Genomic DNA, 64,857 nt, shown 5'->3' on the forward strand with positions numbered 1-64,857 from the left:
TCACCCGGATTGGAATTTCCCTGATTTTGAGAATTTCTTTTTCATTTTGCTTGTAAATATTTTTTGAATGATGCTGCCGCGCCCCCTTTTAAAAAACGTTCCTGGAAATTAATTACTGTAAATATATATATAGTGAATAAAATAAATGTGAGCATTTATCCAAATGAGAGCAAGTTACAACTGTTTCCTATTTTAAAAAAAAAATGTCCCCATTCGTTAGCTTTGCAAGATTTTGAGAAGATTTTGGTATTTATATTTCAGCATTTACAATAACTACTTAGAGTAATTTCCCCTTATTGTGACGTCAAAGTTCACGTCGTCTGTCTCTTTGAAAAAACCCTGAAAAACTAAGTGAAATATACTGTTTTTTTTTACTTAAAAAGCATGATGTTCTTGAAATTACACAATTTATCTGTTTCTCAAAAGTTTTACTTTGATTCTCGCGAGAGGAATCAAGTCTAGTGAGATCGTCCGACATTGATAAATTGCATTGTGGGTCGAAATTTACTGACGCCGAAAAATTCTGTGGGATCAATGTGTAAGAAATCCATTGTGACGTCACTCGAAGGAACGACAACTCTGTTAGTCTTATGTAATGGAATTATTTTATTTGCAATGCATGATGTACATAGTCTTTTATCTTGTTCTCGTGGGAGTGTGAAATGGGAAACCATATTTACAGGGAATTACTGGGACGATTAAAACAAGGCATTACTGGTCCGATTTACTGACGCCAAAAAAATCCGTTGAATGAATGTGCAACTATAGTCTGTCCCAAGATATTTATGCTGCATATTTGAACGATTTTTAATAAAAATACACATACCTGTGACTGAAGTGCAATTAAAATCGATGAAAGGGAAAATTCCCAAGATAACTTCATTCACACATTATCTTTTTTCCCTCGTAAAAATTCACAGGAACGAAAACAGATTTCCTACGGAGATTTATAATGGGGAATGTTGACATCTTTTCTCCATTCGGAAATACTCGGGACACCTCGCGCAATTTTTCAACGTTATCATCCGGGCGTCTTCATCTCCTTGGCAATGGAAAAACCTCGTAGACTTTTTATTTTTAGCCGTGTACTGATACCCGACAAGCTAGAGGGGGCGTTTCAAAGGGGAAATCTTGGGATTTTTTCATACTATTGAATGAACATCGTCTGAACCAAGAGGTATTTATAAATATTGAATAATTTAAGAAAATATGCGGCAAAAATATCTTGGGACAGACTATAGTCCGAATTTTGACGTTACGTCATATTTCACCAAACTATGTCATTTTGCCCTGCAAAAGAGCAGTACCGCAGTTACCGTGAAGGGGTTAATTCACACACGCCTTGCCGGTAGAGCTGCGCTCGCTATTAATACATCTCACTAATAGCGAGCGCAGCTCTAAGAACCAGTGTGCGCGGGAAAAAGAACGAGCTAAACCTACAGCTCATCAAACAAAATTTTTTGTCTACGTCCCATAATGCTCTCTAATGTTTTCACCCGAGTCGAGATACGTAAACAAAGACTAACAAAGTCATGAGTGACGTCACAGTGCTCTGGCGCTATATTTCCCGCGATAAATTTAGAGGTGGATGAACATCTGTAATATGCGTGTACTAGCTATTTCAGTATAGACTGCGATGCCTCATTGACATATGATTTGTTTTTATTTTTTTTTAATATAGAGATTATATAAATATATACTAGCAAGAGCCATACTTTACTGTCATATCGATCCATTTTTAAGCTAATTGTGTATGCATGTACAATAGGCAGATAAGTACATGTATATGACTAGGTAGGAAATAAACAATAGGGCATTTTAAACTAATTAAAAAGGAATAAAGAGAAAAAATAAACAGTTAAACAATTTATGTATATATTGCATATAGGTAAACACTAAATTTAAAAGTGGGAAATTACACAGTTCTACAAACAGGACCCGGGCACCGTCTCTCTCTCCTCTCTCTCTCTCTCTCTCTTGGGGTAGGGGGTTGCTCTGTATGTATCATAACCATTATAATTAGTACCTTGGGCATACTTATTGTAGAGTAGTACCTTGGGCATACTTATTGTAGAGCAATACTCTCTAAAAAATTCTTTGACGTTCGTTGATACCTAAACAACACCAGGTTGACAATGATGCAAGGTATATGTAATTCTTGCTGCGCTCGCCAGAACGGTTGCACCGTAAAACATAATATAAGCATGATAAGCAAGCTCTAAAATTAGACTCACTGTCTGACAAATGCCGCCATAACTCATTATATGGCATTCCGGTAATTCAAGGCGTCCTTTCGGTAAATAGGCCTACTGTCATTACTTTAATTCGGGTTACCCATGTATGACGTAGTTTGACGCGTGCGGCCTCAGACACAGAGGGGATGGATGGCTCCAGAAGACGTGAAATGAGTCGCAGACAGATATCTAAGAAAATGGAACGCAGAGGTTTGTCGTTTTATGATTTTCGATACTTTAATATTATTTCTTTATTAAAAGTAACAAAATCACGAATACCTCGATTCAATTGAACTGTGTTAATTGAAGTCTCAGCTTAGCTCATACTTGCCAACCTCCAACATGTGAAAATCTGGTCATGACCAGATTTGGAAAGTAAAAAATCTGGTCATAGCGCGTAACGACATTCACAACATATTTATCATGCATTTCATAGGTATATACAATAGAAATATGTGTTAAAACTTATGTGTAATACTTAATTGCAAAGAAGCATTTTAACTAACAGTTGCAGATTTTGAATTTTGTAAAGTGATCCGACACAGAAAATGGTAGGTTGTGTTCAGCTGAAAAAAAAAATGCAAAAAGAGTTTCTGCTACATTAACCTTGCTTTTGAACTCTGTAAATGATGGCATGAAAGTTGTAAGGGACTTGGAAGACTTTTGTGTATTAAAAAGCATTCTATACATGACTTAGTGTTTTTGAATGTTTAGTTAGATCAGTTTGGGCACAAAATCCAATATTCAAATGTGCGATACATAGAACGCAAAAGCCTCGTTTTGTCCTCGATTACTTTGTTTTACCTATGGAAATTCATTTTCCCAGATATGTTCATAGGTACAAAAATATCGGTTTCTTTTTGTTGGTTTTGATTCCGCTGGCCCCGATGAAGACCTTTTCTTATTGGAAGCCATCACACTTAATGATTTAAACCTTCGCTTAGTCAAACAACTCACGATAATAATTACACTTAATGTGTCTGTTATAGCCATCGGCATTGTTTACGCGTTACGTAAATCCAAGCTCAGCTTGGGTTCCTAACTGGAAGTCAAACGCGCAACGTAATTTATGAACCAAATCCGGAAATCGGGAGATTTTCGGGTTGTTCGACAAAAATCGGGTGAAAAGCATGACCCGCCGGGTCATAAAAAATAATCGGGTGAAGGGTTGAAAAATCGGGTGTGACCCGACGAAATCGGGTCAGTTGGCAAGTATGGCTTAGCTGCAGGTCTGTAGCACCCGGTATGGAAAAATTCGGATGGACGACCTGGGACCTACAGTGCCTCCCATAGTAAAAATCTGCAATTTACAGCGCACAAAAATTTGCGCTAGTTTTGGACTAACTTGTGGAAAAAATTAGTATCATTAAATTATTCAGTCAATTTACAAATCTACTAAGTACTGATATCAGTAGTTCACTTGCCTCAAACTTTCTCTGAACCACGCTTACCGACCTCGGAAATTGGGTGTGCTATATTCACGTCAAGATCGAGAGTCGCCTTTTTTTTACATGTAAACAAACTGCACCACTTCACTTTACGGGGCTGATGATGGTGTTTAATAGAAAAGCAGGGGTATAAAGTAAAGTGTTCATATCTGTAGTAAAATGTCTGAGGATTTTTTTGGAATCGAATATATGTATAGAATGTGCTCGGAAATAAGGTAAATCAACTGGCGCAATTTTTTGAATTGTGCGCCGTAAATTGCAGATTTTCACTATGGGAGGCACTGTAGCTCCCAGGTTGCCCATCCGATTTTTTTTAGACTGGGAACCACAGATCTGCAGCTAGTCTCAGCTGAGCACATGTCAAGTTCACACTCGTACACCATAAAGTAAAAAGAACTTGTATTAACAGGCACATACATATTTATATAAGCATCATTTTTAAAAGTGTCCGAAATTTTGACGCGCAAACAAAATCCTAATCCTTGGGGAATTAGGGATGTGGGTGTGCAAGGAACGTTAAACTTACATTTAAATGTCAAATTTTTACATATGGAAAATGCTCCCAAAAAGTAATTGGGAGGCAACGTACAGTGATTGGGAAGGCCAAAAATGTCAATGGGACTATGGCCCCACAGTTATTAATTTTAATGGGCCATTTTCATAATGAAAGGGCCATCTATTTATTCATTGGGGCCATTTAGTAAAATTGAAATTATCAAGGACCAACCTAGAGCAAAACAACTTCTATAAAATTTAAAAACTTAACCAACTGGTTAAATTTCATTTATTTGATGTGTTTATACATTTCATTGATGCAATTTTTGTTATGGTGTTTGCTTTAAATAAATGATAAATAAAATCAGTCTCTGTACTTCTGTGTTTTTTGGAGGTATTAGTCAAACCCTTTGACCCAATTATTATCGTCATGTAGAGAATCTTTCAAACTATGAAGATAACTGTAGGGAACGGTTTTTCTTATTATTTAAACATTAATTTTGCGAGTTATTAAATAATTACAAGTTACAACTAATTGTAGTATCGACACTTAAATGAATAAACATCGGTTGTAATTTTCAATGCAGTGTGGTTGCATCACCCATATTTATAACCCCTACAGTAACGATAAGCATGGTAAGACAGTCGTGAGTTTTAATAATCACAACAGGGATTAATTGAGGCTGTGAAAACGTCTTTTCAATTAGATAATCATCATTTTACTGCATTTGGGGTTAGTTTACATAATTGAGAACTCAGAATACTGGGCGACTTCAACTTCTCTTTCGGAGGAAATTCTGGAATAATCTACCACGCATAAAAGAGTGGAAACGTTTTTATTGGTTGTTTATTTCTGTTTTACCAAACACAACCAATGAAATTTGATGTTTTAAAACAAATGTATTAAAAGACGATTAGCTAAGTCGTACAGAGTAAATTTCCAGTGGACATCGCTAAAACTTTTATAACCGATGAGAAATTTGAATGCGCACTTCGGCGCGTAGAGTAATTGATTTAATGCGCCATTTTTCTCTTAAATGCGACTATGGCGCGTGGCGCATGTCCTTCCCAATCACTGTTAAAGTATAGAGCTAGATTGACTTTATTTTGAAGGCGATTGAGAAATTTATTTTAAATGACTTGTTTTTAATTAAAACAGAGACATAAATAACAGAGTTTGGCAACCGATCGAAATTTTGCGAAATCCTGCGGTCCCTATAAAATTGTAAAGTGTTCCCAGTTTATATCCGATCAGTAAATCTTTCTAATAAACAATTACATCGAAATATAAACTGCTTAAAACCTATTACCATAACATTCAAATTATTATATTTTCATGAGTTTATGTCTAATAAACAATATCAAAAGAGGAGATTTAAAAGGCAGTTGGCTACCCATCTTCCAAGATTTCGCCGATGTTTTATAGCTGGCCAATATATTTTCTATATATTTATCTTATTTTTCAATTTTTTGTTTCAAAAATGTCTAAAACCTATGCACACTTTTCATTAAAACAATATACTTTTGGTTTAAGATCATTATCTCAGTTTATTAAAATGTAGTTCTGAAAGTAAAGTTGGTCCCGTATCATTTTCAACAACAAAACACACTAATGGCAGAGTTGCCAATCTCTGTTATTTATTTCTCTGATTAAAATTACTAAATCATTATGATTTTTGTCCTCTGCAAAAAGTTTTCCCTCCAAATTTTCCACAGACCTGTACTGTGGTTTCATCAATATTCGTTGAATACCAACTTTCGTGGATTTCGTTGTTAAGTTGATCTACGAAATTATATGTTCATTGAAGTTCAATTTCAATTAACATTTTGTATTGATAGGATCATTGGCCACGAAATTACGTATCCTTGAAACTGTGGTTTTTAGAAAATCCACGAAAATTGAAACCCACGAAAATTAATGAAACCACAGTATTTAGCAGATAAAACAACAATAGTTTTTTTGCATGTAATTCCTTAGAATAAAAAAAATTCTCTTAGATTTCTCTTTTGAATTCCCCCTTGCTCTCTAACTTTTCAGGTTAAAGATAATGATCTAGTTATAGCCCCCAACCCCGCCCCCCACCCTCTAGATCCTTGCTTTCTTTAATATGTGTGTGTTGAGAACTCATAAATCAACTATATGTACATATAAAGTAATTGCAATTTCTAGGATGTGGGCTGGGTTATATAATTTACCACCACCCACTTTTCTAGATCCTTGCTTGCTTTACTTTAAGTACAAGAGGTACAAGACATGTTAACATATTGACACATAGCAGGGTTATCTCTAAAAATTGAAGTAGAAGGAAGAAATAACGTAGAAGGGTGTCCAGGGTTTAGCACCCCCCCCCCCCCAAAAAACACTTTTTTGCAAAGTTATACATAACCTTAACCAAAAGATCCTTTTTTCTTGTTTTTCAAGATTTTATTTATAAGTTTAGCCCCCTTTCAATTTTCAATTTGCTTTGTGTAGTTTATAAAACTGCAAATTACGTTATTTTATCAAAGATTTCATCCTGACGACGTGATGAAGGTTGTGTTCATAACTTCATATACAAGAATTTACCGAAATAATGTTTTATAAGGATTTTATTCCACCACCAGTAAGCATCCTTATTCACTTTTTATACCCCCTGCAAACAAAGTTTGGGCGGGGTATATAGGAATCACCTTGTCCATCCATCCGTCTGTCCGTCCGTCTGTCTTTGCAATCGTGTTCGGTCCATATCTTTCTTATGGAGAAACATTAGAAGTTATTACTTCACACAAAGATTGCATATGACCTAAGGGTGTGTCATGACCTTGACCCAAGTTCATTTGGGCAAGTTCAAGGTCACTGGCAGAAAAAGTGCAAAATTCGTGTCCGGTCATTATCTTTCTTATGGAGAAGCATTGAATGTTCTTACTTTACGCAAATGTTGCTTATGACCAAAAGGTGTGTCATGACCTTGACTCAAGGTCATTTGGGTAAGGTCAAGGTCACTGGCAGAAAAGTGCAAAATTCTTGTCCAGTCCATATCTTTCTAATGGACAAATATCGAAGTTCTAATTCACATAAAGATTGCTTATAACCTGAGGGTGTGTCATGACCTTGACTCAAGGTCAATTGAGGAAGTTCAAGGTCATTGTTTCAAAAATGCTTAATACCTGTCTGTGTCATGTCTTGTATTAATGGAAATATTAGAAGCTAAAATTTGACACAAACCTTGCCTGTCTCAGGCTACATAAAATTATTTTTAGATTCTCATCCCCGTCTCTCTGAAAATTGCCTGCCCCAATGTATTTTTTTTTTGGAAAAAAAAATGTTGGGAAAAAAAATTTCGGAAAAAAACAGGCTTAGTTTACCAATAATTCAAAATGTTTCAATATCAAATGGCTGCTTGACATGTGGATTTTGTTTGATTCGAGTCATGTTTGTTAAAGTAAGGATGCAAATGTCCTCATGCATTAACAGTTAACTTAAAATAAAATAGAATTAAAGGATATAGAAATTGGTTTGTTAACTCATTTTAGCATTGACAGTTTTAAAAAATAGAGCAGTTGTTATTTATCGAAAATGGACGGTGAAATAGATTCATCCAATATTTTTAAGGCGTCGAGCTAATGCTCGGCAGCCTTCTAGCGATCGTCTGGATTGGCAATCGTCCAAAAATTCATGCACTGCACCGCCTTTTTAATGCGCATAAAAAATAAGTTCCTTGAAGTATTAAACGTATTACAAGATTTGTATTCCTTTTATTCAACTAAATTGTGTACAAAAAAACCAACTTTGCCTCCCTGGTTATTGACAACTCATTGCATTAGTATAAATTTGCTTAATCAAGAAATGGCGGATGAATACAATAAGGTGCAATGTAAACATTCACTAAAATATTATTTAAGTTTATCGCTTACATTTTGATTGGAGACTGTGCCCGATAGAAATAAAATTTGATATGTAAATGTATTTGTTATTGGGCATGGTCTCCAAAATAATTGTAAGCGATAAACTTATCTATAGATTTTATTGCAATTAATAAACACGATAATGCAGTTGGTTTGGTCGAGCATTTTAGATAGCACGTGTTGTGGATTTGTTTGTAAACAACCATAGCATAGGTAATCTTGTTTCAAAAGGGAATTGAAATAAATAAAAGTATGTTTTATTATTATAATTAGGGACACACTTAATGTATTCAAATTATGAGCCTGTGAAATGTGCAAAGACTTTTTAAAGCAGAAAGAAAATAATAATTTTTTTTTTAACTTTGAAATTTCTTCGATTTTTGTAACCATGATGAGTTATTGTATTATAAACTCATCACTACCTATTTTATAACGAAATATACTGATTATTGTTTTTGAAACAGCACAAAACGTTATTTATTTCCTTTTTTATTCTAATATTATTTGATAAACGACTATATATATTAGTACAGAAATTCAAATTATTGATATCATTCTATATAAAAGAAAATGTCAGCTCGACGCCTTTGTGGCCGTTCCGGCCTTTGATCTATAATTGCAAATATACATGCATTATGATTTTTATCTTAGCAGGGGGTATCAATTGCTCACAGTACCTCTAGTTTTAATTTCGAATCACTAGGCTAGTGTTTCTTTTATAAAACATCAACAACCTTTCCTCGTTCGAGTCAATTCAAACTAAAAAGCTTTCCCAACTTTGTGTAAGTCAACAAACTTGATTATTCAAGTCTTCTGAACAGTATTTCCATTTAATCAAGTGAATAAGCTCTAAGAAAAATTATTTAGAGCTTAAAAAGATATTTCAAGGTTTATTTCAGTGAACCATTACATCAAAACAGTTAGTTTATCTCAGAAATGACGTACTAAATTGTATTGCGCAAGCTAGGTCACAATAACCGCATAACACAACATTGCATCATTGTTTTTAATCTTTGAAAAAAATCAATTTGGGTCGTATAAGGGATTGTCTAAAAAGCTTCATAATATAAATCAAATTGTATGAGATAAATAGAACATCTATAATTGTGTGATTTTATATTTGCTTTATCCAACTTGTTGAAATGGTTATATTCACTCGGCAAGCCTCGCGAATATATACAGCATTTCAACTCATTGGATAAAGCAATTAAATTAATATAAAATCACACAATATAGATATCCTCTATACATACAAACTTTACTCTGGATGAGCAGAGCTGGTTCATTTTGCTTTTGGTGAACATTCTCATAAAGTTTAACGCAGTTATGAAAATTTATATATACAGAGGGGATTTTTTTAAATACAGGTACTTGATGATAGAAGCCATATTATTAAAAGTTAAATTATAAACTTTTTATGCAACCCGGTCAGTTGAAAGCTCAAACAATTAAGCTTTTCTGATCACTACATTGTCTGATGTCTGTATATAAACTAGCTTATTACTTGTCAAAATTAAACCAAACTTGGTACAATATCAAGCACGAATGAGTGGCTTTGTTTGATATAATATAAAGGGCAAAGTCCCATGCATTAATTCCGTGTTAAGATAATGAAGAAAGAATGATATAAGTGTATGGGTTTTACATAATTATTTGAATTCATTTTATTAAAAACCAAGAAGTTATATAAGAATTTTAGATACCAAATTGGAAATAGGAGGGGGCCCGGGGGTCAATATATCGTGGCCATTAAAATATTTTGAACCTTAGGACCTCTCCAATAACAAAGGAAATCAGAGGGGGTCTCAATACATCATGCCTGTTTGGGAGGGTAACAGTTAAAATTGACACCCCGATAAAACCGTTGTCAACCGACGCGAAGAGGAGGTTAACAATGGTTTTCGAGGGGTGTCAATTTCATCTGTCATCCTCCCAAACAGGCACTATTTATTTTATTATACTGAATGTCTTAATTTTAGAGAAATTTTTATTGCTTTTATATAGAAATGACATGAATTCTACGGCGAACCGTACGTGCATAATTTACGCGCATGTTACAATTCATTGTGTTACCCGTTGCCAAGTGTGTTGCTAACGCTGAGGGTAATAGAACGGATTATCAACTGTGTCTAAACCGATCAGATTTAAGTATGTAACATGAAAGTATAACAAAATATATTGGCATGCTTCTTGAAATATGGTAGACTTGATCATCGACCCTAAAGGGCAAAGATCTTATGAAAATATATATAAAAAAAAAAAAACATGAAGGGTAAAAAATTTAATTGTGAAATAGAAAATATCAAAGCAAATAAGTTAGTATACATAATCAATATACCCCTGTTGGTTGGGAGGGACCGGGTGTTAGGTTTATTTTTAGGTCACCTGAGTCACTCAGGTGACCTATTGCAATTGGTCTTTGTCCGTCGTCGTGCGTTAACAATTTTACATTTTTAACTTCTTCTTGAAAACGACCAGGCCAATCGTTTTGGTGTGAAGCATCTCTATGGTAAGAAAAATTTAAATTGTGAAATCCATGGCTCTACCACCCCTGGGGTGCCATGGGCGGGGCCAAATATGCAAAAAAAAGCCAATTAAATTTTCAAAAATCTTCTTCTCTACTTCCACACATGTGAGGAAGAAACTGAATGCATGGTTATGATGTCCATGAAGCCCTCTACCAAAACTGTGAAATTCATGGCCTCTGGTTCAGGGGTTCAGGCTCTAGGGTAGGGCCAATATGACCATATAGTAAAAATGTATTAAATCTTAGACCATAAATATTTGTTAAAAACTAAATGCATGATTATGATGTCCATAAAGCCCTCTACCTAAATTGTGAAATTCATGACCCCTGGGTTAGGGGTTCGGGCTCTAGAGTGGGGCAAATATGGCCATATAGTAAAAATGTATTAAATCTTAAAAAATCTTCTCTACTTCCACACATATGGGCAAAAAACTGAATACATGGTTATGATGTCCACTAACTCCTCTACCTAAATTGTGAAATTCATGGCCCCTGGGTCAGGGGTTCAGGACATGAGAGGGGGGGGGGCAATATGGCAATATAGTGTTGACTCTAAGGCAGGACCAAAATAGATGTATAAGACAGTGTTAATGCATATAATGTTTAAAAATTTTCTTCTTTACTCCCAAACACCTGAAAGGAAAGCTGAATTCATGATTTTGTAGACTAGATCTTCAAGTTTTTTGTCAAAATTATAGGTTTCACAGTTCTTTTTGAAAGATTTCAGGCAGGGAGGTGGTCATCATTACAAATTTATAATTTTTCTATTCCAGTATGAAACCTCATTGACTAGATGCATATATGAGACTCCTCGACAAGTTTTGTATGGGTTATATGCTACTCAGGTGACCGTTAAGGCCAATTGGCCTCTTGTTCATTATTAATATAAATATACTGTATCAAAAGTGTACATGGCAAGGTTGATAGAATACATCAGAACTCGCACAAGATACTCTCACAATATATCATATCCTTTATTGATTAAAAAGGTGAATTACATATTATAGTATGTTAATTACAGATGATTTTGAGAAAGGTGAACCTCTGCAGATTATTAAAGTTACAGACAAGAAAAGCGGTGGCGACATTATTCATGGACTAGAACTGAACGAAGAAAACTTGAAAAGGATATTGTTACATCCATTTGTCAAAGACATTCCCGTTGTCATCATCTCAATCACAGGAGCCTTTAGAAAAGGCAAATCTTTTCTCCTTGGATTCTTTTTAAAATTTTTGGAAGCACAGGTAATTCTAATAAGTTTGAAATATGACTGCTAATTTACTACATTTACATTCTATACTGTGTTTTTTCATTAAATTTTGTGATCTTTAAATGCCTCTAAATGCAACAACTAATCTCTTTGTATGAATTTACATGAAATTTATACAAGAAGTTCCCAAACAGTGATTTCTATGTTTAATATCGGTTAAAAACATATTTCATTCATGTTGTCAAATTATACCATGTTTTACAATTATTCAACAAAAAAGTTGATTTTACTGTTAAAAGCAAAATTTCAAGACATATTTTTCATGGACTATATTTTCATGCTCATCGATCTCAACTCAACAATCTTAGTTTAAACCGGTTTCTATAAAATAGCTGTTCTTGCTGTTACTAATTTACTCCCTCGGTGACGGTTATATATAAGCATTAATTAAATGATTTTTTTTTTACTTCGTCGTGCATCAGTGTAGCAGACAAATTATCATAACGCGCTAACCTATGTTATTAAATTTGTCTGCTCACCTGATGGCAATTATTGACATGACGACATCAAAAATAAATCATTCAATACTGTAATGTATAGGACCTTTGCTAATATTTTTTTCTCTTTTTCAATTTCATACAAAAAGGAATCTGTTTGGTTAAAAGAAAATGACAAAATAAAAGGGTTTGAATGGCGAGGTGGAACAGAACGAGTTACATCTGGCATCCTAATCTGGAGCAAACCATTTATATGTCAAGACAAATTTGGGGAAAAGGTAATATTAAGTTATAAATATAATGCCTAGTTTATGTAATATTTGATTCATGATGTGTATATATTTATTGCTATGATACAACTTCATTAGACCTTAGAATTATCCTGTTACGTTTCTTAAACCTTTAATTGGTAAAATTAAAATAAGTACCGGTATTGTTTTTTAGATGATTGTACATTTCTCTTATTTTTGTTATCTGCTAGTTTGCTGTATTACTTATGGATACGCAAGGAATTTTTGACAGGGAATCCACAATGAATGACTCTGCCAGAATGTTTGCCCTCAGTAGTTTGATAAGCACTGTACAGGTACAATGTATACTAAACTTACTTACTGTAATTGTATTTATTTATATGAGGGGTTTTGATATTGATACAATGCAGATGGTAAACTGTTAATTGTACTCTCGATATAATTTAATGAACCGAATCTTTAGATCTACAATATCATGCAACAACTCCAGGAAGATGACTTGAAGAATTTAAAGGTAAATTTTCTGGGATTTGTTATGTTTAAAATTAATTCTATTAGTACCAGTATTCTTATTTCTGTGTCTATAATTTCATTTCTTTTTTGCACCATGTTTTTCTTTTGTTTATTGATGTAAATATTCTTAGAAGTGCATCATTAGCACATGTAATTTACACAGTCACCCAGATTTGAAATTCAATAAATAATATGATTCAATTATTAAAAAAAATGTCTTGTTCCGCTTCAAAATACCGAGCAAGGCTCTTCAAAGAACATTTATGTTTATTAGTGAATTGAATTATTTTCAGTTGATATTTTTATAAAACTATTTTCTAGTTTTTCACTGAATTTGGCAAGCTTGGCACTGAAACTTTTTCAGACGGTGAATTCAACATGCCGGTAAGAAATTAATAGTAACTATACAGTTTACATTTCTAAATACGCCAAGAATGAAATTCATATAATTTAATCAAACACCAATTTACACATATAATTATGATAGTTTATGAATCTATGTCATATTTCTGTTAAAGAAACTTGTATTTTTGATACGAGACTGGGGATGTCCGTATGAATATCCCTACGGAGAAGATGGTGGAAAAAATTATGTTACAAAGATACTAGAGGTAGGTAATGTGAATGAGAACAAATTACGATATCTTACTTTTTCTGATGTTATACCCTACGCTGTGGAATCATTTTCATTTGTGGGGTCAATGTTGTTGGCAGCCAAAATTTTTCTTGTTCATGGTGACGTAATTTCGTCGGTAGCAAATTCCGGATAATTTCAAAAAGTATTAAACAAATGCTTGTATATACATGTATACTTTACATTCGTGGGGGTGTATATTTGTGGGCAAGGGTTATCCATGAAAGCCACGAGCATTGGTCCCCCATGAACAATGATGATTCACATTATTAGATACATGTATTTTGGAGGTATATTTGACAATCTTAATTGTGTCATCATGCATCAATATCTTTTGATCTATATTTGATAAAAGTTTAATATTACCACATCAAAAATCCAACCTTTTATTTTTTATTCCCACTTAGCCAACATGGTGATTTTTATGTGTGTATTATGAAAAGTAGGTAAAGCGTCGGCATTTGCGAATATTTATTCTCACCAAATGAGCTAGGGAAAACAAAAACATACGACCATCATTTTCATACCTGAACAGAGTTTAAATAAAATAGAGCATCAATATTATCATTTCTTTCAGGGCCTCTCAACTCAATACATTGGTTGTGTCTGTCTTTTTCCTTTGTCTAGGAATGCTAACATATGCTGAAAATACTCCTGCAAACAACTTTTTGTCATCAAATGTGGCATTACTTAATCAGGTGTCATACTGGAGCATTTCAGTCTAGTTCAGAATGTAAAAAATCATATCTTGAAATTATATTTAATGACACTGTATGAATTAAACTGTATAATTTGCAGAAAGTTTTTAACTAATTAATGCAGCTTGATGACAAAACCCAAACCATTCTTTCTTTAATAGCATTCATTTAACATGGTACATGTATTGATAGAAACACCAAAAATATAATCATGATCGATGAATAAGAATTAATTCATTAAGTTTTTACAGAATCTAGTCATATCCAAAATACCTCTTCGTAAGTCAGTCAGTCTGTCCATAGAAGTCCTGTTTTGGTATTTTTTATCAGTGCAAATCTTCTTAATAGATTGCTTTAGAGTTTTACATGTAAAAGCTAGTTTTAACATGAAGGTATTTAGAACATATTGTTTAGAAGTGCTTTTCATCAGAAATTAAATATTCCAAGTCTATAAATGTTATGGAAATTTTTGGTCAGAATTAAAACATCACTTATCTTATGTATTTAGAATATCTCTTGTTAAGAATGCTCATTTTAAAGATATATTTTAATAAATAATTAAGGAAACAACAGAGCAACCAAAAGAACTAAAAGATATTCGCAGAGCCATTAAAAAATGCTTTCCAGATATGTGTGGGTTTCTCCTACCACACCCCGGCAAAGCTGTTGTGACGAAAAAAATGTTTGATGGACAAGTAAAAGGTACGTAAGTTCTGTGCTATTGCCATCTGTGGAAAAAAAATTAGATATTATCATCAGATAAATCTACTCAAAACAACATTTCATTTGAAAAATTCTCTCCCTGTATACAGAGAATAATACATACCTTTTTCCATATTACACCCAGGACAATATACATGTAGCCCAAGAAACCAATATCACCCAGAGGGCCAAATTAAGGCCCAAGGGCTGATATTGGTCAAGGGCTGATACAGTGTGTGATATGAAAAATGGTATGTATAATTACTGAATGACTGGTAGTTATTTCACAATCTCTTTATTATCGCAAATTATTGAGTACGCATAAACTATACATGAATTCTGTCTTATTTTCTATAAGAAACTTTTTAAATTTGCAAAAATGACTGAGGCAAATCAAAAATGCTATGCACATATTTCACCCACTTTCGCAAATTTTGTGACGCATGAAAAAAACGGATATATATATTTATAGAAATAACATATCTAAGATATAGTTATGCCTTAATTCAATGAAGACGTTATAATGCATTACTTAGGTCAGACATTGTTTTGTGATGTATGAATCATTGCCTAAAAGGATCTATTGCGAATAATAGTTGAATTTACATGTTGGGGAGATGGACTTCCCAGGAAAAAAAATCACTTTTGAAAATCAGTTTTTTTGTTATTTTAATTCCTATCGTACATATTTCTAAATTTTTTGAATTTGCATTTTAAACCTATCATATTGCTCTTGCAATTTAAAAATTAATCTTCAAAGTTGGCTAAAACAGCATTTTCTGAGTAAAATAGTTTTTTGGCCTAGATATCCTTCACGACCGGCCTGCTCCTAAAAAAATCTTTGATATTTTAATAAGTATTGTTCAAAGGAATAAATTAAGATTTAGAATTTTAACAGTAACACCAATATATTTATTTATGCAGAATTGTGCATTTTATATATTAAACTTCAATCTTCTTCCTTAAATGCACATTTGCTCTTTGAATAAAGATATTGATGGAAAAAGTATATACTTTAGCACTTCATTACATGTAAAAGCAATCAACTGGAACTAAACCCTAGTGTAAGCTTGCTTTGTTTGAGAACAAGAACCATTCACTCGTGTTACTTGAGACAGGTACCACGTAAATTAAATCATACCGAGCAAAAACTGTCGCATTTGCCTTTAAAGAACATCTTTATGAAATGGTGCAATTGAGGGAAAGTACTGCAAAGTAGATGCAGTTCATTCTTTGCAAAGAACATGTGCATTGGTGACATTTTAAGCCAAAAATGCAAGAGCAAGGTTTATAGATTAGAAAAAATGTTGGTGGGTCAGTTAGATTTTCCCATCTCCTTGCCATGCTGGCATTAGGTTTGTCCGCTTATACAAAGGATGCAGCTTTTAATATGGAAAAGAATTCAGTTGAATGTACAGTGAATGATGATAGTGTTCAAGTGCCTTGTAAAAATCTTTCTGCGTCAAAAACATCACTCTTCCTGTTATTTCTGTGGGAAAAACTAAGGCGACGTGCATTATTTGTAGCAAAGAGTCAAGAGGGTTTGCGACTTTTGAAATCCCGTCACGAGAGACTTTCGATATGTCATTGGTTGTATATAAACATATTTAAAGAACATGTATCATAGAATGTAAACTGAATCAAAATTTTATAAAACTTTTCATAACTCATACTGCATAGACAATGACTGTGAAACTTTTTTTTCAATCACTATACATTATGATTTATGATTCTATAACTAGAATCTGAGAGTTTACTGTGTATGGCCTAAAATCAAGACAGAAATTGATATTTTTTTTGGAATTTAGATAGAAACCAATACTGGTCCTATTCAATTGTTATTTGCATAGATCCTTTTTACCTAATTCCCAAGTGGAAAAAATTAGAGGTGTTCCGAGAGGGTTCGATACGCATCTGTATCTGCATGAATTATTCAGCCCTGCAGAATTTGAATCACCCCACGAGACTAATACGATATTTTAAAAGTTAGCTGTATTGTATTTGCAAAAGCCCTGTATTTATTACTAATTATATAAAATATGATAATAATTCTTTAAAAATTAAAAAGTTTCATTGATGTTTCCAATAGGATTAACACAAGTTAAAAAAAAATAAAATTAACTATTATGCAAGCTGTGTTTCAAGTCGCCTCAAAAAATATATTTCTCGCTATTGTCACAGATCAATTTTCATTTAGAATAAAATGGGTGATCGTATAAATACAAAATCTACATATTATGAAAATCATGCTTCTGACGCAAGGTATATAATATATAGATTATTACGTGGCCCTTTTTTATATTGCATCCTATAATAACCCGAGGTTGCTGTATATCATATACCTAGTAGTGTATCAGCCCAGATACACATGTTTTGGACTAGGTGAGACAGCAACCAAAAGCTAGGGCTGTATTGCCCTCGGGGCTGATATTTCTCTGCCTCAGCCCGTCGTCAAGGGGGTGTATTGCCCTCAAATTTAAAATCGCTAATCCCAAAAATCTCTGCTTAAAATAAAGACTAGTTTGTGAAATAACAATAGAATAACAAATAAATAATATTAAGCATCTCCTTTCACGTCTGAATATTTTTTTTATTGCTTAAAATTGAAAAATAATAATTCAACTAGAGACGAGCTCGTTGCAAGCAACGATTAGGTTTTCCGTCGTAGCTGCGTCATACTTGTGACGTATTACAAAAAATTGATAGCTGACCATAGTACAATATTAGATGTGTAAACACTGAGAAACAAAGTATTATATTTCTGTGACCGCGTAGATTTTACGGTGATAGAGAATTCGTCTGGATCTGCATCGGTCGTGTGCAGTACGAACCGGGTGAGGGAATGTTGGCGTAAAGTGTATAAGGTAAAAGGTTGGGGCGCGCTGTGGGCCGTAAGCTAAAACGAAGGGTAGGTTTGCCGTATTCCCGAATGTCCACCAGTATACAGTTCCAGAGAAATAAACAGGCAATTGATGCAGGATTCCACATTATTGGACGAGACTCAACGATGGCAACAATTTAACAGACAGAAATGTTACAAACAAGTCGGATATGGCCAGAAGTGGCCTCCGGACTCAAGACTCTGGGAGAGTAGGACGTGGCCGGGGCTGACCGCCGTATTCCAGACTGCGCATTGACAATTGTACATAACTATTTATAAGAATCTTAACAATGAGTATAAATTGCAATTGACAGGTAATGGATATAAGTAAGCTGAGTGAAAGGTTCACAGATATAAAATAATTAAATAAACTCAGTGAGTCTTTGATGTCCAAGAAATGAAAATCTGATAATTGCACAATGTTGTTTTAAGAGGTTAACAGTCCTTGAGACATGACACTCTGTCTCTTTGAAATCACATATAAAGTCTGAAAAGTGTCAATCACTAAATAAAAAAAGTAACTATGTAAGAAATAAACTGTAAGAAAAAAATACGAAACAGGTGTTGAATTTTACAAGTAAAGTAAAAAAAAAATTATAATTGAACAGTGCATTTTGCACGATGATACTACATGTTTATGAGCAAATACAGATCTTGACACGTTGTCTCTAGTTTGATTCACCGCATTTTATTCACAGAGTGGGACTGTGGTTATGCCCGGTACGAAGGTAAAAAGACCATTGGCAAACGTTTTACACGCATTTTTATCGAACGCAAGCGCCAATGAATCTCTTAGTATATATGCGGAGATCCTGGATATTTTACAGGGGGTTTTGAAGAATAATTTTGTATTTCGAGGAGGTGGAACATGCGCGGATCAGAAAATTTTTCCGGGGTGGGGGTTGAAAAGTCAGACGGTTATTTGAGTTTGCCAAGGGATGTCCGAGGCATATTTGGTAAGTTTATAATGTACACGTAATTGAAAGAAATTTCGCTGGGGGGGGGGGGGGTCTGGAACCCTTCCCCTTCTAGATCCGCGCACGGAGAAGACCGATGGCGGTAATTTTACTGTAATTTTAACCATTTTTATTTAATTATTCATGTTCATAATTATCAGAAAACCAATATTACCTTTCAAAGCAGTTAAAACTTAAGATACAAACCATTTAGTCTCGGTGAGTATTGCGTCTGCGTACGAAAATAATGGCAATTTTCAAGAAATTCGGATGGACGATCTGTGTCTTAGGTCGTCCATCCGATTCTTTTTCTGACTAAAAGCTACAGTCCTGCAGTGAGAGATTGTCAAACTCTTATTGATTATGTCAATTTGTTTGTCTCAAAGAATCATTTTTTAAATCAATAAAGTTTTACCTTAAAAAAAGAAAGAAATCGGGCACGATTTTCAATGTTAGCATTTTACAATTTTATGGTCTAATAAAATTTCAAGAAACAACTCTTCATTGCTTTATCCGAAATATTGCATGAAAAAAATTTACATCGCATTTTTTAAATTACAAAAGGATATTCAAAATGAACTTGGATTAACCGCTAACAAACAGGCATAAAGAGAGATTGAGAACCAATTTCTTCTCTTTTTTTTTTTTTACATCAAAAGAAATTCAAAAATAAATCAAAATATATTTTTTCTTTGTATGCGTTAATGAAAATGTAGATCAGCAAGGGGTTCTTTTCCGTGCAAGCACCTGCTTAACAGATTGTTACACGGGTCTACAACGATGAGATATGTCGTTGTGGCAATATTGTGGGTGAAGGATGAATGTGTAGTTTGTTTTTTAAGTTTATTTTTGATACATGTAATTATATTTATCTGGATCGGTTATGTTTGTTAGTTTGTTTGTTTATTAAAGAGGGGAATAAAGAAATGAGTAATTTCCAAGCGCGTAGCATCGTTTTTGAAAGGGGGGGGGGGGCAAACTCATCCAACAAATCTTGACAAGAAAAAAAAAAGAATTTTTTGTTTGAATTTTCCAAAATTTTCAAAATTTCACTCATAATTTCATGATTTTCATAGCATTTTTTTTTTTACATGCTACCAAAATGGGGGGGGGGGGGGCAACTCCATGACAATTCAATTTTTTATGTAAATTTTATAACTATAGTTGCTTCGAGAAAAAGTGGGGAGAGGACATCTTTATGTCATATAATATGTGAAACTGATTTTATTCCACCCACAAGCTTGAAATAATGAAATCATTTTAAGGAAAACAATATAAATAGACGTCATAAATCCCATATCAAACAACATATTACCACTTGATTCTGCGCGTCTTTTTAATGAATTTATAAACAGCGGCAAATCCTAAAATGTATTTTTAAAGGTAATGTTACATGTAGCTGCAAGTCTGTAGACCTTGTATGAAAAATTTCGGATGGTAGTCAATTTTTCCGGGATACAGACCGAGCGGTACATATATGCAGCTAAGGTAACTAAGAATAATTCCAATAAAATACTTTGTTGAGTAATGCAAGCTTTTAAGAAAGCAATACTTATATTTGTTTAAAATATAACACCCAAATACTTCGTCTTACATTCGCTATTTGTAGAACAAGCAGAACCAGTATCAGTCTGACCGGCCTGTCCTAGCATTGCATTGCTCTGCATGTCCACAATTTCTTTTAAAAATTAAACACTTAAAGTGTTCATCTATATGGCTACACATAACGTACACACGTGATTCAAAATAACCCAGACGGAAAACGGTAAAGAATTCAGTCATTGAGTCTACGTTTTATAGAACTTGTAAGAAAACACATTGCGGGTCTGAATGTTTGTTGATATGTCAATCTATCAATATACAGTTTGTTAATTATTTTCGATTGCTAAGGCTACAGCGTATTTGATGAACATTGAACAACTTTTTTTCCATGCCACTTTTTTCCATGGAAGATAGCGAATACAAGTATAAAGCATTTATAAAATTTATTTAATTACCTCTTTAGAATTGTGTATGGAATAAATAATTTATAAGTTGCTGCTGAAGGTTGTTTGGTATTTTCGTTTGTAGATGTTTTGCAAGTAAAAAACCTGAAACGCGGGGCAAGTCATAATTAATATCCCTAATAACCGTAACTTAAAACTAGCGGCTTTGGATTCAAATATTATCGTATACGAATATTAAGTTCACTTTTTAAAATCATCTCCACGATGATAATTATATTATATCCATCGCAAATCAGTATTTTTTTTTTTTTTGCTTTGTTCTAAAGAATTGTTCTATCGGGAGCAATCCCGCGTTCGTTTAATTTGTCATGTCAGTAATAAACATTGTGCTTTATATGACGGCCGTGTATACGTATTGTAGAAAAGTTGAGTTTAATTACCATGCATTGGAACCATTTTATTAACACATCTTCCAGTACTGAAACAATTCAAAATGTCTCTGTTAAAGTAACACAGTCGGGGCGTTAATCGTGTACGTCCAGCTCTACAAGCACATGCACTGTCGTCTAGAAGCGACTCTCCTATCGATCGGTTACCTGAGTCTCGTAATGCATCTAAACATAGACAGGGGCACAGTTATGAAACAAACAACAAAAATAAGGTCAAAGAGGTTTATCTATATGAAATGAAAATGTACATATGTATAAAAACATTTGGGAATTTTATGTGGAATTATTTTTGCGCGCTACATGTATCAGTTAGTGCATTACAAGAAGCCCTTTCATAACCTCATAAACGTGCGCACCCCCACTAAAATGGACCGAACTGACAACAATTGTTTCTGCAAATACTGACTATAAATTACGAAAACATTAAATTGGATACTATAGAAGGATTCAAAATTAATTTCTTTACAACTTTGCTTCAATAATGCATTAGAAATGTTTATTCCTTTTTAAGTTATTGACAAGGAACTTTGGACGCCTCTAACTCCCTAATTATAAGGGCCAGCCCCTTTTTCGGTATACCGAATGAAAGGTCTGGGTAAGACCAAGAACTTTTAAAATACATGTTATAACAAATTTTTATCAGGTAGAAAACTAACACGGAAAATACGCGAATTTTTTTGATTTTTTTTCTTACCTTTGTTTCAACATCTATACCACCCCTTTTATTTGCATTTAAATAATAAATAAAATATATCTCGCACAAATTCAATGTATTAGCTTCCAAACCAGCCCATCTTTGAGACTCTGCCAGTCATCGTTAAAGCTAAACCCCCAGGACAACAGAAGTCGTTAAATTTTACTAAAAGGGGAATAACTCAAAACCGGATAGGGATTTTCCTCAAATAAAATATGCAACGACAACATCACGCGGCATGTTATCAGTCCTGAAAATTTCAAAACAATCGGTGAACAAACGAGCGAGATATTAAGGATCAAAGTTGGCGTCTAGAAGAAAAAAAAAATAATAAGAAATTTGAAAATTTTTCAGAATAATAGTAAGGTTTTCCGCTGAGAGCGGAAAACCTTAATAATAGCGCCAAAGTATGTATCCAAGTAAGGTAAGGTAACCTTACAACGGTTGTGTATTTAGAACAATAGCACGCTTTATTTAATATCACTTAACATTTAAAAATTATGGAGGGTATAGAGAAGGATGGAACAAGACTTAATCTTAGAAAACCAGAGTTTAGATTGTAAAAATTTAAGTGGTAAATATTAACTTAAAGTATTGGATGCGCTTATGAACGTTCTCAAACAACTTGCTATAACGGTATTGATTTTTATGAATGGAATTTGACAGGAAACTTACGAAATCCAAGTGAAAGAATTTGACTCATTACGAAGTTGCGTAGGATGGATTAGTTTCTCTCTCGATAATTTTGAATTCTAGAAGATAGTGCTTCATCTGATTCTCAGACGATAGACTCCCCTATACTGTATTTCAAACAACGATGGTTTGTCAACAAAGTCCAACAACTGTTACAGTTCTTACCATATAAAAAGAAAAAAAGGAACAAGTTTTGTAAATCCGAAAAAAATCTATAGCTTCTTCATTATAAATTATATTCCTTATTTGGAATTTGAATTTGAATAACAGTTTCTTATTTTAGATGTATCAATGATATAAACAACATCTCACTGTTGTTTTGATCTCGGCTCTGGTATCAACCCTAGGTATGGGCTTGGGCCGATACCAACCGCTCGGGCTGATACCGGGGCCGAGATCAAAACAACAGTGTGATATATTCTATATATATTAGCCCAAGAGCCGTTTGGCTCGAGGGCTTATATACAGTGACTGAGGGCTAATAGGGGAAGCGATATAAAAAAGGCCTGATGATGTAGTGATTTCTTATATCTTATACTTATAGAAAATATCACAGAAACAAGATCAAAGAAAAAAAATCATGTGATGAATGATTATATTGTTAACATATCGCTCGAAGTCTAATTGTTATGAACTTTTCTGTAAATTCAGTTTATATCGCATAGGGCTGATAGGAAAATATTTTCAATAAGTATACATTATATTGTATTATTTGTATACATGTAAGGAAAGATCAGATGTTGCAATGTTTGAAATAATTATAACTAAAGGATTATATGAATATTTTATAAAAGTATATTATTGGGATTCTTCTGTTTTAAATACGTACCCTATAGAAATGGATGATGACTTTGTGGAATATGTGGAGCTGTTGGTTCAGTATATATTCTCAAGAAATATGCTTGTGACATAAAAAATGAACGGCCGGGAGTTGAAAGGAGTAGACTTGATGATGTATATGAAGGTACGTTGTTTCTTATACTTTCAGCTGAAACTGGTTTGTCTTCATCTTCGCTTGCCTAGGGTTTTCGGTCCACTCCACTTTCCGTAAACCATTAGGAAAAGTTGAACTCGGTGACCCGTTTTATGATTGGCTGCAGCTGCCAATAGCTGATCCAATCTCGGTGTTCAAACGGGCGCTTGTAAATAAACTTTAAAAGAAACACAAGTGTGATCTTTGAACTAAAACATTCGGTGCTTTTAACAAGCTGAGGCACAAGTGCTCGTGTACAGTTACCCCCCCAACGAAGGTCTATCCAGATCACTTTAATATATATATATATATATATATATATATATATATATATATATATATATATATATATATATATATATATATATATATATATATATTACTGCATCATCATGGGGTTTAACAGAGATTTATTCACTTGTCAATGCTCACGTGATTGTATGGGAAGTAATCATGGCGAATAAGAGAAGTTACTGCCTATCCTGTTAGTTTTTACGTCTGTTTATATGGTTATTCATTTGAAGGTTCAATGAGCTGTATTTTATTACATTTCGTTTGTATGCAATATTCACGAAGAAGATGCTTGGTTTTATGGCATGAATGGTTTCATATATCAGCGTCTTTTTCACACCTGGTAGAGGCCGACCACCCTACAAACACTTTACAGCAGCCATGAATAAAACATTTCTTGCTCTATGTAGGTGATATCTTCATTCCTATTTAATAGCATGTTTAATAGCATCGTTAATGTGTTCCAATTCTAGTTATTCCACATGATTTTAAGTTATATTTTATGCTGTAGCGTGTATAATCAAGAAATGGCTGATGTATACAATAACTCTTACCAAAATATTGACCTTCTGGCAACACATTCTGGCATTATTGCAGCAATATTGCAGCAACATTCTGGCAATACATTGCGGCAATGTTGCTGCTGTAACGTTTTTCGTATGCAAATGAGATTGCGGCAATATTGCCAGAAAGATGTTGCCGCAAAAGTTATACTGCAACATATTGTTGCGACAACACCTTTCTGGCAATTCATTGCGGCAATATTGCTGCTGTATCGTTTTTCTTATGCAAATGAGATTGCGGCAATATTACCAGAAAGATGTTGCCGCAAAAGTTTTGCTGCAACACATTGTTACGACAGCACCTTTCTGGCAATACTTGAGATTGCAGCAATATTGCCAGAAAAGTGTTACGGCAAAAATTTTGCTGCAACACCTTTCTGGCAATACATTTGCATAAGAAAAAAGACATTGCAGAAATATTGGTTCAATGCATTTTCTGTGCTCTGGCATCAATGGTACAATATATGCAATATTTATAAATAATAAATGTATACAGTAAAGCAATCATGTATATTATACTAATCTACAACCAAAATGAAAAAAAAATCATTAATTGCCATTACAGTTTTATTTTTTTAACAGATGCAAAAATGTTACAACAAAACAAACATTTTGTATTAAATTTGGACTTTTCAAAAATGAAAAAGGCAGTTTGTGATTACACAATATTAAAGAAGTAAAAAAAAATTTTATTCAACATAATATGCACAAAAAACGCATTGAATTGAAAATATAAAGGACACCAGTTAAAATTAATAATATTTAAATTTAACACATTTTATAAATACAATAAACACAAATATGATGTACAAATCATGATGAAACTTGACTAAAAGTACTCAGCCGATCAGTGATGATTTGTTGCTGCAGATAAACATGTATTGCAGTTTGATTGACACAACGCGCACAGACGGATATGGACAAAAGTTCATTGTTTACCGCAAGCAAAGCTCAAACCATATAGTTCACAAGTCCTGCACAACCACTTGCTGTATTACGATTGATCAAAGCATTCGTCCTAGGCATTCCAAATGTCATTTTTTGACAGTCTCGTGGGCATTCTGAATTCACACATAAACAATCACAAAAACAGCTATCAGAATATCACAACAATATCCACATTGGAATTCGGCACTGTTGTGTATATGTTCCTCTCCATAATCTTAAACAAATTACATCATCATTCTTCTTTGGTTGCCAGTTGCACCATTCATTTAATCAGTAAGGTGACAGCTTTTTTCATGGTTCTCTTCAGGTCTGTGTAACCCAGGGCAGACCTATTGGGAAGATAAATGGATTTCATATCAGCACATTGGCAATTGTTTTCATATTTTTAGCAGTTTCTAAGAAAATCAACTTTCCCTTATTAAAGCTACAATTAAATTGCTCTACTAACTCAGAGAAGAACATGAATTCTTTTTTTGTTTATGTCATATATATGTAAATTTTATAAAATGCAATTACCTGTATAGTTATACATTTTCGAATTATAATTTTCTAAATTTGAAATAGTTAAAATAAATTTTTTTAGATTATCTGTTCATACAAGTAAACATTACAAAAAAATAACGGGCATTTTGCTCGATCCGATCCTCGGTATTGTTTTAGGATTGGTCTCATGCGCGGATCTGGAGGGGGAGGGGGGGGGGGGGGTCAGGGGGTCAAGACCCCCCCCCCCCCCCCCCGTGCAAAATTCAAATTTCTTTAAATTACATTATAAAAATAAAATTACCAAAAATAAAATATGCCTCGCCCCCCCCCCCCCCCCCGAAAAAAATTCTGGATCCGCACATTAGTCTTAAACAGTGTTAAACCTATTGGTATAAAGGTAGATCGCAGTCTTTCGGTTTATATTCTTTTAACAAACATGTTTAAACTGCCATTCAATGAATATATTTTTATTGCTAAACTTACTTTTTTCAAAAACGTGCTCATGCAGATGGTGCAGGGGGTGTCGACACTCGATTCATTCACTCAGATTCGTCCTCAGATCAGCCGTTGATTTTTTCACAGATAAACACTCAATTGACAGTGTATTTTTTAACCTTGTTTACAGATAATTCCCGTATTTTCTTCATTTCACCATCTCCACTGATCACTGTGATGGCAGGAGGCTCGATGGGAGACAACATGGCAGCTTCGAATGTGAAAATTGGCGGCTAGCGATTTGATCGACCAATCAGCGCGCGCGTAACTTAAAATTGAAACAAAAGTAGAAGTGGAAAGAAACAGCATACGAAAATTCGTAATTTAACATGCATCGAGCAGTTTAGATACTTAAATTTAAGTAGACTGATATTTTAACTTAATAAAAGAGAATATACGGTTACAAAAGAACAGACAGGTCGATATTCACGTAAAACATGAATTGGGGGGGTGGTGGTGGTGATGCAAACAGTCTTTTATAGTGAAACATCGTAACCATGCATTACAGTTACATGCAATTGAAGGGAATATCATTGGATTTTTCAATTGAGACTTTCTTAGAATAAGACTTTAATCATAAAATATTTATTTGATTTAATTGTTTCGAGTCATTGTTATTTTTATTTTGGGGGGGGGGGGATATACAAAAGCAATATTCATGCAATATTATAATTGACAGTTTTAGACTTGTGCTGAATGTGTAAAATTTTATATTAAGTCTAAATTCTGGTAAAGCTTTTGCAAGCTCAGTAAGCATAATCAATCAGAGAAAAAAGAAAACTTCTGGCAAATTTTGAGGTGTTATAATTTTAAAATTAAATCGTATCTAAATAATTGACAATTTGTTAAACCCCCTCCACTGCTCGGCTTCTCCTTAAATTAAAATGTTTATTATTATTAAAAATTAAAATGAAATTTTTATTGTATTACTTATGCATTTATTTTTTTTTCAATTAAGTATGTGATTTTATTTAAATGCAGGTTTGCATTCTGATCAGAGAAGATTTGACACAAATTGTTTCGAGCTGGAATGCAGCTTAAAATAGTTGTTATAATTAATGCAGAAATCAAAAATGATGCTTAGCAGTATTGCCAGAATTATATATTATGTATAAATTAATTAGTTCATGATTTTAAATGATCAAATACATGTAGATGTTACCAGAAAATTATTTCTGGCAGTATGATACTGAGTATAGCCAGAATATTACCAGAAGTCTTTGCAGCTAGTGGCAATATTCTAGGTGCGTGGTAATATAATTTTTTACAGAAATAACTCTAATAGTATTGCCAAAATGTTGCCAGAAGTTATTGCCGCTAGCGGCAACACTCCAGCAGTATTGCCAAAATGTTACCAGAAGTTGTTGCAGCTAGCGGCAACATTTCACTAGTCTAAAAATCTGGTTTCTGGTAACAAAAATGTGTTGCTGCAATGTTGCCGCAATATTGCCGCATTGTTGCAACAATAATTTTACTTTGGTAAGGGAAGGTGTAATTACATTCACTAAATATTATTTTAGCTTATTGCTTACATTTTAATTGGAGACCGTGTCCGATAGAAATAAAATTTGACATCTAAATTCATTTGTTATCGGGCGCAGTTCCCAAAATAAATGTAAGCGACAAACGTATCTAGTGATTTTTTTGCAATAAATAAACGCGATAATGCAGTTGGTTTGGTCGAGCATTTAAAATAGCATGTGTTGTGGATTTGTTTGTAAACAACCATACCATAGGTAATCTTGTTTCAAACGGGAATTTAAATAAATAAAAGTATGTTTTATTATTATAATTAGGGACACACTATGTGATATCATTTTATGTATAGTCTGTCCCAATTTATTGCTTTCATCACTTTTTGGTGATTTTTTATAAAAATAAACATACCCGTGAAAGAAATACAGTTGAAATCGATCAAAGAGGATATATCCAAGATATTTTAATTGAACAATTATTTTTTTTCACTCTTATAAAAGTTCACAGGAACGAAAACAAATTTCTTATGGAGATTTATAATGGGAAATGTTTTGTACATCTTTTCTCCATTCGCAAGTACTCGGGACACCTTGCGTAATTTTTCAACGTTGTCATCCGGGCTTATTAATGGCTGATGCAATGCAAAATCCTCATAGACTTCCCATTCTGGGATGTGTATTGAGACCTGAAGCGGTAAAGGGGGCGTTTCAAAACAGATAATCTGGACATTTTTCATATTAGTGGATGAGCATAGTTTGACCACAAAGGTACATGTATTTAGTTTTATCAAAGTATGAAGTGAAAAGTGGTGGAAGCAAAAACTCGGGACAGAGTATAAAAGAAAATGTCAGTTCAACGCCTTTTTGGCCGTTCCGGCCTTTGATTTTCATTTTTTATGGCGTCGAGCGAAGCTCGAAAGCCATCTAGGGATCGTACGTCCGGAAGTTGCCAACATTGTTAGGAGCCAAACAACTCAAATGAGTGCAAAGTTTTCTTGTGTGTTTGAAGAAAAATAGATGACATACTTCAATTTCGAGCAGAACTGTACGTCAACAAAACAAGTTTGCAGATACGAAATGGTTGCCGTCTTTGAAAATGTTCACATTTTATTGAAAACAATAAGTCTCACACTAGCACCGAGACACATGCGATAGCTGGGCTTACATACTCAATTTGGTTATGAAATATACCAGCCTGCAAAATAAATTATTTTGTGTCCATATCGAAAATTGACAATGCACAAATGTTTGATCTTGTAGAAACAAAACTTCCTAATCGAGCGATAAGTACATCTACAACCAAAAGTTATTTTAAACCAACTAGTGAACTACTTTCACAACGTGAATGGGTGCTTTCTTTTATCTACCCCTGATCTTTTCGGTCCGTGTCATTTGGACCCTTGTGAATTTTAGATGAAATTGATAATAAGAGACAGAGTGGTTATCAGCAGTATACAATGTAAAGAATTAAACACAATCATAGTTTTAATATTTATTTCCATATGAATAGAGAAAAAAAATCAAAAAAATTGTTAACTCCTAAGATATTTCTAAACTTAAATTTTCAATTGAAATTCAAAACTTTTTAAGAATTAGGTGAGCAAAGAACTATATATGATAAGAGTTCAATTTGGCCCCCATAATTCGCCATTTTTTAAGTGTTTTGGGTACAAGAAAATGTTCACTTATTTTTTAGAAGAGTTGATATAAAATATATTTTTCATCTATTTATTTGATTTATTTGCACTCACTGGCAGTATATGACGTCAGAAGTGACGCCATTTCTATAATTCAATCAAAATCAGCCAAAAATTGACATTTTTCTTATCTATTTACGAATGGGAAATATAGAGCGCATGCTTGAACAAGGAATTTTTTTTTGTCACTGATCAGTCTTGGCTAGATACATCTCTGATTAAAATATTTTATTTGTTCAATAATGCGCTCTATGTTTTCGAAAGGAAAAACTGCTTGAAAACAAGCTGTTTTACGCTAAAAATGCAAAAATGGCGGGAAAAGGTTGTCTTTACAATGTCATATTTCTAAATTGTGGGCACTTGAACCAAAATGATTATTATGTAAACACATCACATACATATCTGTACTAAGAAAACAAAGAATGATAGTAAAATGATGATGTTCATTTTAGGGGGCCATTTTAGGCCCTTATCATATATAGTCCTTTGTAATGAATTGTAATTTTATTAGTTATGTGATAAAAAACATTTTCTATTTTTTTTTCAAAGTTGACTAATGTATTTGTTTTTATTTTTGTTTTTAAAAAGTTAAAATTGATAACTGATAATTTAGGAAAAAAATACCAGCTTTTGAACTTGGTCATTTTTTTGGCAAAATATTGCATATAGGGTACCCTCATTGTACGGATAACTCCTCCGACAATTTTCAAGATAGGAAGTTGTTCTTTTGGAGATCAATTGTACATATATCAGAGGTATGCATATTGCAAGGATTTTGATTTTCGATAATTTATGAAAAAAATACCAGCTTTTGAACTTTGTCAGTTTTTGGCAAAATATTGCAAATAGGGTAACCTCATTTTACGGATAACTCCTCCTACAGTTTTCAAGATAAGTTGTTCTTTTGCAGATCAATTAAACATATATCAGAGGTATGCATATTGCTAGGGTTTTGATTTTCGATAATTTATGAAAAAAAAATACCAGCTTTTGAACTTTGTCAATTTTTGGCAAAATATTGCATATAGGGTAACCTCATTATACGGATAACTCCTCCTACAGTTCTCAAGATAGGAAATTTTTTCTTTTGCAGATTAGTTATACATATATCAGAGGTGTGCTATTAGTAGGATTTTGGTTACTGATAATTTATGAAAAAAATACCATCTTTTGAATTTAGTCATTTTGGAAAAGTATTGCATATAGTGTACCCTCATTTTACGGATAACTCCTCTTACAGTTTTCAAGATAAGAAGTTGTTCTTTTGCAGATCAATTAAACATATATCAGAGGTATGCATATTGCTAGGATTTTGATTTTCGATAATTTATGAAAAAAATACCAGCTTTTGAACTTTGTCATTTTTTGGCAAAATATTGCATATAGGGTAACCTCATTGTACGGATAACTCCTCCTACAGTTCTCAAGAAAGGAAATTTTTCTTTTGCAGACTAGTTATACATATATCAGAGGTGTGCTATTAGTAGGATTTTGGTTACTGATAATTTATGAAAAAAATACCAGCTTTTGAATTTAGTCAATTTTTAGCAAAATATTGCATATAGGGTAACCTCATTGTACGGATAACTATTCCTACAGTGTTACAATGTATAGATAAAAAGTTATTCTTTTGCAGATTAATTGTACATGTATCAGAGGTGTGCATATTTCTAGGATTTTTATTTCTGATTATTTATGAAAAAAATACCAGCTTTTGAACTAAGTCTTTTTTGGCAAAATATTGCATATGGGGTACTCCATTTCACTGAATATGGGTTGACATGGATTATGTATACAGTTCGCATATAAAAAGAAAACCTGGCATAAATTAATCCAAAAATATCTTAGACAAGCCTAGTCCATCCAACGGTTTTTTTTCGTGCAAGTCAACAGCTCAAGTTGAATTTGCTGACCTTGATAGGTTTTATTTTGGGACAGCCAACGAGAATTCAGTTGGGGATCTTATAGTACTGAATGTAGGAATTCCCCCAAACAAAACATAAATAACACGGTAAATACAAATTTTCCATACTGTAACATACCTTTTTCTCAAATATACAGGAATCACTGTGCAAAATTTGAGGCCGGTATCTTTCTTATGGAGAAACATTGGATGTTCTTACTTCACACAAAGATTGCTTATGACCTAAGAATGTGTCATGACCTTGAACCAAGGTCAGTCGGGCAAGGTCAAGGTCACTGGCAGGAAAAGTGCAAAATTCGTGTCCTGCCCATATTTTTACTATGGAGAATCATCGGAAGTTCTTACTTCACACAAAGATTGCTTATGACCTTAGGGTGTGTAATGACTTTGACCCAATGTCATTTGGGCAAGGTCAAGGTCACTGGCAGAAAAAGTGCAAAATTCGTGTCCGGTTTATTTATTTCTTATGGAGAAGCATTAAATGTTCTTACTTCACACAAAGATTGCTTAGACCTAAGGGTATGACATGACTTTGACCCAAGGTCATTTGGGAAAGGTCAAGGTCACTGGCAGAAAAGTGCAAAATTCATGTCCGTCTATATCTTTCTTGTGGACAAATATTTGAAGTTCCTAATTCACATAAAGAATGCTTGTAACCTGAGGGTGTGTCATTACCTTGACCCAAGGTCAATACAGGAAGTATAAGGTCATTGTTTAAAAATTCTTAATTCCGGTCTGTGTCATGTCTTGTAGTAATGGAAATAATTAAAAGCTAAAATTTGACGCAAAGCTTCCTTGTCTCAGGCCACATAAAATTATTTTTTAGATTCTCATCCCCGTCTGCCCCAATGTTTTGTTTTTTTTTTAAATGTGTGGGGAAAAAATTTCGGAAAAAAATCGGGCTCAGTATACCAATAATTCAAAATGTTTATGGCTGCGTGACATGTGGAGTTTTGTTTGATTCAAGTCATGTTTGTTAAGGATGCAAATGTCCTCATGCATTAACAGTTAACTTGAAAAAACTGGAATTTAAAGAATAGAAATTGGTTTGTGTACTCATATTAGCATTTACAGTTTTAAAAAATAGAGCAGTTGTTATTTATAGAAAATGGACGGTGGAGTCATCTTCAGGTTGTGCAAATTGTAGTTTGTTTAAATCATAACCCCCTCCTGATAGGGTAAAGGCCACAAAAAAGGGAGAGGGTATGCAAAAATCTTCTCTGACTCAGATAACGGCTTAAGAACAAAGTGGCTAAAAGGTTAAAATTAGCAAGTTCTACAGTATTAAATTGTCAAGTATTTTGAATTTGATAATGTAATGCTGATTTGATCAGAGTTATGGCTGCCTATTATTGAGTGATTTGCCCCTGCGCCTCTTTTATTTTTAAAATCTTAAAGCTAACATCTGTTTTATTACATTTTCTAAAGGCTTTCGTCAGCTTTTTTAATGAAGAAAAATGTCCTTCTCCAGAGACAGCATTAGAGGTAAGTAAATATCATTAGCTTCTACAGTGTTATAAATACCTGTTAAAGATATTAACAGTCATCTAATTCTTTTTAATGGAGGAAATTGGACATGCACCATTTCCAGTGCTGATACATTTGAAAAAAAATAAGAAAAAAGAAACAACACTTACAGATAACTCTGCATTTTTTAAAAGAATTGTCGTAATTTGTTTATTTTTTGCAAAGAAAAATAATTTCATGTTTCATAAATTTTTATTGCAGCTTGTGTCCATATATAAGCAAAGAATGTAATTTTTGAAAAAAACATACAGAATACCTAACATATCAAAATATCCACCGAACACAACTCTTATGTAATGAAAACTAAATCATTATGAAAACAAATAAAACTAGAACTTTTTTGTCTTCAACAAAAATTGAGGGCTTTTTGACATCCTATTTTTTTTTTGTCATTGTAAATATCAGAATAAAATCATACCCCCCCCCCTAAATTCTTCAACGCCTTGGTACTTGTAGCAAATGTCAAAAAAAAAAGAAGAAAGATAACTCCAGAACTTAATAAGTAGCATTTTCAAAAAATTAGAGGAGTTCTTTATTTCTCTGACACAACACTTGGAATGAGTAGAGTATTTTAATTTGCTCTACATTCTTTAAGCAAAGTGAGATAACTCTTTCAAAAAAAACTTTAATAAAATTCTAATATTTAGGCCCTTAAAACCCCTTTAAGGTGTCAAAAAGTGGCCCATAATTTTGAAATTGTACTCTTTGCTTTGAACTATAAACCGAAAAGATTTTAAGAATCAAATGAAAATTTGAATTAAAAAGTTACAGCTAAAGGGCTGTTTTGAATATTAACCCCTCAGAACCCCTCATTTTCCGGAATTTTGTTTTCAGAACCTTTTCCAGTCTGTGCATTAAGTTCCAGAATATGAATATGAAATATAAAAATTTTTGCTTAAAAACTGTTTGAGAAAATTTGACATGCGTGAATTTAGTTTAATATTAAAACTCCCATAGACAATTTTTTATCAGCTTATAAACCGGAAGTTTTAAACGAAACTTAAAATATATGACGATTATGACAATTTTAACATCTATCATGCTTCATTCCAAAATTTGTTGTTTATTTTTACTTTTTTCATCCCCCTTTTTCAAAGTTTGAAGCCGAATATCTCGAAAACAGTAAGAAATAGAAAGAAGTTGTTGCTTACGATTTTGTATATCATAGCTTGAAGCATCTAATTCCAAAGATATATTAGATACAAGGGTCAATTTAATATTCTGTATTTTGCATTTGTAAACTATAAGTATATAAACCAAAAAGGGACATACGGGAGAACTTCGAGATTGCCACAATAAGTAAACATTAAATTCATACTTTTTCCTCCGTTTTCAAAAAATCGCCAACGAATAGCTTTTTTATAATAGCATAGTTGATATACAAATCATGCATAAAATTGCTAATTACATATCGTTTTGCCTTTATAATTATCAGATGTTGATTGTTACATGATACTGCTTTAATAGTTGTTTATGTTTTATGCATTTGTATATAAAAATTAAATTTGCAAAAAAATATTGATGTGCACCCTGAAAGTGATAATTGACTTGTAATATTTTTTTCAGGCAATGGCAGCAGTTCATAGACAAAGGGGCATCAGAGCAGCACTAAATTGGTATAAACATGAGATGATTAAGGTATACTATTTTTCGGTCACCTAATTAAGTTACTCGGGTAACCTATTGCTATCTGTTTTTGTCTGTTGTTGTTCTTCGGTTGTAAACTTTTGAACCACTGAACCAATTTCAATCAAATTTGGCAAATGGCATCTATTGGTGAAAGGGAGTTTAAATTGTGAAAATCATTACCCCTGCTCCTCTGGGACCTTAGGGTTGGGGCTAAAACCATCAAAATTAATGCAATCTTTCATTATCTTTGAACATCAAGCAGTCAAAGTGCTGGCATGATTGTAATAAGCATTGAGCTCTCTACCAAAATTGTGAAATCCATGGCCCCTTGGTGTGGGGTTCTGGCACAAGGGTGGGGCTCTAATGACTATACAGTGAAAATGCACTAATTCTTTTAAAATCCTCTCCTCTGCTCTTGGGTATTTAGCCAATGAACTAAGTACATTGTTATGATAAGGAAGAATGCCTCCTTTAAAATTTTGAGTTTCATGGCCCCTGGTTCAGGGGTTCTTGTTAGGATGGGACTCTAATGATTATATAGAGAAAATGCATTTAAAATTCTTCAAAAATATTCTCGTTTGCTCCTAGATATTAAACAGATGAACTAAATACATAGTTATGTTGAGTAATAATGCCTCTTCTAAAATTGTGAAATTCATGGCCCCTTGGTTAAGGGTTCTTGTGTAAGGATGGGGCTCTAATGAATATATAGAGGAAATGCATAAATTCTTTGAAAATCTTCTCTGCTCCCATATATTAAGCCCATGAACTAAGTACAAAGTCATGATGAGGAAGAATGCTTCTTCTAAAATTGTGAAATTCATGGCCCCTGGGCCAAGGATTCTTGTGTTAGGGTGGGGCTCTATATGATTGCGGTAGTTCTTTGGAAATCTTTTCCTCTGTACCGGTGTATTAATCAGATAAATTATGTACATAGTTATGATGAGGAAGAGTGCTTCTTCCAAAATTATGAAATTTCTGGCCCCGGGGTCAGAGGATTCTGGTGTTAGGGTAGGGCTCTAAAAAATTATATAGGGAACAGTCCCTGAAACATTCTCTTTTTTCATTTTTTGGTGCGTTCATTGGCTTTCACTTGTGTTCTCCGCTCCGCTCCGTTCGCTCACACTGTGCGTTCACCGTTCGTTCAGCGTTTACTTATTGTTCAGTCTTTTCATTCATTTTCATTTGGAACTCCAAAATGAAAGGATCGATCTTTGCCAGTCACAGCAAAATTTAAAAAAAACCGTGGAACAAAACTTGTATTACACATAAAACATTATTTTGATAAGAATTTAATCCGTAGAATTTAATTATAAAGTACACATTCTTGAGCAGGTCCGTTTTTGTTGTTGTCTTTTTAATGACTTCATACAGCGATAAATTACTACACAAATAATATTTACTGATTCATTTAAAGACTTCAGTCGTTAAAAGGCAGAAGAATTCAATAATCAAACAATTCGACACATACAAATATAGACAATATTATAAATAAGAAACGGGCGTGATATTTGTGTACTTTTCATGATTCATACAATTCCTTTGATGTCCGATCACAAACGTATCCATGCTCAACAATAAACTAAACAGATCAACTTAAGGTCAAGATCAAGTAAATGAAAGGTGTCTGAAATTCAAGATATAAACTCTTTTAATGATGCTTCATAACAATATCTTTGTTTCATAGGGTGTACCTACTAGAGGCTTAATTTCTTTGTAAACACAATAAAAAAATCATGTTTTAAACAATCATTTTTTATTAAATATGAAGGATAAAAGTAACTAATATCAGAGTTTTGTCCATTTTTGACTAATGAAATATATCTAGAATGCCTACAGTCTCTCCAAAAACAGCATTAAACAAGCTCTTGACCTACTCTTTAAAATGATGTCAAATAAAATATAGGCACCGTGATTACTTTTCCCGTGATAAAATATAGAATGTCAAAATACTGTTTTATTTTCTACGTAATTCCTTTAAAGCCGTAAAATATGGGAAAAGGTTCATCAAATCAATTTTGTTTTGCCTCGGACTAGAATGTCGCGACGTCATTGGATGAAACGCGTCACGTGGCTGCCTTACAAATTTCTTTAAAAGGCAAGCGTCAAAATTTATAGGGCAACATGGCGGACGTAACGTTATTTGAACTGATTTTCTACACAAACGTTTGTTTACATATCAAACTTTAGGTCCTCGACAAAACAAAACACTTATTAGGTTTGTTACTGACTGTTTAAAGAAATTTGTGGGGTCGGTAAAGTCCATAGAAGGCTCGGCTTCGCCTCGCCTTCTATGGACTTTACCGACCCCACAATTTTTTTTAAACAGTCAGTAACAAACCTAATAAGTAATAATGATGTCATAATGGTCTAGCACCAAGCGTTTAAAATTTTGTGCCCTCTTTGCAGTAACGCGCATTACTGTTGTAAACGCAAATGCAAAGTAAAATATACAGGTTATTATATGTATGTTACATTTATTTTTAAAAAGTACTTATCATAAAAAAAAATTTTGTATTGAATCTTTAGAGTAATGTTCAAAGTATTTTAATCATTTCACCGCTTCTTCAAAATCAACGTTATCCACAATAATGACATAACAGTCAACGCCTTACGATGACGTCAGTTGAGACTTTGACGTAACAATTGTCAAAAATAAAAGTCGTGCATTTTTTTGCAGCGTCAATAATTAAAATCAAAAATATAATGTTAAAAATAAAAACATACATGTATACGTGATCCTTTTCTATTATGTGTCAGTGGAAATTAGGTATTTTTTTATCTATAACAAATAAATTAAATTTGATTCGTAAACATCCTTTTATTCTTTACAATTCTTTATGTAAAATGGCTGGCATGACACGTTTATAGGACCAAATTATGAGGGCGGATAGCATAAAATCTATCTGGTCCATTTCGTTTTAATTTGGCAAAAAGTTAACTTATTGGTTATCCTTCCATCGCTGAAATGTAAAAGAAAATCGTTTTTTTTTTTGTAATTTTAAGCTCACCTGAGTTGAAAGCTCAAGTGAGCTTTTCTGATCAAAAGTCCGTTGTTTGTCAGCGTAAATTTTCAGATTTCTTTTTTTTTTCTTCTAGACGCCAACTTTGATGCTTACTATCTCGCTTGTTTGTTCACGGATTGTTTTGAAATTTTCAAGTCTGATAACATGCCATGCGATGTTGTCGTTTCATTTTTATTTTACTTGATGAAAATCTTCATCCGGTTTTGAATTATTCCCCTTTTAGTAAAATTTAACGACTTCTTTTTCAGATGGGTTTAACTTTAATGATGTCTGGCAGAGCAATGATGAGTTGTATCATGAAACTTCATACACAATTTTATTAGACCATTAAATTGTAAAATGCTTACATTGAAAATTGTGCCCGATTTTTTTTTAAGGTAAAACCTCATTGAATAAAAAGAAATGATTCTTTGAGACAAAATAAATAGACATAATCAATAAGAGTTTGACAATCTCCAACTGCAGGTCTTTAGCTCTTAGTCTGAAAAAGAATCGGACCTAGGACCCAGATAGTCCATCCGAATTTCTTGAATATTGCCGTTTCTTTCATACGCGTACGCATGTTGGCTGAATACTCATCAAGACTAGATGGTTCTTATTTTAAGTTTTTTAAAAACTGTGTTGTAAGGTATTATTAGCATTGCGATAATTTTGAAAATGATTAATTAAATAAAAATAGTTAAAGTTACCGGCATCGGTCTTCCCCTTATCATGCGCAGATCTAGGGAAGGGGGTGGGGGGGGGGGGTGTTCCAGATCCCTCCCCACCCCAGCCCTGCAAAATTTCTTTCATTTCATTTACATGTACATGATTAAATTACCAAAAATATGCCTCGGACATCCCCAGGCCAACTCAAATAACCATCAGACCTTCAACCCCCACCTCCAGAAAAATGTTCTGATCCGTGCATGATACCCCTCCTCGAAAAACAAAATTATTCTTCAAAACACCATGTAAAATTTCCAGGTTCTCCGCATAATAACTAAAAGATTCATTGGTGCTTGCGTTCGATAAAAAATACGTGTAAAATGTTTGGTGTTTTTATCTTCATACCGAACATACCCATTGTGTGAATATAATCGTCATCCATATTCTGTCTATATTTAGTCAATTATGATGATTAGATAAGTTTCTCAAAATAAGATGCACATGCAAAAAACAACATTGGATGATCAAACTACAAGACAACTTTTAAAGATCTGTATTTGCTTAATATATACATGAAGTATAGTTCTTTGTTTCTTTTAATCAGTGTTTATACAGCTAATAGTGTACCATTGTCAGATATCAATTTTTTGTACTACGTCACAAGTATTACGCAGCTAGGACGGAAGTCCTAATTGGTGCTCGCAACGAGCTCATCTCTAGTTTGTTGGTATTTTTCAAAAAACTTCTAAAAAATATTGGGCCAGAAAATCTGTAACTTATATGGAAGCATCCTCAGGTAGTGTACATTCAACCTTGTTTTAGAATTTCAGAGGTTTATTGGATTAAACAATCCTTGATATTAAATATGATTTCATTATTAGCCCTGTAATTATAATGCACATGAATACACATATCAAAAGCCAAACTGCAGTTACTTTGGAGACCAATAAGGCCCATGAGCCTCTTGTTTTTATTAGGTCAATTGCTATCCGTTTTCGTCCGCCGTTGTGCGACGTGCGTCATGCGTTAACAATTTACATTTTTAACTTCTTAAAAACAACAAGGCTGATTATTACCATATTTGGTGTGAGGCATCTCTATGGTAAAAGGAATCTAAATTGTGATATTCATGGCTCTACCACCCATTGGCGCCACTTGTGGGGCCAAATATGCAAATTTTAAAAAAAGCCAAATTTTCAAAAGTCTTCCTCTCTACTCCCACACATGTGAGGAAAAAACTGGTTGCATATTTATGATGTCCATGAAGCCCTCTACCAAAATTGTGAAATTCATGGACCCTGGGTCAGCGGTTTTTGCTCTAGAGTGGGGCCAATATGGCCATAATGTAAAAATGTATTAAATCTTAGAAAATCGTCTTCTCTACTCCCATATATATTTGTTAAAAACTAAATGCATGATTATGATGAACACGAAGCTCTCTACTAAAATTGTAAAATTCATGACCCCATGTCAGGGGTTCCGACTCTACGGTGGGGCCAATATGGTCATATAGTTAAAATGTATTAAATCTTAGTCTTCTTCTCTACTCCCATAAATATTTGTTAACAAGAGGCCCATAGGCCACATCGCTCACCTGAGGAACAATAGGATAAAATCAGCTTAATGGAGTCTTTATACAAACTATCTGGACAATGTACAATAGATGTAGATCCTGTATAAATAAAATCCATTTTTCCGTCTGGATATTCTGATGTTTATAATCATTAGTCCCTTTTCTAACAGGATGATTTTATAGTCATATCACGTGTTGAGTATTGTAGTTCTCAAAAATATCCTTTATATTTGTTTATATATGGGATATAAACTTATATCAAACTCTGAACCTGCTTGTGAGGCCGAAGAATTGTCCTTGGGCCAAAGTCTTAACAATAATAAAGAATCATCTGGCTGATAAGTTTATGAGATGAAGATTTTTAATGATTTACTCTACATATTCCTATGTAAAACTTTGACCCCCCCCCCCAATTGTGGCCCAACCATACCCCTATATATTTCTATGTTAAATTGGACCCCCATTGTGACCCGACCCTACCCCTGGGGATCATGATTTTCACAATTTTGATTCTACACTTCATGAGGATGCTTCCACACAAGTTTCAGCTTTCCTGGCTGATTAGTTTTTGAGAAGAAGATTTTTAAAGATTTACTCTTTATATTCCTATGTAAAACTTCGACCCTCCATTGTGGCTCCACCCTACCCCCAGGGATCATGATTTTCAAAATTTTGAATCTACACTACCTGAGGATGCTTCCACACAAGTTTCAGCTTTCCTAGCTGATTAGTTTCTGAGACGATACTTAAAGATTTACTCTATATATTCCTATGTAAAACTATAACAACCCTCCCCCCAAATATGGCCACACCCTACCCCCGGGGGTCATGATTTTCACAACTTTGAATCCACACTACCTGAGGATGCTTCCACACAAGTGTCAGCTTTCCTGGATGATTAGTTTCTGAGAAGTAGATTTTTAAAGATTTACTCATTATATTCGTATGTTATACTTTGACTCCCCATTGCAGCCCCACCCTACCCCCGGGGGCATGATTTTCACAACTGTGAATCTACACTACCTGAGGATGCTTCCACACAAGTTTCAGCTTTCCTGGCTGATTAGTTTTTGAGAAGAAGATTTTTAAAGATTTACTCTATATTCCTAGGAAAAATTTCGACCCTCCATTGTGGCTCCACCCTTCCCCCCGGAATCGTGATTTTCACAATTTTGAATAATCACCACCTAAGGATGCTTCCACACAAGTTTCAGCTTTCCTGGATTATTAGTTTCTGAGAAGATATTTAGAGGTTTACTCAATTTATTCCTATGTAAAACTTTAGCACCCCCCAATATGGCCCCACCCTACCCCGGGGGTCATGATTTTCACAACTTTGAATCCACACTACCTGATGATGTCTCCACACAAGTGTCAGCTTTCCTGGATGATTAGTTTCTGAGAAGAAGATTTTTAATGATTTACTCTACATATTCCTATGTAAAACTTTGACCCCCCCCTAATTGTGGCCCAACCATACCCCTATATATACCTATGTTAAATTGGACCCCCATTGTGACCCCACCCTACCCCTGGGGATCATGATTTTCACAATTTTGATTCTACACTTCCTGAGGATGCTTCCACACAAGTTTCAGCTTTCCTGGCTGATTAGTGTTTGAGAAGAAGATTTTTAAAGATTTACTCTTTATATTCCTATGTAAAACTTCGACCCTCCATTGTGGCTCCACCCTAACCCCAGGGATCATGATTTTCAAAATTTTGAATCTACACTACATGAGGATGCTTCCACACAAGTTTCAGCTTTCCTAGCTGATTAGTTTCTGAGACGATACTTAAAGATTTACTCTATATATTCCTATGTAAAACTATAACAACCCTCCCCCCAAATATGGCCCCATCCTACCCCTGGGGGTCATGATTTTCACAATTTTGAATCTTCACTACCTGAGGATGCTTCCACACAAGTGTCAGCTTTCCTGGATGATTAGTTTCTGAGAAGATATTTAAAGGTTTACTGAATATATTCCTATGTAAAAATTTAACACCCCCCAATATGGCCCCACCCTACCCCGGGGGTCATTATTTTCACAACTTTGAATTTTCACTACCTGAGGATGCTTCCATACAAGTTTCAGCTTTCCTGGATGATTAGTTTTTAGAGGTAGATTTTTGAAGAAGTCATGATTTTCACAACTTTGAATCTACACAAGTGTAGGCTTTCCTGGCTTAATGGTTTTTTAGAAGTTGTTTTTAAATTTCTCAAAAATTTTCATAAATTTCTAATTATCTCCCATTGAAAAAGGGTGTGGCCACTAATTTTCCGCTTAGCCTAAGGATGATTTGTGCCATGTTTGGTTGAAATTGGCCTAGCAGTTCTTGAGAAGATGTTGAAAATATGAAAAATTACGGACAGAATGACGGACAGACAAACGCACGACAGACAAAATGTGATCAGAAAAGCTCAGGTGAGCTAAAAACTAAATACCTGGTTATGATGTCCATGAGACCCTCTACCAAAATTGTAAAATTCATGACATCTGGGTCAGTGGTTCAGGCTTTGTGGTGGGGCCAATATGGCCATATAGTAAAAATGTATTAAATCTTAGAAAATCTTCTTCTCCACTACCATATATATTTGTGAAAAACTAAATGCATGATTACGATGTCCATGAAGCCCTCTATTAAAATGGAATATTCATGACCTCTGGGTCAGTGGTTCAGGCTCTAGAGTGGGGCCAATATGGCCTTATAGTAAAAGTGTTTTTTGATCTTATAAAAACTTGAAAAACTGAATTCATGATTTTGTAGACCAGGCCCCGGGGCCATAGAACTTAGACGAGCTCACTTTTGATCTCAGTCTCACTTTTCCACTATATGTTTCTTTTGTCAAAGTGAGACTTAGATCAAAAGTAAGCTCGTCTAAGTTTTATGGCCCCGGGGCCAGATCTTCGAGTTTTTCGCCAAAACTATAGGTTTCACACTTCTTTTTGAAAGATTTCAGGCAGAGAGGTGGTCGTCATTACAAATTTATAATTTTTGTACTCCAGAATAAAACTTAATTAATTAAATGCATATATAAGACTCCTCGACAAGTTTGTGTATGGTTTATATGCTACTCAGGTGACCGTTAAGGCCAATTGGCCTCTTGTTATCAATGCATGAGACAATTTATTTTTGTATTTATTGATTTAGAGCTCACTTGAGATGAAAGCCTGAGAGCTTTTCTGATCTCTTTTTGTTTGGGGTTTCTCCAACTGTCTGTCAGTCCGTCTGTAAACTTTTTACATTTTCTACTTTTCCAGAACCATTTGACCAAACTTGTCACAAAGCTTTATATGGCAAAGGGGATAAAATAAGTAAAATAAAAGGGCCCTCCAAGCTTAGGGGGAGAATATTGTTCTTAACTCTTCTTGAAAACCATTAGGCCAGAAAAGCTGGAACTTGTGTTATAGCATCTTAGATAGTTTAGATTCAAATTCACTCAAATTATGATCAATTGGATATGGTCTGGCCATGATGGGAGGTCAAATACAAAGGAATATATATTTGTTAATCTTCTTCTCAATTTAAAAAACTAATCGCCCAGAATTCTGTAACTTATGTAAAAGCATCCACAGTTACAGTATATTCAAAATTGTTCAAGTCATGATTCCCAGGGGTAGCCCCAATGGACGGGGAGGGGGGTTAAATTTTTATGTAGAATTAATGATCCCTAGGAGATTTCTCAGCAACTATTTATCGCAGATGCTTGAAATTTTAACACATTATTTGTGTAGGCATGTCATCTCGTGGGATATATTTTTGTACCAATCGGATGCCAACTTTCTGTTAAATTTCTACTTTACTTACTTTGCATATTCACATCAGAGAGGGGGTATCACTAGTGAGCATTGGCTCACAGATATGTTGTTAATGTTTTATCAAGTTCTTTTTTTACTAGACATATTTTGGCTATGATCCAATAAAGCTGAATTTACTATGCATTTTTTCACTCAACTTGGCGATTATCCCATGGGCCTATTGTTATAAAGAGCTTCAATTTATATATGCAAAACAATAGTAAATAAGTTATTGAAATAAGACCTAAAACTGTGCAAGTTTTGAAATGTATTTTTGATTTATGTTCAGGTTTTCCCGAAAAATAAAATGTCAGTGCCATCTGATGAAGGTTTTGAGAACACTCATAAAATTTTGTGTATCCAAGCTAAAGAAAGACTGAGAAAATATCCTGGAATACAATTGTTGGGACATTTATTTGAATGTGAAACTCAACTTGAAGAGCAAATCAGTCAGGTGTATGTTGGTTTGAAAACACGATGGCAAAACGGAAGGAGGTGATCAAAAAAAATGATGAGGGTGTTGCCATGTTCAGCGGAGCAGCTCTTTTAGTAGGTGTCGCGACAGTGGGTGCATTTATTGTGAAACACATTAAATGAGGAAATTATTATAAAGTTGAATGGAAATGAGACATACATTTAGATGTTTTGTTTCTTTGTTATCATAACGTTGAATTAATGTCATATTGTATTAAAATAATAATTGTATTTGCAGAAAAAAGAAAGAGAGATCTCTATGGAACTTTTATTCAACTTATAGTTAATAATGTACATCGGATTCTTGAAGGAGGCTTGTGATTATTGATTGTATGATGTGTGATATCTGCTTATACCATAAGTATTTACTCTTTTTATGCATACAATAAATGCATCGATGTTTGTAAATTTTGACTGCAAAATCACTATAAACAAATCAAATATAATAACTCTTTTTTTTTTTATACATTTATATACGTTCCTTATGCACGAAAACAGTGATTTAAGATAAAAGAAGTTGATGGTGAACGGCTGTCATGCAAACTTTGTTGCAACCACTTGGACAACATTTCTCAGCTGAAAAGAGATAAAACATTATTATAAACAGAAAACTCTTTAATTTTATAATTTTGAAATATATTTAGTCTTATCATATTTGGCAGTTTTAATTGACAATGGAATATAAACAAACTTTTTTGATACCCATGCTTACTACGAGCCAAAAAACCTCTAATATTTCATAAGCAATAGTCATTAAAAATCGATAATCAATGCATTTATACATGATGTTGATAATTGAAAACCCTAAAATACTGCGTGATAGAATGTATGGGATTTCCAGTTTAATTGTTTTGACCGAGCATTCAAAAATGGACGAATAAACATTCTAATAAGTAAATAGTTATTCAATATTAAGTTTTACATGTAGTCTTATACAACGTAGATGCATAAACATAAATGTGATAAGTAAAGATTTGTAGTTAGAAATCAGGTAGCCCTTCTTACTTGGTCCGCACTCGCTATCTTGAAGACAGTTCTTGTCAGGGTCATACATGCAAAATCCGAAAACGTTCGAATCTGTTACTGGACAGTCACCGGTGTGTGCTGCTCGCTTAGCTAAAAATCAAGATACTGATATTTATTATTATTGAATCAACCAAACACGAATGCGGTCAAAAAGAGGTTCATTCATCAGCTTGTCATGGAAGAGAGATTTGTCATGTCAAGTTTTAATTTGATTGATTAACCCTCAATCCTTTATACTGTTATATGCATGCATGCACAATGAGATAAATGTATATAGTAATTATTATATTGATACAAGTTTAAAACCCCACTGATTACATATTTGTGTAGTGATAAACTGTACCTTTCTCCTTTAAATCCATTCATTACTTTCCAAATGAAAGCTGAATACTATGATACTAGTAAATAACAACACATTGTGTGGAATTAGCAACGACACTCTGCAGTTATGTAAATATAAAGAACGGGGAACTAATGCTACTATTAATATAGGATATAATAAGTAATCCAACTTCATATATATTCAGAAAAATCAATACAAAAAGATAATATAATCAATAAACAACATGATTACAACTATTATAAACCAAATTCTTTGGAAACACTTAGACGTTCACTAAGCGGATCCTGGACATATCCATCCTTAGCAGATTCCGAACGCCAACGTCCATGTCTCTTGAATATCCTGTCCGGAATTCCCCTCACTGCCGACGCAGTCGCTCCACCTGACCGCAAACTGTGAAGTCCATAAACTTTGATGTTATCTACAATTCCTGTAAATGCTTCGATGAATAATTCACGAACCCTGGTGTAAGACAGAGGCTTTTCACGATTACGCAACCGGTAACCACTTCCCGATTTCGAAATAGCACAAAATACACATTCCTCTGAATCGTCTTGAATCCCAGCTAAACGAAGATACAATTCAAAATTAGAAACAGGACACATATATGAAAATGTTCTTGCTATAACAGCTCTTGTACCGTCTCTGTAGATATCAGTCTTACTAGTCTCGATGAATATTTCAATATGATCAGGTAAAAATTGAATATCAGATCTCTTGATATTTATGAGTTCGCTGCTACGTAAAAATCCAGCGAATGCCAACAAGACCATATAAATGATTCTTTGGTTATAAAGATTATTACATTCAAACAGTTTCAAATACATACAACGTAAATTTTCAACAGTTATTGGTTCTTTCTTTTGAACAGGTTTTGCCACTATACGTTTCCCACCTTCCATAATGTTTTTAACTAACTGATTATCAGTCGGAGAATTGAATCCCACAAGATCATGAGCCCATTTGATTCCATAGAATGCGTCAACAATAGGGGATGGAGATTTTGCCCGTTGAACCAAGCATGCTAAATAAATAGATACATGTAAAGGTTTTGAAGGAAATAATTCACTTTCCTCGATTCCTTGTTCTTTTGCCCACTTCTTAAATCTCAGGAAACTGTTACAATATTTGTTTAAAGTTGAATCCGCTCGTGACGCTTGCATAATCCCAGGAAGTGCATACACCTTTTCACGCAACTTTGAAGGCAACTGAATCAAATCTCTTTCAAATACCTGAAAAAACAAATTTGTAAAGGAACACCAATAAATATTTGTTCGCTTTGAAATTATCTACCGGATATGTATAAAAATACATATATTTATATCTACATATCAGCTTAATTAAGATATTCAGCACTTTTTCTTCAGAAATGAAGATATCAGTTTGATAAAAAACCAAATTTGCCAAATGGCAAACCACAAATGTGGTGAAAGAAACTTCAGTAAAATCCATAGTGATAAAATATTTATCTCTATTACAACATAGCGCAAATTGCCTGATATTTCTCATACAAGTTTATTGGAAATAATTCCCAATTAATCAATAAATTTGTTTATTTTGAAGAATTTAAAACTGCCGGAAAACAATTTTGAAATCAAACTCTGAAATCAAAAACAAATGCAAGCATTCTAAACTTTAAATCTTCTTTACCAAAATTACCAGATCCGAGTTTACCACCTGTGTAAAACTCCTTTACTACTGGAAGATCCTTCAAATCTACAATATGTGACCTGCAAACTTCAGAAATTAAAATTGGCCAAAAGGCTGATGATTCCCATAGCGGAACTACTAATGTTCCATATCCTTTGCATTCGTTCAAATTCTCCAAAACTCTTGGAATAAGATAAAATGGCGGTACGATCCATGCATTCAAACCTGTCCAATTAATAGTAAATGCATCAACTGCATACGTAAAAGGATTCCAATACCTGGAACAAAATTTATCTACCTTTGCATTGTAATCACAAGCAAATAAATCAATATCATACGGACCCCATTCCCGTGATAGGTCATCAAAAACAGTTTTCACGATACCCCAATCATCAAAGTCGACAATTCTGCTCAAATAATCTGCTTGCTCATTGAGTTCTCTTGGTATTCATTCAATTTCAATACCAATCTTATATTCTAAACAAATTTGAAAAATGTTCATTGCAAGATCTTGTAAGTTATTTTTCATACTCCCTTTTTGAACAATGGAAACAACAGTTGCGTTGTCTGTAAACCATTTTATATTCTCACCTTTGAGAAATTGTACAAATGACCGAAGAACTCTATCCACCGCGGCCAATTCTCTCCATGTGGAACTCATAATTCTCTCAGATTCTTCCCATAAACCATGAGAAACATTTTTACCTGTCCATACGCAATAACCGCCATAACCAGTATCACTTGCATCTGTGTACACTACCAGATTAGAACTTGGTTTAACTTTCATATCCCTTCTATTCAACATATCTAAAGACGATTTCCAGAAACTTATGTTTTTTACTTTCCTCAGAAATTAAAACCATGCTATTCCATGTTGGAGCAGACACAATGTCAATACTAAGACATTTGGTCATTAACTGGGCTACACTTCCGATAACAACAGACATAAATATGATTTGTCCAACTAAACTTGCTAGTCGTCTTACCTTTATTCTGCAATTCTGGTTCATAAAATGCTCAATTTTGAAAATTGTTTTTTGAATCTTAAATACACGCTTTTCAGGAATGTAAATTTTCCCCATATTACAATCCAAAACAACACCAAGATACTCGATAACTTGACAAGGGATCCACATGGACTTTTCCACTTTAGGCACAAAACCTGAACAAACTAAATCATGCCGTACCTCTTTGGATATTTTGCATGCTTCGTCATACTTACTATGGCAGCCAAACCCATCATCTAAATACATAAGTACAGTTTTACCTTCTCTACGCTTTCTTAACTAAGGGTCGTGTGAGTTTAGTAAAAAATATATGGCGCAGATGTGAGACCAAATGGCAAAACATTAAAACAGAAATATCGATCTTGAACACCAAATTTCCATGAAAATCCTAAATATTTTCTATGGTCAGGAAAAATATCTATATGGTGATATGCACTTGTGATGTCAAATTTAAAACACCAACTATTTTTATTTGTATACATAAGAGCGGTTCTTATATCGTCATATTTCACAGACTGTTTCCATACATGCTTATTAACTTCCCTTAAATCTAATATAAGCCTTCTTTTCCCACTGGAGTTCACTGAAACAGAAAGAGGATTAGTAACCAAAAACTCTGTATTTTGTTCGGATATCAAACCGTTTTCTAATAGCTCCATTATTGCTCCCTGCACGAAAACATCTTCCTGTAAAGCAGATTTATTATTATGCGAAAAGCTCTGCTGTGGTAAAGAATAAAAAGGTATTTTATAACCACCCTGAATAGTATCTATGATATAATGACAAGCATCAATGCATTTCCAAAATTCAATATTTGATTTTAATCGCCCTCTAACAGAGACTTTGCCACCTTCTTTATACTCATAGCATTCGTTAAACTCATCAACACAACTTTTTCCATCATAATACTTATCTTTTATCAAAGATGATTCTTTAGAATGTTTAGCCTCTCTATTTAGCGGACTTAAGCTCTGGGCATTCTTTTCTTTGGTGATTGGGTTTTCCGCAGTGGAAACAGCCAATGGGAAATCTGGATGCAGCTGGCATGATGGGGAAGCCAAAGGGCGTTGGGCCACGAAAAGACTGTCTAGCTGGAAAAGGAAAATAAAGAGCACTGCTCCTAACATTAGAATAGCTACTCTTAGATTTCAGTTTTTCTTTTTGCTTCTCCTTTTCTTTCTTTTCTTTCATTGCTTTATTTTCCGCTTTAAACATTCGTTTTTCGTCATCGGAATCATCAGCCAATGGATTGGTTACATAATTTTTCACTGTACTCCACCCACAAAGTGATGCATCAGCCATTTTGATAAGTTTGTTACGTTTATTACAAAGTTCAACTGATTCATGAATAAGTTCCTTGCAATAATCATATTTATTGTTATTCAAGGCCCACGAAGCCTGCGTCAACGTATCAATAATCTTCTCGTTATGTTCAAATTGATCTTTGTTACCTGGATGTTTACAGACTATCGCTTGTTCTGACTTTAACTTCTTCACTTCAGACGATACGGAGGAAGTTGCTCCCTGTAATTCTCTTTTAAAATTATCAAGTTGCATTGCCATAGTATTCTCCATGTCCATTTTCTGTTCATTCATTTTGTTGAGAATGGCTTGTAGCATGTCTGCCTGAGCCCCGCCCGACATCTCCTCGTTCTGCATGCCGAATTTAAACTTTCCGCTGTACGTGTCGTCCTAAACTGGTATTTAACACCCGAGTAATTCTTTATATAGCCTTGCTAATAAACCGGTTCTTAAGAACCAGGTGACACAAACAGGTATTCGAATGAAAACCTTATATATCCGGATAATTAATTCATTATTATACCAAGTAGAAATTGATTTCTGTCTAATTCGTCCCTCAAACGAAAGAAATCATATTTCTCAGATTGTAATTAGTGGGGTATTTAAAGTTTCTTCAATATAACAAAGATTACTATATACATTTATCTCATTGTAAAAGTATATCACGGTAGGACAATCACTTAGTTTAAAAATAAAAACTAACAAGAATAACACGTACATATATCTAGTACTAGTATTATCAGTGCTTTTTGGTTTCTTTTATTTATTATTTATAATGTATATATTTAGATATGATAAATGAATAGGTAAATGATACTTAACCATTTTCCAGCTTAAAGGCTAAAATAAAAATAAATCTATATGAAATTCAGAATAAATTACACTGGTAAAATAATAAACAGACCCTGAAACGTTCTACTACACCTGTAAAACGAACCATTCCATGCAAAAAACGAACCGTATACCGTTCACAAAACAAACCGTACCATTAGTCAGCGATAATCTCCGTCCTTCATTGAACGATAATGGTCAATTACGCGATATACATGTATATGGAAATTGCACGGCACGGTACGCTTTTTTGGTCGTTTTGGGGCGGGTCTTGCATAAACTGTCAGTGCAAGCTTTTTAGCACGGTACGGCTCCTTTTGTGTTTCTTGCACGGAACTGTACGGTGCGTACGTTTCAGGGTCTGCGGAAAATATGTTATTACAAAGAATAAGGAAAGAGTAAAGATTTTCAAATTGCATCACTTGGAAAAACTTCAATTATAATTTTAAAAGTCACTGTCTATTTTACCCGATGCAACGGCCACACATGCGAAAAAAAGAATCACTGCTTTCATGTTCCCTGACCTGTTGGTACTAGCTGGTTCTAATAACGGCAGTAAGGATAATATCTAAGGATTGAGATCTCTTATCGTCTAGTCTGATTTATCAAGACACGCACAGACCTTCCTCTAGAATATTTAGTTATGGACCGGGTCACCCAAAAGTTATCATCGCACTTCTCAAAAAGAGAGAGATTGACTAAAATGGTTAGATTAATACTAAATAATTTGTTAATCGAGAGAAGAGAGAGAGAGAGAGAGAGAGAGAGAGAGAGAGAGAGAGAGAGAGAGAGAGAGAGAGAGAGAGAGAACTCATCTTATAACTTGATGACCGACACTCAAATTTTAAACGACAAAAATGGGGTTTATATATCAGAACAAATCGTGATCATTCCCCTTTATTTTCTCTATACACATTGAATTGAAATTGGGATCGATTTTAAAATGAAGTAGAACGTCATGGACTTGCCAACAATGTATTGTAATACATATAGAAATGCCGACACGATATAATCAGTTGGGGGTCTGCCCCCTGCCCTCCCCCCACACACACTTTTTTCGAAGCAAACCTTTTTCTTGCCCCTCACCCTATTTTTAGGAGCATGTAAAAAAATTAATAAAAGCGATGCTTCCTGTCTGTATTTAATGTTTTTTCGTTTGACTGTAGAAATAAAGTAATATTTAACATGCATGTCAGTTGAATTGTTAACTATGCATTTTTCAAACTGGTGTACACTGTGTACACTTTTGTAATTCAAGTACACTGGTGTTACTTTTTAGGTGTACATCATTTGTACATTTTATACACCGAGTGAAGGGCATGTGTTGTTGGGTGAAGCACTGACACCAATATGGCGGATGAATGTTATGATATGAAATTTAACAAACGATTTTAAGTAACATAACGAATTAGAAGATGCATACAAGATGTCTTCTGTATGAAAGCCATTACAATTGAAATGTGTTAATTTCATTTCAATGAAATTGGAAAAAGACCTCAGATAGTCGCTGATTATTAGATTCTCTTTTTAAACTGCATCCGCCATCTTTATTGCTAACTTTCCTACACCCAATCATTTAAGTGCATATGGCATACAATACAAAAATGTTTACACCTGTGTACACTTGGATATATGCACACAGTCGAATCAAGCGCACCTAAGGTCACTGATTTTATCTTGTGGAAACCCTAGTTTTGTTTTGTTTTTTAAAAGTTCGACGACCAAAGAACAGTATGGCTTTCTCGGGTATGCAGTTTTAATACCTGTTATTCCTTTACTATTATTTAATTTTTAGATAAGTATGAATAGTGTATCAACACTTAACAACAGGCGTTGAAGCTTTTCCTTATAAATGGTTATGTATAAAACAGGTGGACGTCAATCAAGGTGTTCCACAAACTGGGAGCCCTTCTGTCGGACCAGTTTAAATCCTCAGCGGACTAAAATAGAATCAGAATTTTTAAAAATTATTTATTATTTTCTCTTTCATTTCGTTAAATGAATTGTTTTAAAATCTAAATAAGGTATTAATGAATGTTCTGATTGATAACCATCTTCGCTAGCCAAGGGTTTTTGGTCCACTTTGCTCCCCATAAACCCTTGGCGGATTTCATTACGAAAACTCGGTGACAAGCTCTGTTTTATGATTGGCTGCAGCTGCGAGTAGCTGATCCTATCGCAGTGCCTGTAAATATAAACTTTAAAAGAAAACAGATGTGTGATCTTTGGTAAAACATTCGGTGCTTTTAACGAGTTGAGACACAAGTTTTCGAGTACAGTGCCTCCCCAACGATTGTCTAACCAGATCGTTTTAAAAACCTATATATATTGTACTGGGATTGAACATAGTTCTACAAACTTGTCAAGGCTCGCGTGACAGCATGGAAAATAAACATTGCGAATGTAGAAGTTGCCAATCCCGTTAGTATATACGTTTCTGCTTATGGTTATTGCTTTTTAAGGTTCAATGGGCTGTGTTTTATTTAATTTCTTTTGTCCGCAATATTTACGACAACGATACCTGGTTTTATATTCATCATACTAATCGGCGACTTCCGGTACAGGTCCTTGCAAAACACTATTAATAAAACATCCCGGGCTTTCTCTTGGTTATAACTTAATTCGTATTTAATAGCATCGTTAATTATATACCGATATTCGGTAGTCAACATTTTTTTCAAGTTGTATTGTGTATATATGATGTGTATATAACCCGTTGTTTATTTCGATTAAAATGTATATATGCAAGGGGCGCAACTCAAGTTGCTCGCTAGATAGCGCCACCACATCACCGTGTTTTCGTAATGAAATCTGCCAAGGGTTTATGGGGAGCAAAGTGGACCGAAAACCCTTGGCTAGCGAAGATGATTGATAACAAATAAGAAAGACTGTTAAATATAACTCATATATTAATACCCTATTTCATTTAGCTGACACTGAAAATAAATAAGCTTTTTTTTTTTACTCATATTAGAAATAATCAAAAATTGTTAAAAATGCTAAAGAAGTAGAGACCACCTGATCAATACTGTGGCCCAAGAGGGATTCAAAAAGAAAAAAAACTCGTTATAAAACTCAAAGAAACTTTCCTAAAAATTCGTAAGATTAAATATCAAGAGAGGAAATGGGGGGGGGGATGGAATTATACGGTCAGATGGTTCAGAATTGAACTGATTTTTCTATAATTACAACAATCCCGGTTCTATTCCCTCCCTTCATTTTATTTTTTTTCAAACTTGACTTTATATCAAGAAAACGAAATTGTGCCTTGCAAATAAAGAAATCAGACTTGATTTTTTTTTGTCCCCCGCCGCAACGCGGAGCGGGGACATAGAAATGACGGGCGTCCGTCCGTGGATCCGTGCGTCCGTCCGTCACACTTTTTTGTAAGCGCTCTCATGCCTCCAAATTTTGACTGATTTTCATTAAATTTATACCAAATGTTTATACCACTAATACTTTGGTCAAGTTCGAAAATCAGTATTAATCGATCCTTTGTGTTGGAGTTATGGGACTTTGACCACAATAATGAGTCCGTTTTATCCAAAGATTGACCTTGTAAGCGCTCTCATGCCTACAAATTTTGACGGATTTTCATTAAATTTATACCAAATGTTTATACTACTACAGTCATTTCATGCATATCTTTTACAATTTAATGCTATGCTATGGTATGCGATTTTAATGGTATTCTATGAGATTTGTATGCTATGCTATGAGATTTGTATGCTATGCTATGAGAAATTGAAATGAAGGGCTTAATGGTATGGTATGCTATGCTATGGTATGTTATGAGATTGGAACAAAAACGCCTCCATACACAAAAGAGTTCCACACATTTCGAAGTGAAATAATAAGAAGCCAAATTTAACCACAAATTTATTATGTAAACATTTATTTTTTCAAATAAAACATTTAAAACCGAGTTAAAATAATGTTGTATGCTATGCTATGGTTTGTTATGGTATGATATGACGAATGCGATTCTATGAGATATTATGCTATGGTATGAAAATCCAATGCTATGGTATGAGATTCCAATGCTATGCTATGAGATTTCAATGCTATTCTATGCTATGAGATTGTATGCTATGGTATGAGATTCCAATGCTATGGTATGAGATTCCAATGCTATGCTATGAGATTTCAATGTTATTCTATGATATGGTGTATGTTGTAAAAGATATGCTTGAACTGACGGTAATACCTTGGTCAAGTTCCTAAATCAGCCTTGGTCGATAGACTCGATACTAGTATACTGCTTGACCGGCAGAGGACCCAGGAATTATATTCTTGTTAAGTAAACGATCTCCGATCCTCAGCCATGTTCAATAACTATATAGATTAATGACTTTATGGAGATTTACAAAAATGGGGGTGATAGCAGCTCAAATCGTGATCATGTCCCCTTATTTTCTCAACACATTGAATTGAAATTGGAATCCATTTTAAAAATGAAGTAGAACGCCATGGACTTGCCGACAATGTATTGTAATACATAATTATATAAATTATAAATGCCGACACGGTAGCATCAGTTGGGAGTCTGCCCCTGCCCCCCCCCCCTCCTCCCCCCTCCACCACCACCACACACACACACACACTTGTTTCGAAGCAAACATTTTTCTTGCCCTCTCCCCCCCCCCCCCCTTTGAAGCTTTTTTAGGAGCATGTAAAAAATTAGTTAAAAACGATGATTCCTGTCTGTATTTTATGTTTGTATGTTTGTCTGTAGAAATAAAATTTAACATGCATGTCAGTTGAATTGTTGACTATGGATTTTCCATAAAGGTGTACACTGTGTACACTTTTCTACACCGAGTGAAGGGCATGTGTTGTTGGGTTAAGCACTGAAACCAATATGGCGGATGAATGTTATGATAAGAAACTTGACAAATGATTTTAAGTAACATAACAAATTAGAAGTTACATACAAGATGTCTTCTGTATGAAAGAAATTACAATTGAAATGTGTTTATTTCATTTCAATAAAATTGGAAAAGGCCTCAGATGGTTTATTAGATTCTCTCATAAAATTGCATCCGCCATCTTTATTGCTAACTTTCCTACACTACATTATTTAAGTGCATATGACATACAATACAAAAATGTTAACACCCAAGGTCACGGGTTTTATTTATGGAAACCCCTAGTTTCGTTTTGTTTTTTAAAAGTCCGACGACCAAAGAACAGTATGGCTTTCTCAGGTATGCAGTTTTAGTACCTGTTACTCCTATATTATTATTTAATTTCTATATGAGTATGAATAGTGTATCAAAACTTCACCACAAGCGTTGAAGCTTTTCCTTATAAATGGTTATGTACATGTATAAAACAGGTAGACGTCAATCAAGGTGTTCCACAAACTGGGAGCCCTTATGTCGGACTAGTTTAAATCCTCAGCGGACTAAAATAGAATCAGAATTTTTAAAAATTATTTTCAATTTTCTCTTTCATTTCGTTAAATGAATTGTTTTAAAATCTAAATTAGGTATTTAAGAATGTTCTGATTGATAACAATCTTCGCTAGCCAAGGGTTTTTGGTCCACTTTGCTCCCCATAAACCCTTGGCGGATTTCATTACGAAAACTCGGTGACAAGCTCTGTTTTATGATTGGCTGCAGCTGCGAGTAGCTGATCCAATCGCAGTGTTTGTAAATATAAACTTTAAAAGAAAACACATGTGTGATCTTTGGTAAAACATTCGGTGTTTTTAACGAGTTGAGACACAAGTTTTCGAGTACAGTGCCTCCCCAACGATTGTCTAACCAGATCGTTTTAAAAACCGATATATATTTTACTGGGATTGAACATAGTTCTACAAACTTGTCAAGGCTCGCGTGACAGCATGGAAAGTAAACATGGCGAATGTAGAAGTTGCACATTCCGTTAGTATATACGTTCCTGCTTATGGTTATAGTCCAGTCATTCTAGCCAAAATATGACCAAACCTCAAACTAATTGCAACAGAATGTTCTTCTAGTTTTCCAAGCTGGTTTAGGTGAACTGTTGAACATAAAAAAATCGAGAATGTATGGATGAAGGGAAATTGTTAATTTTAGGTGAAAACCTTGATTTTTGGTGAAAAATCTCTGAAAACTGGTAATTTGCCGTGACTCAAAAAAAACAAAAATAGCAACTTGCATAATTTTTAATGAAGTCAATAGATATTATTACAGTAATGATTTATTTAAACGTTGATGAACTGCAAAGATCAGGAAATTGAAAATTTGGGTGAAAACCTTGGATTTTGATAAAAAATCGCCGAAAACTGGAAATTTGTTGTAACTAAAAAACAAAAATAGCAACGTACATAATTTTTAATCAAGTCAATAGATCTTATAACAATGATAAAAATAAATTAAACTATGATGATTTTTGAAGTATAGAAAGTGATAATTTTGGGTGAAAATGTTATTATTTTTGATAAAAACTGGGAATTTATGTTATACAACTGGACCAAAAGGAATGACACAAACCATCTTTATGAGTAGGGAAATCATCATTGTTTATAAGAACTAAACCTTTTTGGGGGAGATAATCCGACCATTATGAAAGCAAGAAGTTGAAAAAATGTAGATATAAGTATTAAATCATTACTTTTTGAAAAATACGGCCTGCAACCGCAGCGCCTAACACTTACACGCGTTACTCAATTTGTTTACACACACCGCTTCAAGGTTGAGACTATATTTTTCAAAAGTAATGATCGAATGCGTAAATGCACATTTATTCAAGGTGGGCATTGACTTTAGTCTGATTCCCAGTTACCAATGAATAAAACGAGCATTTATAAAACGAGTTCATTAAAAGGTACCCTGTTCTTCAAAGTTAATATGCATGTAATCCGCTGATTCTTTTGCAAATACAGTGCATTAAAGAAAAATTGAAAGCGCGAGCTTTCGTTCAAACACCAGGGACAAATCATTTAATCAATATTGTTTACAGAATTTAAGTATCTTTGAGTATGAACTGATAATTTGTATACGATAATTACATAAACAAAATATTCTGTTATATTTTCTTTTACTCATGTATTGAAACCATGAATTGCATCATTTTTATGTAGTATAGATATAAAAAAAAAAAACCCTCATTTTAATGTTTGCGAGACATAAACAGTTAACATATTTACTAGCCGTTGTTAAATTCCTTGTCATAGTGTTTGTATCTACGAGCAATGGCTGAAATTCCTTGTCATGGTGTCGAATCCACTAGCAAATGTAAATATTCATTGTCATGATGTCTGTATAAGGAGCGATGGTTGACATTCCTTGTTAAAATGGCTGATATATACGTGATAGATATGTAACTTGTAAAGATTTTTGTAGATGATTGAAACTATTCAAAACCATTCATTATAGACTTTCCCCTCACAAAATATCTTGTTCAGAATTACTTTTTTTATCGTGGTGTAAAAAACAAAATATCATTACGACAATTTTAGTAGGTTTCTTTAGAAACACACCAAGCAATATTTTTTTTATTACCGGAAAACTCTTCCTTGTTAAGATAGATTGGAATGTATTTCGACTTTTCCTTTTGATATTTCTTTTTCTACTACTACCCTAAAAAAACAAGAACTACTTCTCATTTTTAAAAGCACGTTTTAAATCCTGTGGATTTTTTCATCTGTGTCTGAATATTTCCGGTCCTCCATGCTTTGATCTCCATTATATAGTGCGTCTTAAATAAGGCTGTCTTCCTCTCTTGACATACGCTATATTTTTTGTATATTGTGCTTTGTTTTTCTCCTCATGAATCGTTTGATTTTCCCTTATAGACACTTCTTCAGTTTAATCTGAAACACTTTTTTAATTGCTTGATAGAAAACTACATGGTTTTTTTGTTATGTAGCGGGAAGAAAATCTGGGAAGTAAATCGCGTTTGCTTGAATTCACATTCTCCACTGACCTTGCTAGAGGAGGTCAGCAAGTAAGCAAGTAAAAAGAAACTTTGTGTATTTTTGGCTTTTTTTAGGCTTATCAATGTAATCATTAGTACAAACAACTTCGCAATTTTTTTCTGATATGAGGATAGAGCTCTACAAATTCAACAGGAGTAGACTGTGTATCTACGCCTTTTAGAAACATCCAAAATACCTTGCATGGTAGCGTTAACTCTTAAGAATGTTAAATACGTATAAAAATTTTATATATAAGTTTTATATTAACTTACCAGAATGAAAAGGATGGAACCTAGATGCGTCGTCTGCAGTTGAACATTACGAGTTGTCTCCCATATCGTCATTCTTAATCTACGGGCGCCATATCTTTCCATAATATTTGAAGTAAAATCTAGATTTTTTTGGGGCCAAAATTGACGACTTTCCCCTATTTCGATTTTTCTCGATTTTTGATATGTTTTTTATACGTTATATTTCTCACGAATTCCACGAAAAACATTTCTGTTGCAATTAGTTTGAGGTATAACCATAGAATGACTGGACTATTATTGCTTTTTAAGGTTCAATGGGCTGTGTTTTATTTAATGTCCTTTGTCTGCAATATTTACGACAACGATACCTGGTTTTATATTCATCATACTAATCGGCGACTTCCGGTACAGGTCCTTGCAAAACGCTATTAATAAAACATCCCGTGCTTTTTCTTGGTTATAACTTAATTCGTATTTAATAGCATCGTTAATTATATACCGATATTTGGTAGTCAACATTTTTTCCAAGTTGTATTGTGTATATATGATGTGTATATAACCCGTTGTTTATTTCGATTAAAATGTATATATGCAAGGGGCGCAACTCAAGTTGCTCGCTAGATAGCGCCACCACATCACCGTGTTTTCGTAATGAAATCCGCCAAGGGTTTATGGGGAGCAAAGTGGACCGAAAACCCTTGGCTAGCGAAGATGATTGATAACAAATAAGAAAGACTGTTCAATTTAACTCATATATTAATACCCTATTTCATTTAGCTGACACTGAAAATAAATAAGCTTTTATTTTTACTCATATTAGAAATAATCAAAAATTGTTAAAAATGCTAAAGAAGTAGAGACCACCTGATCAATACTGTGGCCCAAGAGGGATTCAAAAAGAAAAAAAACTCGTTATAAACCTCAAAGAAACCTTCCTAAAAATTCGTAAGATTAAATATCAAGAGAGGAAATGGGGGGGGGGGATGGAATTATACGGTCAGATGGTTCAGAATTGAACTGATTTTTCTATAATTACAACAATCCCGGTTCTATTCCCTTCATTTCATTTTATTTTTTTTCCAAACTTGACTTTATATCAAGAAAACGAAATTGTGCCTTGCAAGTAAAGAAATCAGACTTGATTTTTTTTTTGTCCCCCGCCGCAACGCGGAGCGGGGACATAGAAATGGAAGGCGTCCGTCCGTGTGTCCGTGCGTCCGTCCGTAAGCGCTCTCATGCCTCCAAATTTTGATGGATTGTCATTAAATTTATACCAAATGTTTATACAACTATTACCTTGGTCAAGTTCGAAAATCAGCATTGATCGATGCTTGTTGTTGGAGTTATGGGACTTTGACCACAATAATGAGTCTGTTTTATCCAAAAATTGACCTTGTAAGCGCTCTCATGCCTACAAATTTTGACGGATTTTCATTAAATTTATACCAAATGCTTATACCACTAATACCTTGGTCAAGTTCCTAAATCAGCCTTGGTCGATAGACTCGATACTAGTATACTGCTTGACTGGCGGGGGACCCAGGAATTATATTCTTGTTAAGTAAACGATCTCCGATCCTCAGCGATTTTCAATAACTATATAGATTAATGACTTTATGGAGATTTACAAAAATGGGGGTGATATCAGCTCAAATCGTGATCATGTTCCCTTATTTTCTCAACACATTGAATTGAAATTGGAATCCATTTTAAAAATGAAGTAGAACGTCATGGACTTGCCGACAATGTTTTGTAATACATAATTATATAAATACCGACACGGTAGCATCAGTTGGGAGTCTGCCCCTGCCCCCCCCCCCCCCCCACCACCACCACCACACACACAAACTTGTTTCGATGCAAACATTTTTCTTGCCTCCCCCCATTCAAGCTTTTTAGGAGCATGTAAAAAATTAGTTTAAAATGATGATTCCTGTCTGTATTTTATGTTTGTATGTTTGTCTGTAGAAATAAAATTTAACATGCATGTCAGTTGAATTGTTGACTATGGATTTTTCATAAAGGTGTACACTGTGTACACTTTTCTACACCCAGTGAAGGGCATGTGTTGTTGGGTTAAGCACTGAAACCAATATGGCGGATGAATGTTATGATAAGAAACTTGACAAATGATTTTAAGTAACATAACAAATTAGAAGTTACATACAAGATGTCTTCTGTATGAAAGAAATTACAATTGAAATGTGTTTATTTCATTTCAATAAAATTGGAAAAGGCCTCAGATGGTTTATTATATTCTCTCTTAAAATTGCATCCGCCATCTTTATTGCTAACTTTCCTACACTACATTATTTAAGTGCATATGACATACAATACAAAAATGTTAACACCCAAGGTCACGGGTTTTATTTATGGAAACCCCTAGTTTCGTTTTGTTTTTTAAAAGTCCGACGACCAAAGAACAGTATGGCTTTCTCAGGTATGCAGTTTTAGTACATGTTACTCCTATATTATTATTTAATTTCTATATGAGTATGAATAGTGTATCAAAACTTCACCACAAGCATTGAAGCTTTTCCTTATAAATGGTTATGTACATGTATAAAACAGGTAGACGTCAATCAAGGTGTTCCACAAACTGGGAGCCCTTATGTCGGACTAGTTTAAATCCTCAGCGGACTAAAATAGAATCAGAATTTTTAAAAATTATTTTCAATTTTCTCTTTCATTTCGTTAAATGAATTGTTTTAAAATCTAAATTAGGTATTTAAGAATGTTCTGATTGATAACAATCTTCGCTAGCCAAGGGTTTTTGGTCCACTTTGCTCCCCATAAACCCTTGGCGGATTTCATTACGAAAACTCGGTGACAAGCTCTGTTTTATGATTGGCTGCAGCTGCGAGTAGCTGATCCAATCGCAGTGCCTGTAAATATAAACTTTAAAAGAAAACAGATGTGTGATCTTTGGTAAAACATTCGGTGCTTTTAACGAGTTGAGACACAAGTTTTCGAGTACAGTGCCTCCCCAACGATGGTCTAACCAGATCGTTTTAAAAACCTATATATTGTACTGGGATTGAAAATAGTTCTACAAACTTGTCAAGGCTCGCGTGACAGCATGGAAAGTAAACATGGCGAATGTAGAAGTTGCACATCCCGTTAGTAAATACGTTCCTGCTTATGGTTATTGCTTTTTAAGGTTCAATGGGCTGTGTTTTTTTTAATTTCTTTTGTCTGCAATATTTACGACAACGATACCTGGTTTTATATACATCATACTAATCGGCGACATCCGGTACAGGTCCTTGCAAAACACTATGAATAAAACATCCCGTGCTTTCTCTTGGTTATAACTTAATTCGTATTTAATAGCATCGTTAATTATATACCGATATTCGGTAGTCAACATTTTTTCCAAGTTGTATTGTGTATATATGATGTGTATATAACCCGTTGTTTATTTCGATTAAGATGTATATATTCAAGGGGCGCAACTCAAGTTGCTCGCTAGATAGCGCCACCACATCACCGTGTTTTCGTAATGAAAGGGTTTATAGGGAGCAAAGTGGACCGAAAACCCTTGGCTAGCGAAGATGATTGATAACAAATAAGAAAGACTGTTCAATTTAACTCATATATTAATACCCTATTTCATTTAGCTGACACTGAAAATAAATAAGCTTTTATTTTTACTCATATTAGAAATAATCAAAAATTGTTAAAAATGCTAAAGAAGTAGAGACCACCTGATCAGTACTGTAGCCCGAGAGGGATTCAAAAAGAAAAAAACTCGTTATAAAACTCAAAGAAACCTTCCTAAAAATTCGTAAGATTAAATATCAAGAGAGGAAATGGGGGGGGGGGGATGGAATTATACGGTCAGATGGTTCAAAATTGAACTGTTTTTACTATAATTACAACAATCCCGGTTCTATTTCCTCCCTTCATTTTATTTTTTTTTTCAAACTTGACTTTATATCAAGAAAACGAAATTGTGCCTTGCTAGTAAAGAAATCAGACTTGATTTTTTTTTTAGTTAACGATCTCCGATCCTCAGCCATGTTCAATAACTATATAGATTATCCGGATTTTTTGAAAACCATACCATAAATATGTCTGTTTCATAGATTAATTAAATTAGTCTCCTATTGTTAATATTATGGTAATGATTGGCTTAATGTCTTTATGGATATTTACTACATCTATGTAAAGGGTTCGAGCCACCGATGCACCTGTTCAACCTTTTTTTTTTAATTTGATCTCAAGGTGTATATTCCTTTATAATAATCGTAGGATAACCGAAAATTGCATGGATACCACAAATATATTTTTTTTTATTTCTTTTAATTAATAAAGTTTGAAGGACATAATTATATACAATCATATAACATTGTTATGATGAAAAAAAATTCTTTGAGGATGAGGGTCGGACAACCTAAAATTTAATTTTAAAACATTTCAACATATCTACAAAATTGTCACTGTGTTAATTCGTTGCTAAAGAAGTTTATACATCAATTTAATAACGCATTTTGTTGTGACCGAATGGCCCAGTAGTTAGAGCAACAGAAACCTTACATAACCGTTTAGAAGTCAGCATAGGTTGATGGTTCGATACCACCAAAGTCTAAAAACCTATACTCTTCGTGATAATCAAAATATTCAACCTAAAAACTGTGCTTTTGCTAAAACGGTATTATATCATTAAAAGTTCCAATGCACAAAAAATTAGATTGAATTTGTATTTAAAGATTAAACAAATGGGCATTTGTGTCATCTTATTCCCCCATATTCTTTAGCTGTGCATATTTACCTGAGTTGTATCAACATAATGTCTCATAATGTCACTTACACTGATACTATGTGTAGATATTTCTCACGTTTATAAAAAAAACAGGAAAAAACCCAGTAAATTACATCTGTGCCAACAAGAAAAACAGACAATTAGACGTATACTTAACAGATCAAAATTGTGATCAGAATAGCATTGGTAAATAACAAAAAACAAGTGCACGCACAAAGTGTACTTAAAAACTTACTAAAAACTTTGGAAACTCTTATTAAAAGACTACAAATTAGATCTTGTATGCAATACATGATAGCATTGTGACAATCTTTGAAAATGTGGTGTTAAAAATGTTGGGATGTTTTTGTGATCGGCTTCGGCCGATCACTGTTGTGTCCATATGAGGCATCCGGCAAATGCTTCCACGTGCGCACACATTCCGCTTGCATAAGTAGTTCTTATAAATACTTGAAGCTTTGGTTTAGTATTTATATAAACTTTTACTCAGTTTTATTTCAATTCATTTACCTTAAGAGATGCAAACATACATTAAATACAGTTCGACCTGTTAATTCAAGAATGCACATTTTGTCTCACGCGTAAGACTTTCGATCGAAAGATTCATTCAGTAATGCAGTTGACCTCGATGAACTGACCTCGATCATTAGAAGATGCTCCATGAACTGACCTCGATCTACTGATGTTGCATTAAAGTAGCTAGGAAGACGGCTTGATTTATAAACAAGGTTACGTTATAATGCGACCGCAATAGCAAGTTATGATGGCACTCAATGTTTTTCAGTCGCATTAAATCATTTTGATAAAACTCTTTCTTTGTATACGTGTTACGTGAAGAACCATACTCAGTATTCTGAAGAAGAAGAACAAGAAGAAGAAGAAGAAGAAGAAGATACATTAACATTTAATAATTGCGTTAAAAATATAAAACTAGACAAGGAGTTTACGAACGGCTTTCCCCAAATTTATTTTAAAAAATCAAATTTGTTGACGGTTTATAACGATGAAATTATGGTGTACAGATTCAAAATATTCTATATTTTGAAAAAAAAAATATATAAAAAAAAACTACAGTACTTTTTAAAATTATTTTTACATCAAACTGATCATTGCTGATTGCTTCTAGCTATCTATATATTTTTTTTATTGCCGATCATTCCTTTAAAAGGAATACTTGTTTAAATGTGATGCCAAATTATTACTGGTTCCACAATTATTTTTATGCAATGTAGGATATGGCCTATATTTAATTGTATATTTCCAGAAAACCGGAGACACACTTCTCTTATCCATTAGCAATAACTTTCCTTTTACAGATGTTTCCGGAAGGGGCGAATCTCTGGAAATAATTCGCATAACAAGCAATGATACAAATGGAGAAATACTTCACGAACTAGAACTGATCGAAGAAAACTTAGAAAAGATACTGTGTCATCCAGAAGTCAAAGAAAACCCTGTCCAGATTGTCTCAATCGCGGGAGCTTTTAGAAAAGGCAAATCTTTTCTCCTTGGATTCTTTTTGAAATATTTGCA

General features: G+C 33.9%; 2 protein-coding genes, 1 long non-coding RNA gene and 1 other non-coding gene across 7 annotated transcripts; 1 reads left to right on the forward strand and 3 right to left on the reverse strand.

Annotated features, from left to right (window-relative positions):
• The first annotated feature begins 2,314 nt into the window (after positions 1-2,314).
• Positions 2,315-44,692, forward strand: LOC105322843 (atlastin-1). Of its 4 annotated transcripts, XR_010711843.1 has the most exons (12): positions 2,315-2,444; positions 11,611-11,834; positions 12,447-12,575; positions 12,779-12,883; positions 13,012-13,062; positions 13,383-13,445; positions 13,580-13,672; positions 14,957-15,095; positions 23,551-23,678; positions 32,992-33,048; positions 34,657-34,728; positions 44,059-44,692. XR_010711843.1 is itself a non-coding variant. In XM_066078638.1 (9 exons), the coding sequence occupies exons 1-9, from the start codon at positions 2,381-2,383 to the stop codon at positions 23,735-23,737; spliced, it is 903 nt and encodes a 300-aa protein (XP_065934710.1). In that variant the 5' UTR covers positions 2,315-2,380; the 3' UTR covers positions 23,738-23,940. The 4 variants fall into 4 exon arrangements, 1 of the variants encoding a protein (XP_065934710.1); XR_010711845.1 differs by lacking the exon at positions 23,551-23,678; XR_010711844.1 differs by lacking the exons at positions 32,992-33,048; positions 34,657-34,728; positions 44,059-44,692 and adding an exon at positions 26,598-26,884.
• On the reverse strand, positions 25,303-26,603 carry LOC117688149 (uncharacterized). Its single transcript, XR_010711847.1, has 2 exons — positions 26,456-26,603; positions 25,303-25,818 (listed from the first exon to the last, which is right to left on the reverse strand). It is a non-coding gene; the product is annotated as an uncharacterized lncRNA (long non-coding RNA).
• LOC117692846 (uncharacterized) lies at positions 44,688-51,002 on the reverse strand. The gene is made up of 4 exons (XR_010711846.1): positions 50,871-51,002; positions 50,394-50,411; positions 45,249-45,359; positions 44,688-44,819 (listed from the first exon to the last, which is right to left on the reverse strand). It is a non-coding gene; the product is annotated as an uncharacterized protein (transcript).
• Positions 45,705-48,533, reverse strand: LOC117688728 (integrase/recombinase xerD homolog). Its single transcript, XM_066078637.1, has 2 exons — positions 47,854-48,533; positions 45,705-46,844 (listed from the first exon to the last, which is right to left on the reverse strand). Exon 2 carries the CDS (start codon positions 46,773-46,775, stop codon positions 45,849-45,851), a length of 927 nt encoding a protein of 308 aa, XP_065934709.1. The 5' UTR covers positions 46,776-46,844; positions 47,854-48,533; the 3' UTR covers positions 45,705-45,848.
• Positions 51,003-64,857: the final 13,855 nt, after the last annotated feature.

Source organism: Magallana gigas, chromosome 3 (assembly GCF_963853765.1).
Source record: "Magallana gigas chromosome 3, xbMagGiga1.1, whole genome shotgun sequence".
Taxonomy (NCBI): domain Eukaryota; kingdom Metazoa; phylum Mollusca; class Bivalvia; order Ostreida; family Ostreidae; genus Magallana; species Magallana gigas.

Coding starts and splice junctions, on each gene's coding strand:
- LOC105322843 (XM_066078638.1), top strand. CDS start 2,381: ATGGATGGCTCCAGAAGACGTGAAATGAGTCGCAGACAGATATCTAAG. Junction 11,835..12,446: donor TAAAATTTTTGGAAGCACAG/GTAATTCTAATA, acceptor TCATACAAAAAG/GAATCTGTTTGGTTAAAAGA. Junction 12,576..12,778: donor AAGACAAATTTGGGGAAAAG/GTAATATTAAGT, acceptor GTTATCTGCTAG/TTTGCTGTATTACTTATGGA.
- LOC117688728 (XM_066078637.1), bottom strand. CDS start 46,775: ATGCAAGCGTCACGAGCGGATTCAACTTTAAACAAATATTGTAACAGT.